This window comes from Sebastes umbrosus, chromosome 9 (genome assembly GCF_015220745.1).
Source record: "Sebastes umbrosus isolate fSebUmb1 chromosome 9, fSebUmb1.pri, whole genome shotgun sequence".
Classification (NCBI taxonomy): Eukaryota; Metazoa; Chordata; class Actinopteri; order Perciformes; family Sebastidae; genus Sebastes; species Sebastes umbrosus.
The window spans coordinates 29,215,476-29,287,564 of record NC_051277.1 but is presented as its reverse complement, the minus strand read 5'-3'; the positions used below and the strand labels follow the sequence as shown (position 1 = coordinate 29,287,564).

Genomic DNA, 72,089 nt, shown 5'->3' with positions numbered 1-72,089 from the left:
ACTTCAGACCCTTGGGTGGTGGCTACGCTTTCCCAAGGGTACAATCTCCAATTCCGACGCCGGCCCCCAGTTTTCAGTGGGATCAGACTGACCACGGTCAGAGATCCCACAAAGTCCCAGGCACTCAGACAAGAAATATCCACCCTCCTGGGGAAGGGTGCCATCGAAGAGCTGGGGCAAGAGACACAGCAAGGTGGGTTTTACTCAGTTTATTTTCTGATTCCAAAGAGAGAGGGTGGGTTTCGCCCTATACTGGACTTACGAGGGCTGAACACATTTCTGAAGGTGTTGCCCTTCCACATGCTGAGTACAGCAGATGTGCTCCAAAACGTGACACGGCACAGTTGGTTCACATCCATCGATTTGAAGGACGCATACTTTCACGTCCCAATAGCACTATCTCACAGGCAGTACCTGCGCTTCGCATTCGAAGGCAAGGCCTTCCAATTCAAGGTGCTCCCATTTGGTCTTTCCCTTGCCCCACGGGTCTTCACAAGGTGCATGAGGGCGGCACTCGCCCCAATGCAGGCCAGGGGTATGCTTATCCTCCCATACCTGGACGATTGGCTAATTTGTGCTCTGACCAGGGAACAGGCAGAGCGGGACACTGCGTCCCTTCTGCATCACGTGACGAGGTTGGGCCTTACCGTCAACCATGCCAAGAGTTGTCTCATACCCAGCCAAAGGGTAGTGTTCATTGGTTTAACTCTGGACTCCCGCCATATGCTGGCCTTCCCAACACCAAGACGAGTAAACGCCATACTCCAGCTCCTCCTCCGGTTCCGGAAGAACAGGAGGTTGAGGTACAGCCTGTTTCTCAGGCTGTTAGGTATGTTGACGTCAGTAACATCAGTAGTGCCACTGGGCCTCCTGTACTTACGGCCATTCCAAATTTGGATCAATTGTCTCCAATTAGATCCAAAGTCCCACAGATCCAAGAGAGTCAGGGTGTCCAGCCGATGCCTCCTTGCATTGCGGCCATGGAGAGCCGGGGCATATCTGGCCAGGGGCATCTCATTGGGTTCGATTCCCTCACGTCGCGAGGTGGTGGTGACCGATGCTTCGCCCTCCGGCTGGGGGGCAGTATGGCAGCACAGAGCGATAAGGGGGCTCTGGACAGCACAGGAAGCGGCGGAGCACATAAATGTGCTCGAGCTCCGTGCTATATATTTGGCACTTCGCAAATTCCTACCACATTTGAGAGGCAGGCATGTTGTTGTACGGTCCGACAACAAGTCAGCTGTCTACCATGTAAACCGGCAAGGGGGCACCAGATCAACCCGGTTGCTACAGGTGGCACGGAGACTTCTGGTATGGGCTTTCCCTTGTTTTTCCAGCCTCAGGGCCATGTATCTGCCAGGGCCACAGAATGTGGTGGCAGACTTTCTCTCCCGCCAGAAACCCCCCGCGGGCGAGTGGAGGCTCCACCCAGAGGTGGTAGAGGAGATATGGCGCAAATATGGCGCAGCAGAGGTGGACCTGTTTGCCTCAGAAGCCTCAACGCACTGCCCTCTTTGGTTCTCCCTGACGGAGACAGCATGCCCGTTGGGACAGGATGCCCTGGCACACCCATGGCCAGATTGCCTCCTCTATGCCTTCCCACCATTCCCACTGATAGCAGTAACGCTACACAGAATACAGCACGGCAACAACAGACTCCTGTTGGTCGCCCCAAACTGGCCGGGGAGACCCTGGTTTCCAGGGATGCACAGGCTTCTGGACGGAGTTCCATGGTGCCTGCCCAAGAGGCAAGACTTGCTCTCACAGCTGGGGGGCCGCATCTGGCATCCGAACCCGGATCGCCTACAGCTTTGGGTATGGCCCCTGAGGAGCCGGACCCACTCCTAAGGGTATGTGACCAGGCGGTAATTCAAACCATTTCTGACTCAAGAGCACCCTCCACCAGGGCACTGTATGCCAACAGGTGGAAAATATTCTCAGAGTGGTGTAAAGTTCATGAGGAGATACCTCAGAGTGCCTCTGTGCCAATAATACTGAGATTTTTGCAGTCTTTGCTGGAGAAGAAACTCTCTCCTTCTACCTTGAAGGTCTATGTAGCTGCTATTTCAGCCGGGCATGTCAGAGTGGATAACCAGACCGTGGGGTCTCACACTCTGGTGACCCGATTTCTTAAAGGAGCCCAGCGGCGGAACCCCCCGCAGGCTGTCAAGGTTCCCTCGTGGGAACTGCCTCTGGTGCTAGAAGCCCTTTGTCTCCCCCCCTTCGAGCCTCTGGATCAGTCGGGGCTGGAGTGGTCTTCAGTAAAGGTTGCTTTCCTTTTGGCGATGGCATCAGCAAAACGTGTGAGTGAACTTCACGCCTTGTCAGTGAGTGAAACGTGTATTCGCTGGAACTCGGATGGCACAGGGGTAGCACTTTGGCCTAACCCATCATTTTTCCCGAAGAGGTTGGCTCCGGCCCACTCTAATCAGGTCATTGAGCTGGCAGCTTATGACCCTTCATGCCTACAGGGTGAAGATGCTAAGTCAGCAGAACTGCTCTGCCCAGTGAGGGCCTTAAGGCATTATATACAGGTGACTGCGAGCTTTCGCCGCTCTGATAGTCTGTTTGTCTGCTATGGGGGCCATAGGAAAGGGCACACCCTGTCCAAGCAGAGGCTTTCCAGGTGGATTGTTCAGGCCATTGAGGAAGCATACAGGTCAAAAGGACTGCCTTTACCTCTTAATATCAGAGGCCACTCCACCAGGAGTGTCTCCACTTCCTGGGCAGCACTACGGGGGATCCCCCTAAGTGATATCTGCGCTGCGGCCAGCTGGGCTACTCCATGCACCTTTGCCCGTTTTTACAGGGTCAATGTTGCTGCTCCCCATGCAGTAGCATCGGTGGTCTTTCAGGAATCCACAGGCCGTTCCCGGTGAGGTGGGTTTTCCTCGTGACTACGTTGGTAGTCGTCATCCAGTGTTAAACACTGCCTCTGGCAGTCAGGAAGAACGAAATAGAACGAGAGTTACGTATGTAACTACGGTTCTATGAGTTCTGGATGACTGCCAGAGTTGGCTGTCACTCGGAATCTTGGCGAGAAGATTCTGGAGGGACATCTCTGATGATGACGTGGGCTTATATAAACTACGTCATCCCAGGTCACATGTGACTTTGTTGATATTAAATACTCGACCTGCGCGTGCGCGAGATGGATAACATCCAGTGTTAAACACTGCCTCTGGCAGTCATCCAGAACTCATAGAACCGTAGTTACATACGTAACTCTCGTTCTAAAATGAAACCAGATTCAGCAGTGGCATAGCCTATTTCTTTATTTTAAAATGTTTCAGAAGTAGATTTTGGTGGATTGTTTGGACGGAATAACTAAGTTTACGAGCAGGCCGCCATGTTGTTTCCTGTTTGAAACGACGAGCAGAAAACCAGGGACCAATCAGGTGCGTTCCACGATAGGGTAGGTCACCGCTTGAACGGCCAGTTGAGTGGAGCAGCCCGTCCCCTAGTGTCCTCGCTGGACCTGGTGGACATGTAGCGCTGGATTTAACATTATAAACATGACCACTGACTATTTGTGTAACAATTTAACCACATATTCACAGACTGACCGTACACGGACCAGCAATATACTTGGTTTTTTACCGAGTCTTGTTTTTATTCAGTCCTAGTCCTGTGTCCTTTTTTTATTTTTTATCAGATTATATTGAACATTTCCATCAATCTAGTCTTGCCAAACCAATAATTTTAGTCAAATTTATTTCACATATGATTTTATCTAATCATTATCTGATGAAAAACACAGGTTGAATGATTAAGAATGCAGCTTTGCTACACCGAGTCCTCCTGACTGTGCTCATTAGTGATGTAGTGGTTCATTCGCACCCACCAGCCCCTAATGAGAGCCAATCCACACCGCCCAACATGCAAAACTATGCATTAATAAACTACCCAAACCCGACCCGACCCACAAACTGCCAACTTTATGCATAGTTGCCGTTCTGTGTGTGTGTGTGTGTGTGTGTGCGTGTGCGTGTGTGTGTGTGTGTGTGTGTGTTTGAGGCAGAGTGAAAGTGACAGACAGAAGGGAAGAGAAGGTAGAAGGTGAGGAAAGTAAAGAGAGATTTTGGTGAAGTAAACTAAAAACTACATTTTAGTCTCGTCTTCTTTCATGAGCGGTATTACTTTTATTGACATTGGTGTCCTCTCGTCATTGTCTCATCTTAGTCATGGAAAAGAAGTTTGTTGATGAACATATTTCAACATAGTTTTTGATAACAAAATGAACACTGGCTGAAATACTGCTGTCCCCATCCACAGCAGTACATTTCTTTGCTCCCATGATGGTACCCCTATCTGTTTCTCCAGTCTCCAGCTTCCATAACTGGGGGGCGTGCCAATCGCCATCTACTGTAGGTGATACACTGACTATGGATAAGCACCTCATACAACCTCACTTCTGAACTATACCTTTAAGCAACAAATTAATTTCACTTGGGCTCAATAATTCTCTTCAGGCAGACCTGCAAATCAATTTCCCTGTTCACCCTATACCTATCCTCTGTGCTATCCTGTCACCCGTTAAGTACAGGGCACTCAACAGGTTACATGTGGCAGCTTTATTATTTGCCCAGATACCTAGAACAACCCCAAAGTTTCTTTGGGTTGGCTTGATTAAACACAAGTTTATGTGCTCACGTGGTGCATGTTCCTAAATGTTACTACAGTTATGTGGACACTACGTGACTTAAAGGGATAATTCAGTAGGCTACCAGCCTTAGTTGATATTGTTCTTTAGTGGTGCAAATTCCCAAAAATTATGCATTTAATCAGATTATCAAAATCACTGGTCACCCGCTGACATGTAGTCAACCTATAGGACTTTTGGGCCCCCCTGAAGGTCTGGGGCCCTGTGTGAGTTGCCTTGCCTTGTGTCTGTAAGTAATAATAAGAATTATTACATGGCTGTGTTGAATACTCGATTCTGATTGGTCATCACGGCGTTCTGCGGTTTGTAATTTCTGCATGACAGTCCGTTGCTATGTATAACAGACCGTTGCTATGTATTACAGACCGTTGCTATGTATTACAGACCGTTGCTATGTATTACAGAACGTTGCTATGTATAACAGACCGTTGCTATGGGCACAGCTCTGATGACGGACTCTGGCGGACCGTGTTTGTGTCAAAATATTGATTTCTTAAGTAAGTAGCCGAGTAATAAGCAGGATAACAGCTAGCGGGTCATTGTTGTGAGAGAATCCCCTTCAGGGCGATGAGAGACAGCAGCATCTGCAGCATCATCCTGTTGGGAAATCTTTCACAACAATGACTGGCTCGCTGTACATTATTCCTTACTTATTATAATTAGTATGTATTTGGCATATGCATAGATAATGAAAAGATAGACCAAGCAACACAAAATACCAATTTGATCTTTAACTGACCCTTTAATGGTTAAAGCTGCAAAGTATAATACCTGGGTACATGCTCCAAACTAATGGGAGGCAGCATTTCACCTCTACTACTGGGTCCATACAATCTACATTTACAGTCATCAGTTATAAAGAAAAGAGGTCAACTATTAACTAACAGCAGGACAAGAATACATACTATCAACCAAACTGCTGAAACTCTGGGAGCCAAAATACCACTGCTATGTTTTTGATAGTTTGTTTCGTGGATTAAATCTAAAGTAGAAACGAGAAAAAAAGACCTGCATCTTCATGGTGGAACACTGGGTCTAACCCGTGCAACGGAAGCAACAGAAAGTTTGCTGATATGGCGAGGAGTCGGAGCGCTGCCCCAGGGATCAGACCCCCAGTGCTGGGGTTTGCGCTGGCTGAATTTGAGTTATCTGCTAACTTCTAATTGGGGGGGGGGAGATCTCCCGGAGCTGCCGCACACTATACTCCCGGCAAAGCAGCCTCCCGGCAAAGCAGCCTCCCAGCTGCGGTGAGGACAAGGTGAGGGTGCGAGCCGTATTCTTTGTTTCTACCACTCTGGATTTAATCCAATAAACAAATTATCTAAATGCACAAAGATCATGGATGTATTATTGACAAGCCCTCGGTGCAGCTCTACTTCTTCGTTCTCTGGACTGAGGGCAGACTGATGCTACAGTGACTCACCTCTCAAGGAACTAGTAGCATTACAAAAAAGTATGGGCCGGACCTTGCTAGTAGATATCTCTGCAGCACAATACAGTGACATATTTGGCATAACGTCAAAACTGTTACTTTTTGAATGTTTAATTGAAAATTCTGGCAAGATCTTACACGTTGCACCTTTAAGGAACCAAAGAAAATGAAAAAAGAGACTGCATAAATCACAGTTTTCGGCACTTTCCCAAACACAACAGCCATCTCCAAGCCGCATGTACCATAAACTGTATACATAATGAAGTGATAAAGAAATTGCTCTTGGCAAAGAGGGACAATAGGAAACAGTTTTTCAGTATTGGCAGCAGATGATGTATATTTAAATCAACACATCATTGGAAATGGGGGGTGTTTTAACACTGCGGTTGGGGGGAGGGAGCAACACTACACTACAGACGGGAAAATTAATTCTCAAAGCCAAAAATCTCAGCAGCTGGCCAAGTAATTGCCGAGTCACTGGCACTCATCAAGAAACCAAATCAACCCCCTACAGATGTATTAAGTTTAAATATTACCAATTTTCCATTTAAAAAAACAAAAAAACAACAACAGCAACATATTTCCCCCTCAGCCCCAGACAGTAAGGGATCAGCAGGAGTAAGATGAGCTGTCTTAAGGGATCCACAGTCAACACATGCAGGGTTTTATTTCCCCCCATCTCTCCGTATCGACAAGTGCCAGTGGGAGACAGTGCCATGTTTCTGTGCCTGAAGACGCATTGCCAGTGTAAGTCTCAGACTGCGTCTCCTGAGCCGAGCGCTGGCTGTGGCTCTCCAGGATGGCATGTTCCTTACATCATTCAAAACCAATATTTGACTAGCTGCAGTCCCCAAACTCTGTGGCACTCCGGCGGTGGTTTTTTGAAAACAGAAAGAGAGGCTGCAATTTGAGAGCGTCAGAGGAGCCAGAGCCGTTCCCACTGCAGCCCTCCTCCTCCTCCTCCCTCCTTCGTTTCCTCTTTTCTTCCTCCATACTGCTCTTTCTTCTTTTATTTTTGAGCAACTTTTCATGTCTGGTGTACGCGGATCCCTTGGGTTTAGAGTGGTTTTCTGCTGAATGTGGCATAAAAAGCATGAACTCTATAAAGCTCTCCTTAACTCTCTCTCTCTCTCTCTCTCCTCTTTCTTTCTCTCTCTCTCTCTCTCTGTCTGTGTGTGTGTGTGTATTAAATGTGAGGTCTGGATCCAAGTCTGTGGCTGGAAAAGGCTCTCTACAGGATAAAAAAGAAAGGAAGTGTGGATGGGAGAGGTAGAGAGGGAGATGGAGAGATCAGAGAGGGAGACAGAAAGAGAATGAAAGAGAGAGAGAGAGAAATCTGAAACTAATCAAAGCATGGCCGCTCTCCCAGAATGATTCTGAACACATGCCCTGTGCCTGTCGGCTCTGTTCTGCATGTTGCCTGTCTGAAGTCAATGAGCACAGTTTGAATGCGTATACAAAGACTGCCTTGCATATGTCTCCTGCATTGTCGGTTATTTTTCTTTTTCTTTTCTTTTTTTTTTTAAATGTAACTAAAGTCAAAATGAAGAACAATGCGATTGTCTGTTGGTTTTCATATAACTTTTGCGGAACCGCAGCCAGTGTGGCCACCAGTGACATTTACAGGAAGAGTAGAGTTTTTAGAAAAAGCAACATCGATCCACAATTAGCTACCATCAGCAACCATAAGTCTCTGGTCATCAGTGGGATCAGTGCATTTACTCAAGTACTGTACATTTGTGGTACAATTCCGAGGTAATTGTTGAATACTTTTCTTGCGCTCAGCGATAAACACACCACGGCCTCGACTCCCCGGCAGATCTCAGGTCTCCTCTCCCTCATCGGCGAAGGCCGAAAAACCCACGGACGCCACAAGCAGAGCCGCGAGAGGCGACACCAACCCTTTCATCATCAGCAGCCTCTCTCACATGCAATCCGAGACAATCAGTTCAATTCAGGTTATTCTTATACAGCGTCAAATCATAACAGAAGTTATCTCAGGACGCTTTTCATATAGAGCAAAATCTAGTCCATTCTACAGTTGTATAAGGAGAGCAAACCAACTTTCTCATACAAACTGCAATGATGTGTGCGGACACCTGAATCAGAGACAAATCGTGACGCAGCATGGTATGCTGAATCAAATAAGGCTGCCTTGCCTTTTGAGATAGCAGCTGGTGGGTGTGTGCGTGTGTGCATGTGTGTGTGTTTTACCATCTTAACACGGTTCAAATATATGATTTATCTTTTGACATATTAAAGTTTGTATTCTTTTATAGGCAGTATCATCGTACCATTAAAGGAACAGCACATGTGCCGATGTGTTTATGTGAATGTGCATGTTTGCCAGAGGACGTCTATGGTTTCTAAAGGCAGGGGGGTCTTTTGTTAGTGTTTAGGCAGTAGGTTGAGGGAGGAGGGTGGAGGGTGGGTGGAGGTATGGACCGGAGGGGGAGCTGGGGGTTCGGCTGATGTCTGGAGAGACAGACTGAGTATAAAGGATCTCATTGTTTTGAATTCCCTCAAAGGGAGAAGAGAGAGAGAGGTGGGGGTGGGACGGAGGAGGTATTATGTTTCAAGTGATGTGGAGTGGTCCATTTTGGTTATGGGACACCAGGAGGATGGAGGTGGTGGGTGGGGGGGAGAAAAAGAGAGGGAGAAAGAGAGAGAATGAAAGAGAGCGAGAGAGAGACTGTGGTTTCCAACCTTCAGTTTCCAAAATAAATATTTCCAATCAGAACCTCCTCTTTCCTCCGTACCTCTCTCTCTCTCTTTCTCTCTCTCTCTCTCTCTCTCTCAAACATACACACACACACAGACACGCATACACACAGCCTAGCAGGCTACACACAGGAATTCTGCTGCTTCATCATGCTTAAATCATCTTCCATCTCCCTTTGTTTCTCTCTGTTCAGCTCGCTTGTCCTGTGAGGAAAGGGGGCTGCTTGCAGACATACAGGCTCGGTATTAACATACAATGAGACGCACACTAAGAACACAAAAGAAAATGCAGTAAAAAAAAAAGTGCAGAACAAAAATCACACTCGAGTTATGATTTATGTAGGCATACTGGACTGGAGAGTGTGCATACATGTGGAACTCATACATTTTATAGTCAGTGGGAATCGGTGGTGCTGATGTCAACGTAGTAAAATAAAGCCAAATGTCCTAATGGCATTTGGCTATTGGCTTCACTTCAACACCTAAACGCTGCTTATAGTTTGTTTCAGAAGCTACGGTATAGTGTGTATGGACAGATCAGTAGCCTATGAGGTGTGAGATTTGGTGTGTTCTTATGGTTTCTTCACCAGCTTTATCCACTTGCATCCCTGAACTCTGCAGCTTTTCCATTGTAGAGAAACCTACTGCTTTCCTTGGCCATTATCACACTATATAAATAGTCCAAAACTGTTTTCCTTCTAGTTTGGCCTATCCTCTCGGGTAATTTGAAACAGAGGTGCTGAGTATGTGGACAAACCGATCTTTAACACTGAGTGTACTGAATCATCACTGACTGAATCGGTAGCTTTTAGCGTTCGAGTTTTCCCTCGGTAGTGAATGAAAGCTCCGCTGTCAGCTCGCACTTGATATACAGTGGACTACTTTCTGGTTTACTGAAAGACCATTAAATCCACATAAAGTGGATGCAAGCCCACATGTGGTTGCACAGTCATTAACCTTATAAACAAGTGCTTGCATAGGCAGTTTTGTCCTGAACTGAACAAAAAAAGTTAAAGCCAGCAACAGACTTAAAGCTAAATTGGGTATCACTGTAAAGCTGAGACTCTTGTGGATCCAACGAACCCAATTGTATTCATGTTAGTCCTCATAGTAACCATTTCATTGTAGTGAAACTTGACCCTCACTGTATAAAATGACCTGTGGTGACCTCTGGGATAATCACAGCCTCATGAAACTTTACAGACACAAACTAGAGACCTAGAGCATTCAGAGGATGGATGGCTTTTCTAGGTATATTGGCAATAAGGGGGTTTCTGAGCAGTTTACACAACACAAGTGCTCGCCATCCAATCGCCGAAAAATGCAATTCTTGCAGAAATCTCCAAATGTCAAAAGTTTTTGATACCAAATCACAGCATGGCTTTTTCTATTGTGTTCCTCCAGGTCTTGGTGTCTTAATGTGGTATTCTGGAGGGATTATTGATCATTTTTATCAATTCTCGAGTGGTAAAAAATTGTTAAATTTAGCACCAAATCTGTGTAACAAATGATGCAACAACGTATGAGACATAATAGAATGGCCATCATATACTTCTATCATGATGTTCTAAACCCTTATACACTTTCACAGTTTATTTTAATTAATTTACTAATTAATTTATATTTCTTAATAACTAGAAAATCTTGACAAACAGTGCTGAGCTGCACCTAAAATTAATCTCCACATTCCCAGCTTTCAGATGATGTACACCACTTGTATGTGATCTACTGTTGACTTTTTTATCTACCACTGAACATCCCCTGTCCCCCACACCTACACCTTCTAAACCTATGACAAGGGCCTAAGCTCCTGGTCCTATCTGTATGTTAATTTTCTTTCATCTAAATGGCCAAAAAAAATATTTTTTTCCCAAAAGTGTCACAAGTGCTTTTCCCAAAATATGTCCTTCCTTATAAGTTGCTTTGAGCCCTGTGATCTATAATAAATATATCAATACATGCCTATTAGCATTTTTAAGCAACAGCCAAAAAGCCCTTGCCTCACAGAACTGTTGCCACAATCCATCCACTTAGTAACCATATGGCACCAAGAATGGTCCCTAAATATTTGCCATTAATAAATAATTGCGTGCGTGTGTGTGTGCAGTTAATGGCTCACTGGCCACATAAAGCACAGACTGCCATGGGAGAATACACTCAGAACATCTCAAATGGGCTGTGACACATGTGGTTTGTATTGTGTGTCTACGTGCACTAATAGAAGAGCCTTGAATCATGTGTCCAGCTGGTAGACACACGCAGTCTTTGTGTCATACTATGCACACACACACACGCACACACACAGATTGGAGTCACACCTGTGGTATTTGTGTGTGAATCACATCAGCAAGGTCAACCTCTCCACGCTCTTCGCACTCACACACACACACACACACACACACACGCAAACACACGCACACACACACACACACACACACACACACACGCACACACACACGCACACACACACGCACACACACACACACACACACACACACACACACACACACACACACACACACACACACACGCACACACACACGCACACAATATACACACTCCCCTCTGCTGCTCCATGACCCCATGCATTCATAGAGCTCATTGTGGCATAGAAGTGCGCTTGCGGCTGCGCTCACGCATGTGTGTGTGGTGGGGGGTGGGGGTGCTGTTAACCTCTGCTCCTTCATCCCGATGTCCTGCCTGACCGTCAACCATATGTTGCTCAGAACACTGGGAGAACTAAAATACAGAAGACTGAATCAAAATATTCAAAATGCTAATCCTTTACAATTAAAAAGTGATTAAAGAATTGCACAGCAAAATCAGTCATGCATGGAAGCACAAGAATCAGCAAAATACATGGACGTGTATGATTTAAAAAAAACATGACATAAATGACCCCAAAATCTTTTTGGGTACAATGATAACATAAACAGTATAGCAAGTAACATTCCATTCACATGAGAATCAGGAAACAATGTCAGAATCAAAAACTTGATATTTGTTTATTTTATTTTTAACAATTTAAGACTACACAACACAACAAAAAAATAAATAAAGAATAGACAGTGCAGGAACAGGCAAAAACCCACTGGGCTTATCTGATGGATTAATATAAAGAAATGATATGACTACATAATAGTGATAACAAACAATTAGAACAAGATATATACAATAACAACAATAACAATAAATATATTAAAAAAACAAATGCGTGTGTGTATGCGTGGAAGTGTATGGTTAGTGTCTGTGAGGGGGATATTGATTTAAATATCTACAAAGACTTCTGGCAATCGTAACCAAACATAACATTGTGAGTGGGAAAAAATAAAAAATAAAAAATAAAAAAGATAAAAACAAATACATGGACAACATAGAGAAAACCAATTACAAAACAGCAATTAAATGACCCTTAAAGCAACTTTTGAAACATTTGATAGATGACCAGTTTATTGTGAAAAGCTTCTCCAACTCACACCAGGATAAATGACACTACAGGTCAGAGGAAAAATATGTTTTTGATTTTAGGGTGAACCGTCCCTTTAATGCATCTTTTACACAAGTCAAATGATTGAATGTAGGACTACTTGTCAACTCATCATATTTTTACACTGTTACATTAAAAGTTTTGCTGCTAAGTTTAGTCAACTAATACTACTTAAGGTTAAGGGAAAGACTGTGGTCATGGTAAATGAAACCAAGTCACACACTTTGTTGGCCCATCCATCCATGACAACCCTGTCCCATAGAGGCTTTGTAATGTGTCAACGCTACTTCCTCCTTTTGCTAATTTTCTCAGTTTTTCTTGTATGTTCCTGATTCAGTGTTTGACATAAACCTGCACTGCGTTTCCCCTAAACCTCCCATTTACTGTAATTCAAATTTATGATTTTCTATTTCAAAAATGTGAACTGTTTGGCTGATATTTAAAATTAAAATTATCATCCCAATCTAAGCAGGAATTCAATTGTTCTACTCTGTTTTTTTTGGGGGGGGGGGTTGGAAACCTCTCTGCAGTTGGAGCTAATTTTCTCTGAGGGAGGAAAGAGAGAAAAGGGAGAAGAAAGCTGGAGAAAGAGTGAGAGAGAGATAGAGAGAGAGACAGAGCTGCAAGGCTCCAGATGAGACTGATTTCCTCCAGAGGAAGAGTGAGGGAGGTGCTGTGTTTTGTGATGTGGTACAATGTTATGCCTGTGATGTGGTACACATTCATACATTCCTGTGTGTGTGTGTGCGCGCGCGTGCGTGGGTGCATTCGAGCGTGCGTGTGTGTGTATGAAAGAGAGAGAGCTTGGTGGCCAATGTGTGCAAACATATGGACATTAAGTTAGCATGTGTCTAATGTGAATGCTTGTATATTGGTGGCCTTGCTTTGCACACACACACACACACACACACACACACACCACAACCGCTCCAAGGTTCTTGCCAAGCCGACAGCCCGTTGGCGGGGGGGGTGACGGGGTCCGCCACTGAAAGAAAGAAATTAAGGAAGTGGGAAGAAAAAAGTGACAAAATGTGAAAAGACAGTTGGGGGTGGGGAGGTCGGCTGAGGAGGGAGGCCAAATGGAGTGGAATGAATGCTGCAGTGAACACACACACACACACACACACACACACACACACAGAGCAGGCTGATTGCCGGGCTGATTAGCTGAGGTGCTGCTCAGACTGAAAAAGAACTAAGAGTGCACCCTCCAGTTAGCAGGATGAGATGGATTCATGGGCTCCATGTTGACCTTTTATTAAAGATCTCTTCCAATCAGTGTCGCCCACCTCTGATATGATTCATGTGATACATTTAAACTGTATATTGACAATTGACGAGCACTACGCTGGTTATATATAGGTACTTAAAGCTTCGGTTTGTAACAAGTTTGTGGCGTCATTGGGTAAAAATTCCATAATAACCTTTCAGCATATTATAATTCAAGTGTTCTGAGAGTCAAGTAGACTTCTGCACCTCCTTGTCACTCTGTTTTCAGCAGCTAGGCTGAAATATTCATAACAATTGTGTATGTTGCGATAAAGGCAACAAATTTGGCACAAATGTAGATTTATATGTTATGAAAAGATATAGATATTGGGGTGCTGCAAATTCGGCCCCTGAGGGCCAAGGCAGCCATTTTTCAAAATGTCCAACAAATAGGCGCTGAATATTCTGAATTGTTGCAGAAAACTTTTATGGCTCTTGATGATTTCCAAGGTGGGTTCGAGCTGATTAAATCAGATGTCAGAAGATCACAGACATGTTTTTATTACCTCTTTATTTTTTTGGCTTTTAAAAGCTGTTAAGAAGAGAGAAAAAACATGAAAAGCAAGTAAGAGGAACATGGTAAATTCAGGGTCAAACTTCACCCACTTACCTTCTTGATAGAATGACACCTTTAGAGTGGCAAGATCTTCAGGTTTCCATCTGTGAATTTATCTTTTTATTAGCTGTACAATTGACATATATATCTTTGGATAAAGTTCAGGATTGCCGGTAACCTCTAGTCACAGGGCGCATGAGAACTTTTTAGTTTGGGTTGGCACTTCAGGTTCAATGTTTTATTTTGCAGTGACCTTCAAATCTGAGCAAGGGAGCTGATATTTGTCTGGTTTCTAACCTGTGACCAAGCTGACTTGGTTGAATCTATAAGGAAACTAAAATCAGTCTCCTGTCGGAATAGCTGTGTAGCTGTGTAATAGTTTGTGCAAACCCGGATACGTTGACAAATGAACCCAAAATACATTTCATAAATATGTTTGGTTAGGTTTAGGCAACAAAACCAATTGTTTATGGTTAGATAAAAGATCATGGTTTGTGTTAACATAATAACATAACAATGTAGCTAGCATAAATAAATAACAGTCAGCTGCTTCAGTCATCTTTCCCTAACCCTACCTAAGTAGTTTTGTTGCCTAAACCTACATTTCCTATGAAGATGGAAGTTTATTTTGAAAGGACACTATGCATGTAACGAGTGTAAATTGACACGCCGTCCCTGACATGTTCAAAACTGATGCTAGAGGGGTACCTGGAGTCATAGCTTGATGCTGAGGGGCACTGACCAGGCGTCAGTATTTGATGAGTTGGGAGTGAGAATGTGTTGACTGTTTTATATAGTTTATATAGTCTTTGAATGCCACTGCAAGGATTAATACGGTGTTGAACAATCCATTTAGAACCTCAGACATTTTTATTTGGCTCTTGTAAAGACATTCAAGGATACTTTACACAAGAATGTTCAGCCCCCAGCTCTGTGACCTATTCTAGTATGTATTTGTACTACGCTGCATACTACACCTTCAGTTCATAAAAACTCTATATACAGATACAGAAGTGATTACTTTAGAGCAGCGCGTGCAGTAAAACAAAAGCTGCAAGCACAGTGACTTTTCTCATTATGATAGCACTGCATTCCCGCAGTCATTTGGAAATCTTCCAGTTCCATTTGTTAAATAATATATTCAGATGAGTGGACTTTATGATTTAACCCGATTAGTAACTTTTTTGAAATAACAGAAAAACTGGCAATACCTGAAACAAGTTTTACTGATCTCACTATTTCACTTCGATGATACTTCCTTTTCCTTTGAGCGAGGAAGAGAAGGTAAAAAGGAGGTCAGTATTGTTTTTTTTTTTTCCTGGTTTGATGTAGAAAAAGTAGGGTGATTTCCAAATAGGCTCCACATCAATATTCATCCTGATAAGTCGCCCACTTTCATCTTTTTACATTTTCGATTCCTGCTCGTTTCCACCAGCGCCAACCCCCTCAGTACTTTGTGAGGCGTTCTGTATAATGTCTTAAAATCCAGGCGATGAGGTGGGCCACAGTGGAATACAAACTACTTGAGCTCCCTGTGTGTGCTCAAACTGTGAGGTAAAGTTACTTTGCCTCTGGAAAATGAAGAAAAATTCCAAGTCATCGTTCGCTTAAGAACTTTAAACTACCCTCTGCTGAAACCCTCCGTTGATAATGCAGGTTATTGACGATGGTAATGTGCGATCTTCCCGAGGAAACTATTTATCTGTGATCTCCCCGAGGAAGCTGTTAAAATGTTAATGGTAATGGAAGGAAATACAATAATACTGAATTGTGTCTGTCTTACAGGCAGCCTCAATCAGACAGTGAGGAATACGGGAAAGTTAGGTGAGAGGTATTCTGCTCCATAAGCTTTAATGGTTCCAGAAAAGCATCTCTCTTTTCTTTCTCTCCCTGATATCTATCTATCCCCTGTGTCGCTTCTCTTTCTTTTACTCTTAATTAAGGGAGGAGGCTCTCTTAATCTCAGCGCACTGCGTGCTAATGACCTGCAGGAGGCTTCACCTCCCACAAAGAGCTCAGAGGAAAGAAAGGCAGAAAGAAGGGAGAGGGTTGAATCAGTGTCAGCGTACAAGTGTCTTTGTCTGAAAGTGTGCCTGTGGGCTGGCGATGCCTCACACGACTTATGAGAAAGTGTGAGTTAGGGTTGAACTATGCGTGTGTGTGTCACCGGTGGAGGAAGGGCGAAGGGGTCAGGGGTCACCTGTGGCCGGACAAAAGGGGCCTGAGCCCCCAACAAAAAAGTCATGCGCCTGGGACTGGGGGGCTGGGACGAGAAGGCTTATTACCATCAGCTCTCGCCGGGCCTCTAACAATGACGGATCAGCATCTGTACATCCCGACACACTGACACTTATCCCTCAGCGGGAGAGAGACCACGACGGAGAGCACCAGAGAGAGAAGGGGGTGGGGGTGTGGACATCTGTAGATATGTAGCAGCATGTCGCGGTGCTGAGCAGTGCCTGCTGTCAAGCATCAGCAGATTGGCTGATTTGGGCTGCCATCCATCTGCATCTCATTGCAGCTATTCATTGAGTCCAATTGGAAAAAATAACCTTGTCTGGTAACGAGTGAAGGGCGAGCGCTACACGTACCAGCAGAGGAACAGGTGCAGAGTGCAGGGATCGGCCTTTGTCAGTCTGGGCCTACGCTTTTGCCTGTTAAACAAGGTGCCTCTTCACAGAATATGGTGTCCTGAAATAAGAAAGTTGAGCGGAAACATGTTTAATTGTTAGATCAAATTGCTTCTAGATGTTAAATAAATTATAGTTGAATTGTTGGAGGATAATTCAATTTTTTTCCTTTGTGAATGAAAGCTTATTTGTGACCATGGAAATAGTAGTTGGGACAAAATAATCTTAACTCAAGGTCTTCTTACTAGCTTTTCACTGAGTTTTCAACCACATTACACGTTCTTTATCAACTTCGAGTTCGCTCTACTCGAGTACTTTGTTTCCGGGTGATTAAATCTCAAATTGTAATTTGGAGGTCTTGACAAAAGATCTTGAAACGTGCTTGAAAGTCACTAAAGTAATGGCTGAGATCTGGGAACACATCTGGGAAGATCAATACTCTTCTTGTGTTTCCTTCTTGTTGACTTATAGTAAGTAGTATAATGTTATGACTGACCCCGACATTATTATATCTGATGGGAATGATGGCAAAACTATTAAAATAAGATCCAAGTTGTAATAAACCAGACTTATGTTTTAGCTGCACACAAGTTGAGAGCAATCCTACAATGTTGACTTGGTGCATTGTGACGTGGCACGGCCATGGATAAATTAGCTTGAGACAGATGTCATTTCCAAAATGCTGAACAATAGATGACTGACAGCTCTCCTTCACTCAGATATCCACACAGACGGATGCAGGGCATTCTGGGCAGTCGTTTGTCTTTGATTCTGATTCCCATACTGGAAAAAAAGCACAGTATCGAATTTAGAAATAGCTCATGAAATTGCAGAATTGTGTGTTAATTTATACCTGCACAGCCAAGTTTTAATAGTTGACAAACCACATGAACCGAATGCTGATTAGTTTGGTGTGCATCTGACCCGGCTGAATTGATTACTCCAAACTTAAATCTCATACCAAATGTTTAGCTGACATGTAGTCTGGCTGTGTAAGGCTGGAGCTGTTAGGTTTTCTGAAATGTTGAGTAAAGTATGTTACCACTCTGCAGAAACATATACATTTTCATTTATTTACACGTTACAAAATGTTTGTGTTTTGTGTTTGGTCTTTGGTCCTTTACAACACTACTGGACAGATGGGAAAACTGGGTTGGATTGGCAGTTCAAGTCCTGTATCTAGAACTGGAGCAATTTTGTCAATTTTGGCTACTATGCATAAGCAGACCAACATGACGTGTGGAGTTCCCCAAGGCTCAATCCTTAAATCTCTCTTGTTTAACATTCCCATACTTCCATTTGACCAAATTGTTCAAAACAATAAAATCAACAATCATGATTATGCAGACGACACACACATTTACCTTGCTCTGTACAATTTAGAAATTAAAGAAAAAGGAATATATGAAATGCCGTTGCACAGATTTGGTCATAGGAGGTAAACCCTTGAAGAAGCAGGTGAGAGAAGGGCTACTATGTTTTCCCTCACTTATGATTTCTATGGCTTTACATTTTAGAAAACACAGCTGAAAATATGTTGCTCCTATGTTCTCTGTTGTCCACAACATCTGCTCTCACCAGCATTGTATCATCAAGTCACATCCTAAAACAAACTTTGCTTGCAAGTCCCAAACTAAGTTCTTCAGCTTCAACTGCCAATTATCAAAATGACTTTTAGTTTGGCATCAAGGACCTGTTACAACGTCCCACTGCACACTGTTTGACACAAGCACTCACATAGGGGACTTCATTCCTACAGCCTCCACGGAGCTGTGTATAATGAATGTGGTGGTCCAAGTGAAGTGCAGCTACTCCCTTAATTGCACCTCTCCCCTTTCCTCACTCTGAAAACACTGTGGCTTGTTATGATAGGATGGAAAGCAAGGGAGTGAGGAAGAGTAGATTAGAAATGAAAGCAGTAGACGAGGGGTGGTGGTGGTGGTGGGGGGGTACACAGCGACAGAGGGGCCGTCCTTTAGGCAAGACTAATGAATAAGGTGTCGTGACTGATGACTGGGGCTTTCTCATGGAAATCAACGCTGGCAAAGTAATTAGGAAGCTCTTTCATTAGCTTAAACACAGCTAGGCAAAGAGATGCTTCTGGTGCATCTCTTTCTCTCTCTCTCTCTCTTTCTTTCTCCAGCCTACCCCACCAGAGAATCCCTCTTGGGAGTATTGGATTTGTTTGAGCCTTAAGTTTTCATTAACAAACCCGCTGGGATGAATGGGGAAGAAGTAGAAAAAGAAGAAGAAGAAGGAGAAGAAGAGCGGCAGGGAGAACTGAGGAGAAAGAGAGTGCACAATGCACCAAATCAGATCATTAGGGTGTTTTCTCAAAGTTATTTTTATCCCGCGCAGGGCTTTGATTCAAATTAATAGTCAATTAGCCCGACTATTAACATGCACGCCAGAACTCGGTCCCGTATATAGAAGAAGCTCATCAGAAAGAAATGCTCATCAGTCGTCCGACATTTCAACTTTCCCTTATGCAAATCATCTCCCCCTCTCCTTCCACACTCCCACTTTTCTGGCTTTTTTTTTCTTTTCTAAATGTATGTGTTGAGTTGCTCATGAATGATTCAGGAGGGAACAACCCGCTAAGTGTTTTGCGGCTCTTAATGCGAATCGGTGGCTGCTTTTAACGTGTCCCTCCTCATCAACACACAGGTACTGGCCCCTGGCGTAGCGCTGGCTCTGGCCCACATTTCAGCCATGTGATTTCACACGAGACCTGCACACAAACACACACACACATACACACTGCAGGCCCCTGTCACTGTGCCCTGCAGCCGCCTCTACACTTCCCTCAGTAGCTGGGAGTGGGTCTGTCTGGAGAACATGAACTCGGTAGATGCCAGGAGACTCTTTAGCTGTCAGAAAATCTTGTTTACTTTTCATTTTTACACCGCGCCATAGCCCCACTCTGGGGCTTTCTCATCCCTGCTACACTTCCAAAAAAACTTGTACCGCCTGCACTTGTGCTTTTCCCCTGTCTATTTCTCTTAGCGACTCAAACCAACTGCCGGATTTGAGAGCTGGCCCGAACAAATATACACTTACAGTTGTTTCTACAAGCCCAACTCAGTCGTGTTTTCGGGGAAGAAATGGCTTGTTTAGCACCACATGAGACTTCTGATTCCTCTCAGATTATCTGAATTAGACCTGGATTTCCTTCAAAAGTCTGCCTCTAACAGAGGTCAGACAAAGCAGAGGATCACGTCATTAGCTATAGTTAAACGCTGGAGCCTTTAAGGGGTCGCTTATAGGAGGCCCTTGCAGTTTCCTCCCCAGGCCCAACCTGGAATGTGTTTAGATAAAGCACATGGGTCTGAGAATCATTAGGACTGGCCATGGTTATAGGCCGCGTAATAAGTACACCCTTTAGTACCCCCTTCCCCTTGGGCCACCATGATAAACACAACTGCTGTTTTCACCGTCTGAACCTTTTAATTAAGGTCGTAAAACACGATCCTGCAGTGATAACTAATAGCACTGGATTGCCTGCAATAGCTAGTTACTGTGAAACCCTATAGAGAAGGTCGGCGTCTGTGTGGGGTACTGTAAGCAGGCAATTATTACAAAAAAGCTCCATGGTGCGCCCAAGTACTCATTGGGAAAGTTGGTTATAGCTCGTAATAAAGAACAAATCTGATGACCAGCCCACCACTTTACAGTTGGTCCTGCGTCTAATTGCAATATAACAGCACTTTAAAAAAAAAACATTAAATGGATAATATGGTTGTTATTGCATCAGCTTATTAGTTCTGTTGTAATGGATTAGATGCTTGCTAATTACATTTGTGCATTAAGTAATCTGTTTACAGTTTAATAACCAGTTGATTGCCTGCAATGCCACGCTGATGTAATATCAATAGTGACGGGGAATTGCACACAAAAGAGCAACTAAGTGAAGAGATTGTAGAGCAAAGATTAAAAAGGAGGCCTCAGGCCCTGCCGCGGACCGCTCGAGTCACAACAGAGGGAGAGCGTCTAGCCTGCTGTGAAAGCTGATCTAGGTACCCAAAAGAGTTTCCATGCAAATGGCCCTGGAATTAAGAACACGTGGTGCTTTGGTGAGAACGATTCTACCCCCACACCAAAAAGGAAAGGAAAAAAGAGAGAGAGAGAAAGGCCACAGCGCCTGCCTCACATCTGCCAAGACAAACAGAAAGGAAGAAGTGGGGGCTGAGGGTAGTAAATCTTCGGCGTAATGAATGAGCACTCCCGAAAATATGTCACCCATTGGCCCCGCACGTGGTAAACATTCAACTGCAGCCACATCGGAGGCCTTTGTTCGCTCCCAACTCCCCCTCCGACACTTTGGTTCAGCACGGGGAAAAAAAACTCCTCACTCGCTGCTGTCGTCCCTCTATTGTCCTGCTTGCATGCGCCACCCACAACTCTCAGACGGTTTGAAAAAAAACACAGCGTTGCGTCGGCGCGCCTGACTCTGCACAAAACCTGGTTAACTTAACGAGTTTTATGATTGGCATCAAAGCGAATGCTGCTGCTTGACGAGGCACTCTGTGCTGCTTTGTTTGTGCCGAGTAGAGGAGCAGAGAGAACAGGTTTGAAATGGAACCAGAATGAGAGAAAAAAAAAAGTGTTTGCTTGGCATCTGGCAGATACTCCTTAGAAGTTCCCTTTTAAAAAATGAAGAGAAAGAGGGGTGGGGTAGGATGAATAAAGGTGGGTTGATACAAAAAGCTAGTGTTTGAAGGTTTAGAGGATATTACACCGTTACATACAACTGGTTGGGCACTAATCTCCCTGTCCTGAGATATGAAAAGAAGGCGTAGACCAGGAGAGGCTATTGTGCAACTTCAATAACAAGTGATCAGGTATCAGGGCAGCATATGCCAGACGTGTGTCCGTCAGGGAGGAGGTCTTTGGCTCTGTCACAACATGAATGCAGGGAAGGGCCCGGTGTAAAAGTGCCTGTGATCTTCGTAAACAACCCCGCGCTGTTCATGCATGAAACGTAAGACTACTGTGAGTCTATTTAGGCGAGCCAGAGAAGTCAATTAGCCTTCGTGGCAGACAAAAAACAGCCAGCAGAGTCCTCGCAGACGGATACCTTTGTGGTGTTTGTCAGCGCTGCTCTAATTTACAGAGCAGGGTCGATGACAACACGCTGCTCGCGGAGAATATCGACGAGACGTTCCTGATTTTTTTGAAGCTCATGAATATTTCATGTCTAAAAAACAACTTCAACAGTTTAAAATCCGTAACTTCTGAGCTGAGGCTACAGATGTGTCTTTCTATAGAAATGAAAAGCATGTTATTTTTTTTACTTTCAGTGCGAATCATCCCTGCACATTCCTGAGACCCTTTTTACACTGTGTGGATTCATTGTGAGCGCTGCTCTTCAAGGTGAAGCAGGACATTTAAAAGCTTCTTTTCAAAAGCGGAGAAAGTCAACAAGGTAAATGGTTGTGGCGCGCAGCACATACCTAACAAGACAAGGGCCTTGTATACAGCTCGGAGACCCCATTACCAAGTCAAGGAGCTCTTTCAGTACCTCCAAATGTGAATGGAGTCCCGGGGGGGGCAGTTAACAAGACTGCACCCCAGGTAGAAGCAGGGGGCTTTATGGATGGGCTGGCAATCCCAGCGAAGACAATCAGAGCTGATCAGAGACAAGAGGAGAGCAAACAAGCTTCTCTACTACGATGAATGGCTGACAGGCTTTATGGCATGAGAACAGCTCAGCATGAACACTGCTACAAGTGATGTAAACAATGCAGTAATCACAAGTTATACTGAAACCTCCTCTCTGTTCTTTCACGTGACACAATCCTAACAATAAACACATATCCATATTATAACATTTAGAAACGCACATGAGAATGATGTTGATGCAGAAGCTGATTGCTATTCAAACTGTGACAAACATCCCGTAAAGTTGTTATTCTCTACAAATAAGATTGCAACAGTATACTGTCTATACTGTTTACAGATATACTGTTGCACAGGGTTGGGAGGGTTACTTTAAAAAAATGTAAGTCAGTAACCTAATCCAAGTATCACAGTAATGTAACTTTCCGTTACTTTTGGATTATCTCAATATCAAATATGTAAATAAAGACGAGAGAAAAGAAAATGCTGAAATTTGGCCATTATTTTGCCTTCTCATACAAATTAAATTAACTTACATGCAAATATGTCCCAGTTTGTCCTGTATGATGTTTGCTGGACCAGAAATTTGAGGCGGTTCGCTCATTTCTTGAACTTGAAATTGATTTCCTACAAACCCTCTTTTCATGCTGGGATAATCATGATGAACTGGAAAGTGCGTAAAATAGGGCTTTCAATCGATTAAATTATTGAATCGCATGATTGTCCATGATTAATCGTGATTAATCGCAAATTAATCGCACATTTTTTCATCTGTTCAAAATGTAACTTAAAGGGAGATTTTTCAAGTATTTAATACTCTTATCAACATGGGAGACAAATATGCTTGCTTTATGCAAATGTATGTATATATCTATTATTTGAAATCAATTAACAACACAAAACAATAACAGATATTTTGCAGAAACCCTCACAGGTACTGCATTTAGCATAAACATATGCTCAAATCATAACATGACAAACTCAAGTCCAACAGCTGTCAGTGTGCTGACTTGACTATGACTTGCCCCAAACTGCACGTGATTATCATAAAGTGGGCATGTCTGTAAAGGGGAGACTTATGGGTACCCATAGAACCCATTTTCACTTCCAACTCATCAAATACTGACGCTTGGTCAGTGGCCTTACTCTTCAAACTTTGATGCTCTAGTGTCAGTTTGGACTGAGGGACGGCGTGTCAGTTTCTACTTGTTACATGCATAGTGTCTTTTCAAAATAAACATCCGTGTTCACATGACAACACATTATCACTCCCAACTCGTCAAATACCGCCGTTTGGTCGGTGCCCCTCGGCATCGGAGACCAAAGCACGGGCTACCCTTCTTGCGTTACTTTTGGACGGACCGGGGACGGCGTGTCAAATACGCTCAGTACATGCATAGTTTCCTTTCAAAATAAGCTTCCGTTTTTCACAGGAAGTTAGGTTGAGGCAACACAACCAGTTTGGTAAGGTCAGGAAACGGTCGTGGTTGACATTAACTTCACTGAATAGCGACTCATGTGACTAATAGCTCACGTAACTCACGGGGCTGATGATACTGACGAGTCATGTGAATAAAGACTGACGTGACAAAATAAGTCATCCACCGCCCCTACCGCCCGCCTTTAGCGGACTCTCACGCTATTAATACTACGTCAGTTGCTCAGACCGTCGTATAGCGCCACGGATGGGTTTACATTGGAGTTAGTTGAAAGCCCGGTTCGTCACATACGTTTGCCAAAGGGTGCCTCCATGCGTTGGTTCCCAATGCCGAGGGGCACTGAAACAAATGGCGATGTTTGACGAGTTGGGAGTGAGAACGGGTTGCACTGGAAGCATACAAACTCATACAAGCATACACATTCTCACATGCATAAAGTGTCTTTTCAAAATAAACTTCCACATTCACAGGAAACGTACTGTTACCACTCGTTACATGCATACAGTGTTTGTTTTTTTTGTCTAATAATGACGCAGAAGGTTTATATTTGAGTTAGTTGAACGCGTAGTGCGTCAGGGTGTTGGTGTGCCGGTATTAGGTGCCGAGGGTCACTGACCAAGCGTTGGTATTTGACGAGTTGGGAGTGAGAACGGACTGGGTCTGTGTGTCAATATGTCTAATAACCAGGTGGATCCAAGCAGACCATTTCTTTATGGAGCTTGCAGTGCTGGCTTTGTAGAAGTCATGCTGAAACAGGGAAAGGTCAAATCCAAACAAAAAGCACACTGGAAGCACACTATAGTAGCATTTAGAAAGAAGAGGCCGAGACTAAAGTAGGAAAAAAAAAACAGACCCAGACGAAAAGTATGTGAACAGAAGTGTCTTTGTGTTGTTGTTGGTTGTTGTTCCTGTGGATACTTGCAAATGTAGACAACCTGATATCGTGCTGAGTTAGCTTCCGCACAACTACAATGGAATTTGATTCTGAGCGTGACGTCTCTCTAATCAAAGTGCAACTATTTGCACCAACGTTCAACAATTATCCACGGAGGAATCCAGAGGAGACAAAGACTCAGATTTGCAGCTTGCATGGTTGCAGATGTGTCACCATACTGTCGTCTTTCTCTTTGTGCCATTTTGCAACACCTTCTTTTCACTGTCACAACTTAACAAAGACCCACTTTTCCTCTGAGGGGGAACAACTTTCAGAAATGTAGGAAATATCACTATCTGCTGTAGAGGTAAGCAATGCAGCTGAGGATGCAGCGAAAAAGGAAAACTTGCAAGATTTCATCACAAAATAACTCCTACGATACAGTGAAGATCACATATTGAAGACACATAACTTTGTGAGGGGGCCAGGGACCGTGGAATTTTCCCTTTAAAGGAATAGTTCAACATTTTTGAGAAATATCCTCATCCAGTTTCTTTCAGAGTGTGAGATAAGACGATCAATCTCATGTCTCAGCGTGAAGTACGAAGCAGAGCTGGGAGGTGATTAGCTTAGCTTTAAGGCCCTGACACACCAAGCTGACGGTCAGCCGTTGGACAGTTTGGGGCCGTCGGTGAGCGTCTTGTCTGTCTAGTTTTTGCGGTGTGTCCTACACCGTCGGCTGTAGTCTACCCGTGAATTTTTTCGACCAATTCAGCACGTTGAATCGGCGGCGGCGCCCGTCGGTGAGAGACTCTGATTGGCGGTTCAGCTTAAACGAATCAGTGCACGAAAAGAGAATCAGACATGAGGAAAGCAAGCCAACGAGTGAAGTCAAAAGGGCATATACAGAAGGTTCTTTTAATTTTTTTCTTCATCTCATCTGATCATTCCAATACACAGATATTTCCACAGCTACATGGCCATCTGGAATGGCATTGACATGTATTTGTGCACACATGGATTTTTTTCCTTTAAATACACTTTTTTTCATGCACAAATGGAAAACTTTATGTCTCTAACATATCACACAGTTGCACTGTAAATTAAGCATCATCTGTTTTCCAATAAAATAAATCTTTACAAAAAAATGTTTGCTTAAAGATTTGGAACAATACCTTTATGAGTAAATATTTTATTTTGGAAAAAAAAGAAAAAAAATATTGTTGTGTTGTGCATACCAGGCATTTAGGCAATTCATATTTCTCTTGTATAATCACGTGACTAACTGATGGACTAAACACGTTATATGGCCAAAAGTATGTGGACACGTCATTCAGGTGAATCTGATCTGTTTTTTCCTGGTTTGGACTCAGCGCCTCCAATGAACGGAACTCTTAAAGCTCCAGCATACAACGCTACGTTAGACAATAGTGTTATTCCAACTTTATGTCAACAGTTTGTGTTTGTCCCTTTCTTGTTTCAACTTAACAATGCCCCTTCTATGTCCAAAGCCAGCTCCATAAAGAAATGGTTTTCCCAGATTGCTGTAAGAAGAACTGACCTCAACCGCACACAACACTTTTGGGATGAACTGGAACACAGACCTGATCACCCAACATCAGCGTTGGACCTCACCAATGCTTTTGCAGCCATACATATGGGTGCAACGTTTGGGTTTTTTGCCCTACAACAGGGAGGCCTGCAAGGTAAACGACGTTTAATACACTACTATCAATGCTTTAATCTAGACTGAGTCACATGTTATATTGTTACAGAACAACCCTTGAACCAGTGATCAGCTGGTTATGTGTCACATTGAAATTTGAGATGCGTCATCTCTGGCTTGGTGGGTGGAGGGGAAAAATCCAGAATCCCCCCTCTCTCTCTCTCTCTGAGCCCAAATCCCTTCCGTCTCGCGCGAGCTAACAGCATGGTAATGAGATGGTGGCAGATGCTCGCGTGCCTTTACAATCCTCCCGACCCCCCGACGCACGCCAAGACTCCCCTTCTGCCTGGGAGACAGACAGACAGAGAGGTGCTGAACATCTACTCACAGAGATCAGAATGAATTTATAACTCATTTATTTTAACTAGACTGTTATTGAATATCATACTGTTAACACTGCTGTCTGGTGTTATTACTTTTTTGTTTCTCTTATTACCCGTGACTGTTGGTAATGTTTGCTCAGTTCATATAGGCTCGCTTCTTGACACAATTTCTGAAGAGGAAATAAGAAAATCAGACAGAGGAATGAAAATGGGGGGATCATATATATTCCCATGTTTTTTTTTTTTTTTAAATGCACACACGACACAAACCCCCCCCCCACCGCTCCCAGCCTCCACCCCCATCACCCCCCACCCGGTGCGCACTGATTCTCTGTGGGGATGGAGGGAGAATGGTTTGGGTGGGGGGGCCCCGCACCGCCCTCTCTCCACCTGCTATGCAGCCTTTGTCATGAGGATCTCTTGCTTCATTTCAATGACAAAGTTGCTGAGCCCGTCACCCTACACCCCCCCACACACACTCCCCTCCGAACTCCTTTCAGCTATTTTATGGTCCCCAAGGAGAGACTATATCTGCATCCACCACATCACCCATCCAGGCACCCTTCCTCCAACTGGCTGCAGCAGCAGCCCTTCTGCCTCATACAAGTTAAAGATGTCTCTTTATGAACGCTACATTTACTGAACCTGGGTATTTAGAATGTGACAGACTTGTCGTCTTATATCTACAGTGTGGTTGTATATGTAGGTTATATTACATACCAATTTGTTACAGCAGTCCACTGCTCCTAAAAGTGCTTAGGATGGGTTAAATGCAAAGGCAAGGCAAGGCAAAGCAGCTTTATTTGTAGATCACATTTCAGCAACAGGGCAATTCAAAGTGCTTTACATAAACATTCAAGAACATTGAGACAAAGTGCAAAAGAACATTAAGACGTAATTAAAACAGTTATAAAAACATAAAAGAATATTAAAGATTAGAACATAAAAAAGCTCAAAATAAAAGCTAGGATAGAAGCTAAAATAGAGTCTAACACACAAGAGTAAAAGCTCTAGTGCAGTATAAGATCATTATCTGGTTTAATAAAAGGCAGCAGCAAACAAAGGACACATTTCATGTATTTACCTATATGTATGTGATGATTGTAATAAAGTTATTATTTAGTTATTATTATTATTATTATTATTAAGTTAAAACTTATTGGCTGGAATCTGGGTAACATGTGGAGCTTTTTTTTTTTTTTTTCTTTTGCAGAGGAAACGTGATTTGCGCGCGTCCCCTCCTCCAGTAATGCCATTAGGGCACCATCAGCTTCTCACCATGGGGGGTGTAGTACTATGTGTGCATGCGCACCGGCCCGTGGCTAACGCTGTTATATGTTACGGGACTCTTAAATCCCTGTTTTATTGTAGACCCGCCGGGGGACCGTGTCTGCTCCCGTGAGAGAGACACCACAGTGGTGTTGCTGCGCGTGGAGAGAGCTTGGCACCGTGCGTAATGGTTCTGTTAACGCGTAATCAGCTGGATTAAAACAACTCTGACTTCACCGCTCTCAAGCGTTTCATGTTACCAAACCCAAATAGCCTAGATTTAGTTCATGAAGGCAACGTCTGATTCTTACAGTTGCAGTGTCCGAATGTTCTTCTTACTGCATGAACAAAAAGATAGCCTTTTTGATCATCATCATCACTTTGTCCCAAAAATAGCCAAACAATTATTAGTAATTTCGCCAGTTTATCTCCTGAAATTAGTAGAGGCACTATATCCTAAACTCCACCTGGATGATTTAAGCAATATTATGGTCATTAGGATATAATATTTCGTAAGATAGCTGTTAGATATGGGGCACATCATGTAAAGTTGTTCATAAAAAACATGAAATGAGCATCTTTAAACTGTGGACTGACTGAATGGACGCTTTGCTCTTGTCGAGTCATGTGTGTCTCTCTCTCTGTGTGTGTGTGTGTGTGTGTATATCAGCTCAGGAGCTGATGTCCATGTGTTTTCTCAGAGACAGATGGCTGCGCAGAGCCCGTTCCCACGGGTCACACATAGGAATTTAAAATGCAGATAAAATCCATCACAGAGGCGCATCCTCTCAAAGATGCCGGGCTCCAGATAATTTGCTCTGTTGAAACCAATCAGTGCTGCGGTTATCAGATATGGCTCTCGCTCCAAATGGAGCTTATTGAGAATATATAAGTCTGCGCAGCGCGACTCATTACTTTCCGAGTGATTTGGGGGAAAGAAAGGGGATCTGGGGAACCTTCTGCTGGCTTACTGGAGTCTGTGACACTCTGATGAGGATGTTCTATAGAAATGTTGGCTGTGATGTGAACTTTTATACATTTTGAAACACTTTTACACATTAACACACTTATCAGCCTTTATGATCTTTATGCCGTTCCTTCCTTTTTCCCCTCCACTGAATCATATCAGCAGCTATGACACATTCAAATAAAGTCAATCCAAAGTGCACCGATTGCCTCTCATTACTTCTGAATATTAAACTCATACAACACTGGTTTAGAAGAGTTTTTTTTTTCACAGCAATGTGAGGAGGAGGATATTAGATTTTATCTGACATGAGCTGGGGCTTATTCTCCCTGGGTGTCATTTGGCCGGAGGGCGGCTGGGTCTGGGTCTGAATAGATGGTAATTGTAGGTTTGGGCTGTCTTTGGCCCGGGCCAGATGGCCATGGTGCTTCTCTCATAAAGCTCCGCTAGCCCAGTTGTTTGCTCTCTGAGAGACACTTTGAGTTTGCAGGATGGTAATTTGGTGGGATCAAGAGATGCAGGCTTCCATACGACATTATCATGCAGCAAGAGGTGGGGGGTGATGGGGGAGCACATGTTGAGGGCGTCAGCTGGGATGGCCAGGCACTCGCCAGACCTTAATTAACCCATATGTGAGTGTGAGAATGTATTTTATAGCGTAGGAAAGCTCGAGAAACATCATCAAAATGTATATCTCTAAGTTCTAAACATGTCATCACTGTGGCAAAATAATCATACTTTTATACTTGTTCGTTTGGTAAACTGAGGCGCCGCAGAGGAAATGCGCAAAAACATAGTTGGTTTCAACTGTTTGACACTGATTTCTGATATAAAGTTAGAGCCAAAGAGAGCCAAGAGACAAATTAACTTGTTGTTTCATCAGTGAAACAAAAAAAATGGCATTTATTGGCAAAAAATAATTTGATGGAGAGGTATTTTTGTGCGTTTTTGCGCGTCCTGCAGTGCGCACAAAGAGAGGAATGACACAGTTTAGATAAATAGACATGTTATAAGACCCCCAAAAGCCAATGATGGCACTGTTGTGGTCACCAGATTATACAGTTTTGTAAACTGGCTTAAGATTTCGCTCTTAGGTATCATAAACAAACAATGTTTTCAGTGCTTGTAATGACAACACAGGAATATTTTACCAGTGACCGCATAATAACCACAGAGCAGATTTGGCTTCAGTCATGTCAGGCCCTGATTTAAAGCTCAGTGAAGGAGAGGCATTTTGTTCCTCATTGCGTGCCCAGTGCGCACAAAGCAGATAAAGGATATAGTTTGATTAAAAAAGCTATATCTCATAAACCCCACAAAGAAAATGATGATACTATTAGGGTAATCCGATGAAACCATTCTCTAAGATAGATAGCCATGAGTTCACTTTTGGCTATCACAAAAAAAATGGCAAAATTATACAACAGGGATATTTGATATATACTTTTTGGTTTTAAAGTGTGCGCCTCGGCCACATAACCACCTCTGACTGATGGGCATGTTTCCTTCCTCTATCCATTATTATTCTAAGAGCGACAAAGTCGCCTTTTACGCACACATGACAAAAGACCAAAGTTGGCACACGTTGTTGAATTGCAACCATAACAATGTAAGTCTGCCGAGGGTCAGTGTGGCTGAGCCCAGAATATTTCCTCCTCCTGCCCATTGTTGTGGCACACTTTTGATACTGGGGGTGTCTTCTGTGTTGGGTGAGGGAGGTGGGAGAAAGAGAGAGAGACGAGGCTGCCATCAATAGTCCCTCCTGTGCTGCTTGAAGGAGGCCATTCTGGTGATTTAGGAGGAGAAGGGGGGCGAGTGAGTAGAAGAAGGAGGAGTGGGTGTGGGTGGGGGGTGTTGTGTGGAAAAGAGACGCAGTTTGGGTGCGGGGCGCGCGGAGAGAGAGAGAGACTGGAGAGGCGACAGAAGAGAGCGCACGGAGCAGGGCGCGCGCACCCAGACACACTCCCCTCCTCCTCTTTCTCTCTCTCTCTCTTTCTCTCTCATTCACTCTCACACACAGACTGAGAGAAAGCTGCGTCTTTTCATCCACTCTCACTCATCCGCTGGAGCGCACACACACACACGAGGCGACGGACATATGTCGATATATGCAACAGATTCTGTCTACAAAGAGGTCGCAACTGTTTTCTTTTTGGGTGCTACTCTTTTCCAAAAGAAGACGGACAATTTACTAATATATTTATCTTATTTATTTATTTGTATTCTCTATTTTGGCTGAGTTTCTTTTGGCGACAGTGAGCAGCAGCAGCAGCAGAGGAGGATTTAACATGCCAGACGTCTGAGAAGATCCCCCCCCCCTCCAATTTTTTCCCCTCTGTGGAAGTAATCGCCACAGAGTGCTTCACAGAAGATGAGGGCAAAAATGGTCCAAACCAAAGGAACTATTTTCTCTTCAGCACTATTCAAACTCCTGCTTTTGGTTGCAGTTACGCGCGGCGCCACCGGTAAGACTTTGAAATACAAAGTTTACGAGGAGCAGAAAGTGGGCACGGTCATCGCTCGGTTAAAGGATGATGTCGCCGGGGTTTTATCCAAACTACCCAGTTCCCTGACCTTTCGGTTCCGAGCTATGCAACGAGGCAGCACTCCGTTCCTGTCCGTCCGAGAGGAGGACGGAGAGATCAGCATCGGCACCAAAATCGACCGCGAGAAGCTTTGTGAGAAAAATTCGAACTGTTCGATTGAATTCGATGTCGTCACGCTGCCGACGGAGTACCTGCAGCTGTTTCACGTGGAGGTGGAAATCCTGGACATCAACGACAACTCCCCGCACTTCTCCCGCGCCATCGTGCCCATCGAGATCTCGGAGAGCGCGTCCGTGGGTACGCGCATCCCTCTGGACGGAGCCATGGATGCGGACGTCGGGGAAAACTCCCTGCACACATATTCCCTAACACCCAATAACTTCTTTAAGATCGATATAAGGACCAGGACGGACGGGGCCAAGTACGCAGAGCTGGTGGTGATGAGGGACTTGGACAGGGAGGTGCAGTCCAGCTACCAGCTGCAGCTCACTGCATCGGATAACGGTGTACCTCCGAAGTCTGGCTCCACTTTACTCAAGATCAGCATCTCGGATTCCAACGACAACAGCCCAGCCTTTGACGAGCAGGCTTATATTATCAATTTGCTGGAAAACTCTCCCCTAGGGACTCTAATCATTGATTTAAACGCCACAGATCCAGACGAGGGCACTAATGGGAAAATAGTCTACTCTTTCAGCAGCCATGTCTCGCCAAAGATCTTGGAAACATTTAAGATAAACCCAGAAAATGGCCACATTACTCTTATTAAGAAAGTGGACTATGAAAGCACTGCTTCCTATGAGCTGGATGTTCAGGCTCAGGACTTGGGCCCAAATTCCATTCCCGGGCTTTGCAAGATAGTGGTGAAAGTGGTGGATGTAAATGACAACAAACCAGAGATCAACATCAACCTGATGACGCCTGGCAAAGAGGAAGTGGCGTACATCTCAGAGGGTGCCCCAGTGGACACCTTCATAGCTCTGGTTCGTGTTGACGACAGCGACGGCGGGCTCAATGGCGAGGTGGTGTGCAGGTTGCACGGCCACGGCCACTTCAGACTCCAGAAGACCTATGAGAAGAACTACATGATCCTCACCAATGTCTCGCTGGACAGGGAGAAGAGGTCAGAGTACAGTCTGACGGTCATAGCTGAGGACAAGGGCTCCCCCAGTCTCTCCACCATCAAACACTTCACCGTCCAGGTGCTGGATGAGAACGACAATCCTCCAAGTTTCGAAAAGAGCCGCTACGAGGTCTTCAAATCGGAGAACAACTCTCCGGGAGCCTACCTGATGACCGTGGTGGCCTCAGATCCCGATCTGGGCACAAATGGCCAGGTCACCTACACCATCATGGACGCTCTTGTTCAGGGGAGCCCCATCTCCACCTACGTCACCATTGACCCTTCCAATGGGGCAATCTACGCCTTACGCAGCTTTGACCACGAAGACGTCAGCCGGATCGCCTTCACCATTCAGGCACGTGACGGAGGAAACCCCGTGCTATCAACCAACACCACTGTCCTACTGACAGTTCTGGATGAAAATGACAACCCGCCAATCATCCACTCCCCCTCCCTCCGGAATCACACCGCCGAGCTGCCGGTGTGGAAGTATGCATCACCTGGGCAGCTGATCACCGCGCTCAAAGTCACAGACCGCGATGCCGGCACCAACGGAGAGGTGAGCTGCGCCATTGTTGGCGGCAACGAGGACGGGCTGTTTGTGATGGACGCTCGGCGATGTGAGCTCAGAACCAATGCCAGCCTGGAGCAGGCTCCAAGGGACGTGATGGAGATCAGGGTGGAAGTGCAGGACAGGGGCACCATTCGGCTGTCCACAGGGGCCCTCTTCAGGCTCTCCCTGCAGGAGAATATGGACATCCTCCCCCCTCTCTACCCCACCGGCTCCAGCCAGGCCCCGCTGGATCTCTCCCTCATCGTCATCATCTCCCTGGGGGCCGTTTGCGCTCTGCTGCTCATCGTCATGGTGATGTTCGCCACTGCCCGATGCAGCCGTGAGAAGAAAGACCCCAGGCACAATTACAACTGCCGAGTGGCGGAGAACAGCTACCAGAACCACCCCAAGAAGCCCGCCAGGCAGATCCACAAGGCGGATATCACCCTGGTACCGACCGTCAACGGGACTTTGCCCATAAGGGCCCACCCACGCTCCCCCTCAGCCTCCCCTACACCTGATAGGGGCACCCTGGGGAGCAGGCAGAGCCATCATAGCCGCCAGTCCCTCAACAGCCTGGTCACCATCTCCTCCAATCATGTGCCGGAGAACTTTGCCCTAGAGCTGGCCCACGCCACACCCCCTGTAGAGGTAAGACAATGGAGCTTCTTTCATGCTTTTAGTGCATTCTCTTTAGATACTATGTCATGACTGTTGTCTGTACTAAAGGCAGCATAAACATACAGCTTTATGTGTATTAAGAATTGATTAGGCATCTGTTAAAACCAAAAGATATTTTTTATCCAAAATCATATACTTTGCACTATGTTTTTGTTATATATTCAGTATTTGTTCTGACTTTGTCAATTGCTCCCATATTCTGTTACCTTCAGCTCTTTGTGTCATGTTTTCGTTGACCATCACATTCAGGAGCAAGTCACAATGTCCTGCATTACCCCACCCTTATCCACAATGCCCCCCCCCCCCACCACCATCAACATTGTCTTGTGGCCTTGCTTGTTTGAGTCCATTCATTTTCCCCTCTTCATTTTTTCCTTTTATTTTTGTCTTTTTTCTTTTTTTTTGTCCGTTTTTTGTTTCTCTTGGGATTGTAGCAAGTCTCACAGCTTCTGTCCATGCTCCATCAGGGCCAGTACCAGCCACGACCAAGCTTCAGAGGCAACAAATACACCAGGAGCTACAGGTAATGCACACACAACATGATGCGTTCGAAGCCTTTATTGTCAGACATTGACAGAAGTAAGGTAAAAATACTATATTGTGCACCTCTATAATATCATGTCCACAGGATTTTGTCTGTTGTCAGTGCTTTCACATAACTCCATATCCAGTAGCTTTTTGGTTTAGTGTCAAACTGTATGCTCAATAACTTCACATTTGCATAATTTTATGTAAAACCTCTTCTGCAGAGCGCTCTCTGCCTCTCCGTGCTCCGTATTATCCATCAGTAGCATGGCTTTCCCTTCACTATTTGATGATATTATTGTCACTGACTAGCCAGTGTTCTCTGAGGAATGTATCAAATCCCTCTGCCTGTCTCTCTCTCTGTGCAGATATGCCCTGAACGAGATGGACAAGTTCAGTCTGAAGGACAGCGGCCGCGGAGACAGTGAGGCAGGGGACAGCGACTACGAGCCTGGCAGGGAGTCACCCATGGATAGGCTCCTTGGTGAGGGCTTTACTGAGATATATGCCCCTGATGGCCAGCACAGAACGCATGCAGGTACACCCCCTGGCCACCCCATCCACCACACCCCACAACCCTCCTTTCATATCCCATCATTACCCTTCCTGTCTTAGCATCTAGATCAGAATCCAAAGTTCAGTCTTTCATCAGTTTTTACAATGCATCAGTTGATTAAATCCTCACGTTGTACTATCGGTTTCCCCAAACAAATATGTATCCACAACATTTAACAGGAAAAATTTGAGCAAAAATTGAAAGGCAATTTGTTTCGTTATTGGTTAATCTGATGAATACATTGTCAAATAATTAATTAATGGATTATGAATGTCAGAAACTAGTGAAAATGCCCTGACGAGTTTACAGATCCCATGGTGACGTCTCTGACAGTTACAAACCCAAACATATCCACTTTAGTTTCATGTAAGATGGAGAAAAGAGAATCCTGCCGATTGATTTTCTGTTGATTGACAAATCGAGTAATCAACTAATCGTCCAGATTTACAATTTATGTGAAATACAGTATATGTTCAGTGAAATCAACTATTCAATCCATTTCACTTACACAGTCAATAAACACAATTTCTTTTTCAAATATGTCTCAAACTTGGAGTAGCAACCCTTCTTAGACTGACATATTGATGTCTTCAATATATTTTTAATAAAGGGATCACATACATAGTTTTGAATCATAAATCTTAAAGGATATGTATAGATCTGCTCCACACTATCTTAATAATACAATGCCCACATGATATAGGCTACAATGAAAGAGTTATTGGTTGCTCCAATCATTCCTCCTATAATCCATACTGGACCTAAACGTAAGTGACAGGCGACAAAATCCACAGTCCCCATTCTGTGAAAAGGCATTCCAGTGTTCAATTCAAGCTTATATGAGACTTTGCACAAATCAAGTGGCTATCTACTAAAGGTACAGCCTTTTGAGACGGTAATAGTAGAGTTTCAGTGTCCCTGGCATAGACTGTGTATAAGAAGTGGACGTCGTCACCATGACATCACACATTGGTTTGTGGACTGCCATTCTGATGCCTCAAGTTTGACATTTTTTTTTTTTGCCATCTTGTTTTTTGCAACCAGACTCGAGAGAGGGTGGCAAAAAGGTTATAATTAACTTTCATGAACTGAAATCACACTTTGGAAGAGTTAAAGTTATAAGACGAAAACACGGACAACACCCAGACTAGACGACGCCGTGGTAGCGACCTGTCAATCACAAGGTAGCCCCACCCTAAAGCATCCCCTGCTTTATGGTCTATTTGACTCTAAATTGGACCGTAATTTACTAAATGAACATCTCACTGTATTGAAGAAGACTTGAAACTAGAGATTGAGACCATAAACTCATGTTTACAATGTTTACTGAGGTAATAAATCAAGTGAGAAGTAGGCTCATTTTCTCACAGACTTCTATACAACCAGAGGAGTTGCCCCCTGCTGGATATTAGAAAGAATGCAGGTTTAAGGCACATCCACATTGGCTTGAATTTTCAGACTTGGAGGTAGCCCACTGGTCCCTGGACATAAAGAGGGGGGTCTTGTACAAAATACAATGGATTTTGTCCCACATCATTTACAGTAGAGTCAAGCTTGGAAGTGATCACATCTGAGCCCCAGTAACCGATTACTCAATGTACCTATGGGCAAATTAGTAATGTATTAAGACAGACTTGAACAAAACTGAACCTATCTATTAATTTATGTAGAATTACTTGAGGAACTCCCTCCGTACTCTTGAAAACAGAAAGCGATAGGATGCAATGTACCAAGAGACAACTCTATTGCTTGGACTATGAGAGTTTTGTGACCCATAAACAGGGCCACAACAGGTCGAGAAACCCCGGATCAACACATAGCAAGTGCCATACCTCATTCTATTCATCCTCTGCCTGGAAGCAAAACACTGTTTTACCTATTGCGGCATGCCTTCTTTGTTCTGCATTACAAGTGCATGTGCATTGGCCTTGGAGGTCCGTGAATGATACTGAACGTACGAGTTTCACCTCACTGTCACTAAGTTGTTGAGATATCTCTCCAGATAGCTCAACTGATCCTCCTTTTACAGCCACCCATCTCGTCTCCCTATACTGTCACACTGCATGGAGTTTCCCTCCTCTCCACAGTTGAGTTAACAAGGAAGAACTTTGAAGACTTGTTGAACATTGATTGACCCTACTGACTTCAAAATATTCTACCTTCCTAGCAAACACTCTCCAAAATCCCTCTCTGCCTCTCCGGCTGTCTTCGCTAACGTCACACAGGTTGCAAGCTGCCGCAGCTTCTTTTATCACGCCATCCCTCTCCTCCCAGAGCTCCCGCTTCTTTTTCCCGCCAGCTTCCCACACAGCCATCACTCGACACTGCATTTGAGCTACATCCCAATTAAAGTCGACCCAGACGGGCAGACAATCTCATCACCAACACCTCCTCCCCCTCCCTTCCTTCATAGCTCTGCTCGTTAGTCACTCTCCCTTTTCCCCACATTCGAGCCTTCACTTTCAGCCGTCCAAAACCGAAGCCCTCGCGCTCCTCTGATGAAAAGGAGGCATTTAATTGCCATGTGACGAATAGTTGCTATGGAGTCGGCGCCGAGTTGCGCTCGTGATTAAGCCCTGAAGAGCGTAATTACATCTCAAAGCTCACCTTTCTCCTTCTGTATGTTCACTACCGCCTCCCGCCCCCGTGTCCACTGCAGCATGGACGATTTCGAGCAGCGTTTAGTCGGTGCCCTGTTATTATGGCTGGATACGGTAGCCCTCCCTGCTCAAGGGAAGAATGAGGTAGAGATTCTTTGTTTGTAGCCCCATCGAGATGCAGAAGATTGTGTACAGTATATTACTAGGGGATGTGCCTCCAGGGTTGAAACTTTGCAAAGCTCATTCTCAAATGCTTAAAGAACCCTTTAGGAAAACATGGCATTCTATAAAACAGGAGGATTAAAAGAAATAATCTTTCTGCTCCTTATTCTGCCTTTGTTTTTATGCACTGCAATAGTGTAAAAAACAACTTAGCAAATACACGTTTGCTTTCTTTCTGAGAGAGAGATGAGAAGATCTATACCACTCTGTGTATTTAGACAGAGAGACCCAAACCAAAAACTGTGCTCACTGACCGTCGACCCATGCTATGACCAGAAATACTGGCCAAATACATAAAAAGTCATTTATTAAGAATGATAATCTCCCCCCTAAATAAACTCAGATTGTTGTTTTTACATTTCTCTCTGATCAAACAAACAAGCTATAACATGCTAATTAGGGAACAACTTTTAGACTAGACTATAGTCATTTTAGACAGAGCCCAGACATCTGAATGCTAAACTAGGCTAACCACTCAAAATCCATACTAACAAACACTGACATGGGATTGATATCAATCTTCTGATTGCTCTTGAAAATAAAGTGAATTAGCTTTATTTCCCCAAAATGTTGCACAATTTCTTTTTCAAACCTGAGCTCTGTATAGCCCAGCAGTATTGGACCCGGGCTGAAAAACCCTTGACAAACCCACTGCACTCGGTATTTAAAGACAAAATAGCATCAAACTTGAAATCGAGGACATTTTTTAAGGCCAACAAATATACAAAGTCTCAGCGGTCTAAGGTCCGTCGTCAGTCTTACAGATAGAAGTGGGCCTCTCATCCGCAGACACAGGAGTCAGAGCGCTGAGAACAGTTTGTCTATGACACGCTGATTAAAAATATCCTCACTGTCGAGATCTGACCCCATTCTTTTTTGCATAATGAATGAGGAGTAAGCAGCGTTGTCACATACAGGCAGGAGTGAAAGAAGGCATGTAGAACATGTACATGTACTTATTATTTCCCTTAAAAAAGGGTTAAATGAGCACTCCACCAATTGTATATGTCAAAGTCGGTTTACGGCTTTTGAGGACTTAAAACCTTTGTCAAAAACTGAGTGCATGGAGTATGAAAGCTGTGAGCAAGGAGTATCTAACAAAAGATGCTATTGAGTTGCATTATGGGAAGTGTAGTATCCGGTGCTTTTGGAACACCAAACTAAAACTCAGGATATCTCAGCCTTTGCTGCTTCGAATTTGACCATTCTTGTTTTAATCTGTCTGCCACAACTGCTCCAACATTACAGAAATACAATCCTAATTTGTTGTAATGTCCCTTTAAATATGTCCCCCACATTGTAGTCGTCAGTTTAGTCTAAATCTTACTGCCAGCACACCTTGGGTTCTCCCCTGCTCAGTGGATAGCATCCCCTTCTTATCAGGGATAAAAGTAGAATTTGTGTTCCGATATTACAAAAAAAGCTAAAAGACATTATTGGCCCTGTGGTCTGTAGTTCTGAATGAAACTAGTCTGATAATTTATTGGCAAGTAAATCAGTCAGTAAGTCAGCTGAATTGACATTACAGTCAGCCAGACAGGCAGGCTTTCACTTAATGTTTGCCTGACGTGTTCTTTTTTTTTTCAGTTTTACACACAAATCAGCTGGGTTAAATCTATCATTTTTACCCTTTCATCAGCAGGGCACCCAATCTGCTGCTGCCCCCGCACTGTTTTTTCCCTTTCAGTGCACCCAAATGCACTTTTCATCTGCTCTAAGATGTATTATAAATGTTCCTTTCATGTTAATGAGGGGATAATGAAGTCCCTCAATGGCACAACTGAAAAGCGCTGCACTCCCTTAATGAAGGCTTCAAGTTGGCATATTTGATTTGTCTAATTTATTCTTCAGAGATTTTCTATTTGAAGATTTAATATTGAAAAGAGCGACTTGAAAGGGAAAAATGCAAGGCTTTTAGAGGAGGAGTTATTTTGAATGGGTAATAGGCATTGATCGGCCTCGCTGAATTGTCTCTCTGTGGTAAATACATTGGAAGGTACTGTAGCAGGCAGTGCTCCTGCAGAGAGCCTTTCAGACTAATTAGGGCAGATTTCTACCGTGTTTCCAGAGACAGTGCAGCAAAAAACACCTGAGGAGAGGCAGGCAAATATTAGCTGGATGGAAAAAAAAGACTCAACTGACAGGAATCATCTTTGCATCGCTTTGATTTTGCAATCGAATTCATGGTTGTTTTGTTCCAACATGGAAAACTAAAGCTATAATGAAAGTATTATCTGCAAGGTACATCTGTATAAACACTTTACTGTGTGTGCTCACTTTATTACATATATTGTACATGATATATGTACTGTATGTTTTGAAATGTCAACTTCATAAGAAAAGCAGCCTTGTTTTCATTGACGATGCGTTTTAAAGATCATTTATGGGGTTTTTAAAGGCTTTTTTAGTGGTTAAAGTGGTTGGAAAATTTCCACTGTTTTTACTGAAAAGCAACACTAGTCCATAGATTCCCACCTTTTTAGGATTTATGACCAATTACTTGCACTTGTTACATTCTTTACTTATAATCTTGTGTACAATCAATTGCATACATGCACCTGCATGGCACAATGCAATGCATATACAATTAATAAACCAACCTCAGTGCAGCCTAATTTCCTAATGAATGAATCTAGTGTAAATACAGCTGAAACAATCAGGCAGTTAATTGTTTTGGTTGTTTAATCAACCAAACATGACAAATATTCTCTGGTTCTCTGTTCTCAAATGTGAGGATTGTGTGCTTTTCACTGTATTCCTGATTACTTATGAGTATTTCTGTCTTTCTTTCCAGCTATGAGGCTCTGCACAGAGGAGTGTCGTGTCCTGGGTCACTCAGATCAGTGCTGGATGCCGCCCCTGGCCTCCCCGGCCTCGTCCTCCGACTACCGCAGCAACCTCTACATCCCTGGGGAAGAAGCCCGCCAAACCACCGACCTCTCCCAGGAAAAGACCCCGCAGCCCTGCACCGACGCCGGCCCCGCCCGGAACCAGAGCTTCTCCACCTTCGGCAAGGACCTGGGCGGTGAGGACGGTGGAGAGGATGAGGAGGGAGGGTGCGGTGGGGGCGAGGCCAGAGATGAAGACTTGTGTGGGACCACGTCGTTGCTGTCAGAGATGAGCAGCGTGTTCCAGCGGTTGCTACCCCAGGGTCTGGACTCGTACGTCCAGGTCAACGAGAACCAGAAGGGGACTAGTCTCAGCGGGGTGGGTGTGCCCATGACTGGATCTTTAGATCGCAGGAGGGGCCATCTGCCCGGCAAGCCCAACCCCTCCGTCCACCAGCAGGGCGTGGCAGCCTGGGCAGCCAACACCCACTTCCAAAACCCTGGCAGCAGCATCGGCCCATCTGGCCACCACCAGGGTGGCAGCTACCACACCCTGAAACCCAGCACCAAGCTCAGCTCGCAGAGCAGCAGCCACAAGGGCTCGCAGGCGCCCAAAAACAGCCCCCAGAACAGCGGCCATGCCCCAAAACCCCACAGCAGCCCCCTTCTCACGGCGCTGGTCAGCCCCACTCTGGTGCAGCAATCCCCGGCCCCGGTGCCAGTGCCGGTGGCGCTCCCCGGGCCCTCCTCCAAGTGGCTGCCAGCCATGGAGGAGATCCCAGAGAACTACGAGGAGGACGATTTTGACTCTGTGCTCAGCCACCTTCAGGGCAAACGCAGCGACAGCCGACACGAGCTGGTGGACGCCAGCGAGCTGGTGGCCGAGATCAACAAACTGTTACAGGATGTCCGGCAGAGCTAGACTTCCTGTTTGTTATCCTCTTTATTTATTCACCACCCACGGACTGCTTCCTTTACTTCATAATTAAAGTGAGGAACTATGGGTGGCAAAAGAAGGACAGAAAAAAAGGCAAAAATCAAGACCTGCAATTGTCGTTAAAGTTGCATTTCTAATGTAATAATTGTGTTTTGTGAATGCTAAATATCCAAAAAAATAATGTTTGTAATTGCTGGTTTGGTACATAATGTACACTATGTGACTGTATTTATCTTTGTATTTTAAAAATACATTTGTATACTTATATTTATAAAAAAGTGTATATAAACTTAAACATAAAAGTCTATTTTTATATTTTGAATGCATGTTGAGTATATTGAATCAAGACTTTGACATGCGATCGACATTCTACATATTTAAATTGTCTTTTGTATTGTGATTCTTTTTTATTTGTCACTATGATATGTATACATGAATATATTAATGAATTAATGGACACGTGTCTTTGTGGATTATTGTGGGGAAGGTACCCAAATAAAAATAATACACAAATATTAATCAGATTTCTGTGGTTTATATTTGAGGTTTGTTATGGTACTAGGAGGTTCAATAGTATTTCATGCATTGTATAACCAAGAATATAACTAACTAAACTATATAACCATTCCGTATGTATCATCTCACATGAACAAAACTTCACTCTGAAAGGAGTTGAAGTGGGTCTTCATGGTTTGCCTTGTGGAAATGGAGGTTAGAATTATGGCTGCCCCCTCTCAGTTGATTAGTCGACTTATCGGTTGTTTTGGTCTTAGTTGACTAAGATTTCTTCAGTCGATTAGTCATTTTTTCATGCTTTAATGATGTTGAATGACTTCTTTCTGAGATACTTATGTGCACATCTCTGGTAAACACATCATTAAAAATGGTGCTTTCACCTACTGCTTACAATCTCATTGAAGTAAGAAGTCAAATAATACACAATATATTAGGTAAAAAATCCATGTAAGCCATTTCAATGCATTACTAATGAATACAACATGTTGGGTATAGGGCTCTAATTCATTAACTTTCTTGGGCAACAGGCAATTAACTGATATTTTAGATAATCAGTTAATTGTTTTGGTGATTTATGAAAACATTTAAAAAATGTGAAACATTGTCTGGTTCTGGCTTCTCAAATATCAGGATTTGCTGCTTTTCTTTGTTTTATACTAGTATAAAGTGAATACCTGTGGGTTTTGGACTATTGGTCAAACAAAAAAAAAGGAAATTTGATGATGTCACATCAGACTCTGGGAACTTGTAAAAGGCTATTTTTAATTTTTTTTTTTTTTTTTTTTTTACATTTGATAGACTAATAAATAGTGAATTCAATTAACTGAACGGATGAGAATAGTCATTATCTGCAGCCCATCTCTTGTTTATTGAAAATCATCTGGTGGAGTGCGAAATTTTGTGATGTCCTCTATAAACTCATGAAGCTTATAAAAATATTGTAAAGTCTATGAAAACACTGTGGATAAACAATCCAGACAGGTTTACCCTTCACTAAAGCCATCACGAGTCTTCATCTTCGCATCAGCTAATTTGGCTTCCTGTCAGTGTTTGCAATTTGTGCGACGGCACTCCTGCTCGTATGAGGAAGCTTTGAGGCATTTCCACAAACACTAAATGACTTGATACAGCCGGGATTGTTGCCTCAGCCCAGAAGAAACACAGACAGGCTCTGCATTCTGTCAGCAATCTCAGAGCCACTTCAATTCACTAAACAAAAGGATCAAACTTGGATGTGTGGTGGCTGATGGGAGAAAATTTGCTGTGGAAGCAGATGGAAATAGCTGCTGTGGAGAGAGAAAAGAGAGTTTCATGGAGGGGGTTGGATTTGATGGAGACGCCTCCCTCCTCTGTTGCCTTAACAACTAGATAATGGGTGACACCTAGAGGTTCAGCATGTGCACTGTAAACCAATGACTCCATCACCCAGCTTTTACCACCACATTATTACTACTGACTACTAGCAGCACCAACCCTGACATGGAACTAGAGAGGAGCAAGAGCAGACAACCAGACAGAGCCCCCTGGAGGACAAACCAGCACCCTGCAGCTGTAAGGGACACAGCTGAATGGCCTGCAAGGAAAAACAAGCACACGCTCACCTGCTGAGGATCAACATTACTGTCCATCACAGCGGATCAAAATCAGAAAATGAAAAACTCATTCTTCATTCTTTTATAATTCTTAATAATAATAATAATAATAATAATCTTTATTGGTTTATAACTTCATACAGCATCTTTAAAACCAGTTAACAGTTATAAAGTGCTATATATATATATATATATATATATATAAATACTGTATTTAAATATGCTATATCAATAAAGTTTATTATTATTATTATTATTATTATTATTCATTGTGATGGACAGTAATGTCCCATGTTTGCTGATCATCAGCAGATGAGCACATGCTTGATTTTCCTTGCAGGCCCCATTCACCTGTTTCCCTCCTTTTTACCATTTGTAATTAATATACTGCACCAACAACATTAAAATATTCCCATGTCTTTATTGTATTATTTTTATAGTCTTTATTGGTGAGACAAAGGCAATTTTCCTGTCCTACTGGGACAATAAAGGGTAGTTTATTTAACTTGTTATCATTATTATCATTATTATTATCATTATTGCTTTAACTTTGACAACCATACTATATATATTGCTCATCACTCATCTTCAACCGCTTATGCGGGGTCGGGTTGTGGGGGCAACAGCTCCAGCAGGGGACCCCAAACTTCCTTTTCCCGGGCCACATTAACCAGCTCTGACTGGGGGATCCTGAGGTGCTCCCAGGCCAGTGTGGATATATAATCTCTCCACCTAGTCCTGGGTCTTCCCCGCGGCCTCCTCCCAGCTGGTCGTGCCTGGAACACCTCCCTAGGGAGGCATCCACGGGGCATCCTTACTAGATGCCCGAACCACCTCAGCTGGCTCCTTTCAACGCAAAGGAGCAGCGTCTCTACTCCGAGTCCCTCACGGAAGACTGAGCTTCTCACCCTATCTCTAAGGGAGACGCCAGCCACCCTCCTGAGGAAACCCATTTCGGCCGCTTGTACAACCATAGGTGAGAACGAAGATTGACCGGTAGATCGAGAGCTTTGCCTTCCGGCTCAGCTTTCTTTTTTCGTCACAACGGTGCGGTAAAGCGAATGCAATACCGCCCCGCTGCCCCGATTCTCCAGCCAATCTCACATTCCATAGTCCCCTCACTCGCGAACAAGACCCCGAGGTACTTGAACTCCTTCACTTGGGGTAAGGACTCATTATTTATCATATATATATATATGTATATATATAAATATATATACATTCTGACTCTAACTCCATGATAATAAATAGTCTCTTTTATCTGTTAACAATTTGAACAGACTGAAGAGATGGTAATGGATCCATGTGATTTAAAAGGACTCCCTTTGTTTTGTCAATACTGATCAGCAGGGTGCTAAATTCACACCATTCTTCCAGCTTAGATACCTGTTCAAAAACGATTGCTATTGTCATTCTTGTGGAACAGACCAACTAAAGCCATATCATCAACATATCTGAACAGCTTCATTGTCCTGCATTGTTATTTCAGTGGTGTAAATAAAAAAACAATAATGGTGATTTAACACACCTCCGGTTATTGTGTGCATCAGTGAATATCAATGAAACTGTGTCATAGTTTCATTCTACATACTAATTCAAAGCAGGTTTGCCGTGGTATGTAAAGGTGTGACCTGCAGTGCTCACACTGGACAAATAACAAAACCAATTTCTTTTTACGTTTACTCAACCACCATTACATCTTGCTTAAATGATGTTGTGTGATAGGCTGGCCATATATCAGTAACTAATGTATGTTTAGACTGCTCTTCAATCTTCATATTTATTAAGTTATTTTACATCCACCTCAAAGCCCCTTGAAATCCTGAAACAGATAAATTTAAAACATCAATTCATTCATTCATAGTCAAAATGTCCCCATATCCATGGTCAGAGGGGAAGCAGAAAGACGATATTGAAGTTTCCTTGACAGAATGTCAGGCATAATCAGACTGTACTTATATAACACTTAAATAATGAAATGTGCTACGGTATGCAACTACAGCGCCTGGCTCTAAAAATTGCAGCCTTGATCTCATGAAATTAGTGTTGCTGATGTCAGCCTGATGTCGCCATGAGTCGGGATCAAAGAGATTCAACTGACATACAATGTGTAGGGATCACCGATGATCGATTGTGCACAGGCCTGCACCTGGCTCATCTCACAAGAAAGTAGAGAAATAAGTACTCACTAGCAAGGACCACACCATAATACTGTATTTTTTAAAGGTTAAATAAAATGAGGAAGTACAGGATATTGAGGATGGATGATTGGATGTGAAGAAGGGTATGAACGTGGGGGAGGAAGTCATCCGTTTTTGGCTGGTCTGGGACAGATGTATTGAAGGCCGGGAAGGAGGACGCTCAGTGTGGGTGATCCGTCTCTGGAGTCAAACGAGCCGATTTCGGGGTTCCAAAACAGACACATTTAATTGAGGCTGACGTGAGCCTGAACTCAGCGGTAATTGTTAAGATTGTTGCAGGAGTAGGAGCGGTGTACCTGAGATGACCAGTGACCTAATGGTTTGATTTTTATGCCCAGTCTAGCTGCTGTGAAAGCAGCGCCGATGTGAAAAGAATGGCTGGAATAGTGTTCAGAAGATATGCCAGAAATGCAGATGACTGTGAAAATGCTTGTGAAACCAGAATCGAGTGGCTATTCTCCCTGTTTCAGTGAGAAAGAGCGGGTCTTGTTGCAGCGTAAAAAAGAGTCTGGAAAGAGTCCAGCTTGATCCTTAAACACTCTATGGAGGTGCAATGCCCTGAGGTTTTTCTCTTCGGAAAGAGGAACACCAAGTCCTGAGGAGTAACAACGAGAAAATCACCAGAAGATGGAGAACGTAAGGAAGTTTGTAGTAGGATCCAACAGGGCTTCAGAAAAGGAGTCCAACATCTTCAATCAAAAGCAAAATGATAGGCTCCTTTCCTTTCCAGTGTACTCCTAACAAAAGCCAGAAGTCTGGGGGATGATGGACATGACTTAGAAAGTCATGAAATCTAAGCTCCATTGTCTGCCAAACTGATGACGGTGATGGTCAACAGTTGAGTAGTAGTGTGACGCTGTTGATGCTTGAAATGTGTGGAGAAAAAAAATAGAAAGAAAACAATTGCTACAATGAATGTGATTCTTCTCACACTTATTTTTCTTCTTTCAGTGACTCTGTCTGTCTCTGCAATCTGAGGATCTCTGCTGAAGCAAAGGACAGAGAGTGAGCATCAGTGAAAGAGAGAGAGGGAGGTATTGAGGTGGAAAGAGAGAATTAGAGGAAGATAGAGAAGAGAGAGAGAAAAAAACTGAGACTGTGTGTGAGAGAGGAGAGAGACATTACAGAGCTGTAATGCAGTTCGGCCCTTGTTCAGAACACACACACACACACACACACACACACACAAACACACTTTTACTTATCTCGTCCATACAGATCCTCTCAGTGACAGCAGGAATGAAGCCACCACTGTTGCTATTGTCATGGATACACTGATACACAGTGTGTGTGTGTATGTTTGAGATGTGTTGACGTGTGTGTCAGCGACAGAGTTTATGTTTATGCAGAATGTGAGATATAATGCAGTGACATTCAGAGTGCGTGTGCATAATGTATCATGGGTGTTAACAGTATGTTGCTATTATCAGTTGTGTATTGATTGTCTCAACAACAGACAGCAGCAGCAGCCATCTGATTGATTAAAGACATTCATCTTGTTGAGATGCTGAAACACTCGTTTTGGAAACTCCTTTATACAAAGCGACTTACAATAAGTGCATTCAATTGCGTAATTTCAACCCCAAAAAGTGCAAGAATCATGCTGCGATTGGCAGCAGCAGAGTGTAGTGGATGGGCTGGAGTGTATGGTTTAACCATGTCCTGGTTGTTAGGATGAGTCGAAGCCATTCACAGCACAATAGGCAAGTACCAGTGTCTTGAATCGGATTCATGCAGCACCGCCTCCTGGGTGAGGATTGGACGTGTCCTCCTGATGTGGAGAATGAATCTGCTAGGTGAGACGTAGCGAGACAACAGGAGGAGATTCATCTTGGCAACCTACTACTGCTCGCTCATTGGCTACTATCAACACGACAAACAGCACTGCAAAGACCAAAACCACACAAACTGTTGTTGTCACACTCCTGGACCTGTTCATTGACAAAGTGGATCATGGACCTGGAAAACTCTATCGATCACTACTACCTACAGTGCAACATGACGGATACATCCAGAGACACCCTCAGACGACAAAACAAACACGGACAAAAGGAAAAAAAGCAGACTGCCACAGACATGGACGATCTGCTCACAGCTGAAACTGAGGTCAGTGTTTTTCAGTCCATTAACCTAAAAGCTGATCTGCTCGTTACACTTAACTCCAGAATAAAAGACATGCAATCTATCTTAGATTCTGCCCAAAACCTTAAGCTTAACTACCGTGGTTCTGACACCAAAAATAAAGTGAGGCCAAGGAAAGTGACAAAGCCGCAGTATGTGATGAGTTGGGATGAGAACTGTTGTAGAGCAGGGGTTCTGAAGCCGATCCCAGCTGACATTGGGCGAAGGCGGGGTACACCCTGGACAGGTCGCCTGACTATCACAGGGCTGACACATAGAGACAGACAACCATTCACGCTCACTTTCACACCTATGGGACATTTAGAGTCAACAATTAACCTAACCTGTCTTTGGAAAACCCACGCTCACACGGGAAGAACATGCAAACGCCACACAGAATGGCCCCAAGCTGGATTCAAAACTGCAACCCTCTTGCTGTGAGGCAACAGTGCTGACCACTGCCTGTGCAGCCTCCTTCCTAAATTTGATTTGATTATTATATTATGATTATAATTAAGTATATTCTCAATGTTTTTCAGTTTGTCAGACCGTTAACGGGAAGTTTGTTCTTTCTTAAAGCTCCTATATGTATCTTTTTAAGTGGTTATTGCACTTTTCCAAATTATGCTGATGCATAAACACTGCTGCTATAAAAGTCTTATTAAAACCAGATAAGGAACCAACACTTTTCTCTAGTTACTGCAGCGCCTTGTTGCCTCATATCATTAGTCAACACAGACATTAAAATCATCTCCAAGGCACCCGCATCCCGGTTAAAAACAATACTTCCCTCCATAATCCATAATGACCAAACCGTCTTCATCAGGGGGAAGACATTTCTGTTATACCTAACGACATCAGAGGACTCTTAAATTTAATCATCATTTCACAACACAACAAGGTAAAGAGGATTGTAGTTGCAATAGATTCAGAGAAAGCATTTGATACAGTTAAGTGGATTTTCCTTTTCACAGTTCTACAAAAGCTCGGTTTTGGAGAGTTGTTTATTCACTTGATAAAAACACTTTACAACACACCCACAGCCATTGTTTCCACTAATGGGATCACATCACAAAGTTTCACACTGCACAGGGGCACCAGACAGGGATGCCCACTCTCTCCTCTGCTTTTGCCATTTTCATTGGACCCCTTGCTTGTGCCATCCGACAAAACCATAAAATAAAATGAATTCATGCCGCAAACATGGAACGCAAAATTAATTTATCTGCCCCTCAATGACTCAATGATTCCGTTAAAATGGTTTCAGTCACTGAATTCCGTCATATCACGCTTCAACTGGAAAAATAAAAAAATATATATGTTATAAAATCAGTCTCTCCACTACTACCCGGCAAACCAGCTACAGTATATCTCATTAAATCCACTCTAGCCCGCCTCATATATCTTGCATTAAATTAAAACAAGCAGAATGCAACAACATAAAAATATCTGATTTACCCTTCATTGCTTCAAAAACCCACTCATTTCCTCAACTCTGAAAATGCTCAAAATTAGCAAAAGAAAGAGTCCCTACACACTTAAAACCACTGGTTCAAAATGTACCCAATCTGGGGCTAATATAGCACCAAACACAGCAATGGATTAAAGGTGCTCAATACGAAATTCAGAGCATATATACTGCCTCCACACGTCTCTCAACATGGTGACAGCTGAGCCGGCGACAGCAGCTAACGGGGCTAACGGTGCTAACAGTGCAAACAATGTCAACATTGCTGGCAGATAACAGTGTTTACCTGAGGGGGAACCGGAGGGTGGGCACTATGCTTCTGTGACAACGCCATTGTTCAGGATGGCGTTATCAGCTGTAACCGCCATATAATGTGCAGTGCAGAGCGATGGCCATGAGCTGGCCAGTGGGGCACGCTCATGTACTAACATGCACGCTCAGCCGGCTCGGCTATGTCATTAAAAGCATGGAGAAGCTTGGATTACGACACACACAGAGGGAGGGTGACTTCATTCTCTGCTCAGGTAGACATTACTCCACTATATTTTTACATAGCAAATAGTTGTTTTTTATATGTCGTCAGGGTCAAGAAGGAACCTCCACACTCAAAAATTGTCAGGATAATCCACAGATCTCAGTGTAAGTACTTTTCTTCAGCACAATGTCTTCAGTATAGAGCACTGTAGGCCTATGTGGTGCCTTGTTTGGACACATGTATCCACTATACTACTGTTGCAGAGAAGTGACAGATCTGACACACCTCTTGACTGCTAAGTTACTGTAACAACTTTGTTTCTAGTTGGCACATCATAATGTGAGTAAAAAGCTGGTAACCATACACTGTTGAGACACCTACAGGAGACATTTTACCATTTCATCACTTTGTTTTTGGTTTCCACCTCTCACAAAGCAATACGGCTTTGTTGTCAAGACAATACGCTCTTGTTTTCATCCAAGCAATACCAGAAGATGTTTTTCACTTGGTTTATGGCCGCAAGCTGTTTTTGTGTATAAGTGCATTTATGTGTGTGTGTGTGTGTGGAGTAAATGTAGCAGCACTGTAGTGTGACAGAAAGCTTATAGCCACAGTGGGAGGTGTGCTGTCCACAAATAGACACACACACACACACACACACACACACACACACACTGATGACAAGGACTGGCAGTGGTTAGATAATGGACCATCAGCTGAACAATAGCTGCCGTGTGTGTGTGTGTTTGTATTTGTGTGTGAATGTCTCTATCTTTTTGTGCTCTCCAGTTTGAGTGTTAGCATTTTTGATTTCTCGATTGTTTTGTGTAACACATTTTCTGTAATGTTGTGTGTGTGTGTGTGTGTGTGTGTGTGAGTGCGTAGACACATATGAGTATGTGTTCTGTATCTGCTTTGATGCACCAGAGTGTCTGTGAGACTGTGTGTGTGTGTGTGTGTGTGTGTGTGTGCGTGTGTTTGTGTGTGTGTTAGGGCTCACTAAACCAGTGTTATCTCCCTGTATATGGCAGTAAACACCTTGCTGGGTTGCTGGCTACTATCTGTGGACACACTGGGGCTGCACCACAGCAGATTAGCCTGATATCACTGTTTCTGTGTGTGTGTATGTGTGTTTGAGAGAGAGTGCATGTCGGACATACAAAGCTGATGGAAGTGTGCAGGGGGTTGCAAGATGTATGGCGTGTGTGTGTGAGAGAGGTTTTTTAAAAAAACAAGCCTTGAAGGACACGTCAGTCTTGTGGGTGGTTTTCTGCAATAGCCAGTCAAACATCAACAGTAATTATAATAATTTAGAAAATAAAAAAAAAAAAAAAATTCTACCTTCCTAAAAATATCACATGAAAAAAAGGGATTCACCTGTGAATATCTTTGTCCAGGTGTTGGCGAGTACTGCATATGTAAAAAAGGTTGTATGAAGTATTTAGTGTCTAGAGAAGACTACAAGTTTGATAAAGACAAACCGTCTGGGGGTGTGGTGTTGGACCTCTGTAGCCCGCTGCTCATTTTGCTTGAACCCAGCAGCTCGAGGCTACATTACGCACCAGCTTAACACACCTGAATCTCCGCTGAATCTCGGCGGCCGAGGTGCATTGTGGGTTATGCAGTAGTCAGGTTTTGACAAGGAAGAATAATCTGTGGAATCAAAAAGACACTCTGGTTCTGCTGTATCAATTTTGATTGTTTTTTTTTTTTTTTTTTACACTGTTAAACATCCTGAATCTGACAGTTATACTGCAATTCAAAATCAGTGGAGCACTCTTTTAAAGCTACCTTAATTGATTTCTGTTTGTGTCCACCTGATTAATGCAAGTCCAATATTCAGTATTCATTCTATGAGCTCTGTTTTGGTCTCCACCATCCATTATCTGTAACTGCTTATCCTGTTCAGGGTTGCGGGGGGTGGGGTACACCCTGGACAGGTCGCCAGACTATCACTGGGCTGACACATAGAGACAGACAAACATTCACACTCACATTCACACCTACGGGCAATTTAGAGTCAACAATTAACCTAACCTGCATGTCTTTGGACTGTGGGAGGAAGCCGGAGAACCCGGAGAAAACCCATGCTAACACGGGGAGAACATGCAAATTCCACACAGAAGGGCCGCAGTTTGAACCTCCGACCCTCTTGCTGAGAGGCGACAGTGCTAACCCCTGTACCACTGTGCCGCCCTGGTCTCCACCAATTCCTGAGAGTATATGTCTCTTTAGCTGCTGAATGCTCCACTGTGTTCACCAGCTAGTGTCTAACTGTGTCTGTCTGCTGTTTGCTGCTGAGCAGCAAACCAGGTTGATGAGAGGGCTGAGAGTGAACCAAAATGGTTTAGTTTTTGCAGTGTGTCCCGCACCCTCGGCTCTAGACTGCCCGTTTCTGAGACTTTTCGGCCATTTGAGCATGTTCAATCGGCGGCGCAGCCGTTGGTGAAAGAAATCACTCTGATTGGCCTTTCAGCTTAAGCGAATCAGTGCACGAGAAGAGAAACGGAAGAGAGAAAAGCAAGCCAACGAGGAAAAACACAGAAGGAACTTCTCATTTTTCGTCTTCATCTCATCTGATCATTCCAATACACAGATATTTCCACAGCAACATGGCCATCTGGAATGAAGCTAAGTGGTGAGTGAGAGTGCTGTGAAAATGGTCGGCAAACGCTGCTTTGCTTCATGTACGTATCATAACAACGATCTGTATATCCGCCGTCCTCGGTCCTCCGGTTTCCCTTTTTAAATGACGAATACAGACTACCGCCACCTGCTGGTGTGGAGAGTTATTTCTCCTCACGCAGGCGCAGAACGTACGTGCTAACTGTCCGTCAGCTGGAGTCTTTCCAGTGTGTTCAAATGCAACTTGTAGTCAAAAACGAAGGCGAAGTAAGGCGACGCAACAGTCAGCCTTCATCGCCGCCAGTTCTTTGATGTTGGCTTGGTGTGTCTGAGCCTTTAGGGGTTTAGATGTTTAGATCTCAACTGGAAAAAAAATAAAAAACTTTTCCATTTTTAAAAAAGCATGGTTGTGCTGAAATGTATTCATGTCTCCATCACTTTCGCCTCTTTATCTAGCAACACTGGTGAAGGAGGTGTGGGTGGAGGCCAACAGTTCAAAATCTCTCTACAGCTCTGTTTGTCAGTGCCTTTCAAAATCATAACAAATCACTTTATTAAAAGCATAACTGTTTATTTGATTATGTACCTCTGGTTAAGGTTTGATTTGGCACAAAAAGTATTTGGTCAGGGAAAGATCTTTGTTAATGTTGGAAGAACCTTCTTGGTTACAAAAATAAGGTTGGGCCATGGTTAAAATAAACTAATGTTGACTGTTTGTAGGAAACAGGAAATGATCAGTGGTCTCCTGTGCAAAGTCCACTAGTTGACCCATCCCTCCTCCCTGACCCCTGTCTCTGTGCAATTTGTGGCTCTACAACAACAACCCGACGGACAAGACTCACAATTCCCATGGCCCTTGAAGGGGGCTGTCAGTTGAACTTTGGCTAAATGTATGTGTCAGGACCATGGATGTATAAAGAGAACTGGATAAAGTGTTGGAGGCGAGCTCCCGTTCATTCCTATGAGAGTTGCTCAGTGGCGCATGAAGCCAAAATGGCTTGACTGCTGAGAGATAAAGTACCCGGATCATCCGGCGATCTTCCTCATCCACTGGGCCCATAGAGCAGACGCAGTAGCATTTCCTTTAACTTCGCCTCCCATCCCTCGCTCCAGCCTCGGTCTGGGGCTCATTCACATGAACGGAGGAAGGAAAATAACTCTGGATTCAACTATTAGTGCATTTTACAACTTTTAGGATCTAATGATTTAAAAAAGGGCTATTCAAGTGTTCATACTGGGTAGTTCATTTACCTAAAAAAAAATATCCGATGAGTTACAGACGTCTCTTTCGCAATGTAAGTCTATGGGGAAAAAAGTATTTTTGGACCCAATGGCATCACGTGACGGACATGGACGTTGTAGTACCGCCGTTTAGCCGGCACGAAAATTGGCATCAACGACTGGCGCTCTTCCTGGAGGCTTGGTTACTTGATACAGTCCTGCTCAGTTACTCTGAAAACTCACAGACCTCTTGAGAACCAGTACAACTGAAAGAGATACTACTGATGAAAACTGTTTGCATTAGAGTGGGGGCAGATATCTCAAACCTGTTCCTCAAATCTAAAAAAAAAAATGTGCATGGCTAGATAGTAGGGCTGCACGATATATTGCAGAAAAAAATATATTATAATGTCTACTGCATACCATTTTTTTTGCAATTTGGGTGAACTGACCCTTAAAGTGCAGAACATACACATACATGCCCTTTTCCACATACACCCTGTTCAGTATTCTCCCAGTCTCACATAATCAGAGCTGCTGTTGGCCACAGTGCAGCTTCAACACCAGCAGGAGCTGAGGAGCAGCGTGACTGATCTGCTTCACATTGTGTGTGCATGTATGTGTGTGTGTGTGTGTGTATACACTAACATATCTCACACCTGAGTCACAGCGTCACACTTGCCAAGAAGACCCCTTATAAGAAGATACAGTAACATCCGACTTGGCAAACTATCTCCGCACCATAACCTGCCACGCGGCATACGTTTCTTCACGCAGCATTGCATCAACAGCACCTGACACCAAACAAACACGTCTGCCTGCCAGAGAGACGCAAACCACCGCTGATAAATTAATCAGCTAACAAAGCTGCCTCCCATATTAATACAGATATGTTTGTCATCAGGCCAAGCACAGCATCATTGCTGTGTGACGAGGGTGATATGAAAGTGTGTGTGTGTGTGTGCTGGAATGTGTTTGTGTAGAAAGAAAGCAGGTGTTGACCCCGGTGATATGATGAACAAGTGGTTGCTATTTAAAAGCACAGAGAGAGGGGAAAAGAGGGCGTTGGAGAAAATGTGGCGTGTCTCTGTGCATGTGTTGAGAGCAAAGGTTTGCACTTTCACAGATTTCTTTATTTCTGCATTAAAAGGAGTCTTTGTATTTCATGTTTTGTTTGTGCCACAGCCATTATATGGCAAGAGTGTGTGGTCACCCTCTTCCTCTGTCTCTCTCTCACTGTTTTTGCATTAATTACATATTTTCCCACCACTAGGTGGAGCTCTTCCTTTTCCTCAGGAGCCCTCCCTCAGTCTCCGCTCACTTCCTTCCCTGTGGATGTGGCTGCCAGCTCTCTGACTAAAGCAGCGGATGGATCAGCGGCGGATAACAAAAGGATGGATATGATCCCTTCGATATCCCCCCTTCCTCCAACTCTGGCCTCCTCTCCAACTGGCACCAGCATGTGTCTCATATCTGGCGTGTGTCTCGGCTCTGATTTAGCTGGATTACATTTACACCTGGTGTTAAAATGCATCTCCGGTATACACGCTTAAATTGGATTTCTCTTCCCGTTTCCAAAGCCTCAGCAGATTGCTGCGCACATCTGTTGTAGTTTTCCCCTTTTTACACCAACAGCAATGCATAAATGAGTTCAACTGTGGGATACCGGTTACGCACCTTCTCTGCTCCGGATCAACCTCACTCACAGGTTGAACTTCTGGCACAGCACTTAATAAAAAAGTGTAAAAGTTACCACAGGAATAAAGAGTATGTGTTAGTTAGTCTAATCCAAATATGAAAGACTTTTACAAAGACTTTATTATCATATTTAGGGCTTTTAAAATTAGGTAGTAATTTTACCAGGTAACCAAGTCATTTGCTTGTTTTTCAGCCACTAGTATACTCAGAGTCGGATGAGCCAGCTATGCAGCCCCCCCAAGTATGTATTGGTTAGTAATAATTCATTATTTTTGGTAATTTAAGCACAAATTAATTTTGGAATATGCACCATGTATGATTAATATAAACTGAAATACACCATTGACACCATTATGGTACAGCATGGTGAGTCAAGATGGTCATGGTCAAGTAGAAAGTTGCACCTCCTGTAGCGGTGGGTGCTGTCTGTTCTAGAGGGGGGATCTGACCTGCAACAGACCAACAAGCTCCTACGGGTCTGGGGCCAGCCTAAAGCAGGAGTGAGCAAAGAAAGCAAGGACAAAGCAGGAAGAAGAAAAAAAAGGGACAAAACAAACAAATAAAACCAAGCAGATAAAAGCATGGATAAAAGAAAGCGAGGCTGTGATTATCCTAGAGGTCACCACAGGTCATTTTATACAGTGAGGTCAAGTTTAAAAAAAATGGTCTCACTACAATGAAATGGGGACTAACATCATCACACATGGATACAGTTGGGCTCATTGGATCCACAAGAGTCTCAGCTTTACAGTGATACCCAATTTATGTAATTCAAGACTGTTTAGGGACCCCAGTATGCAGAAATATTCAAATACACCATTTTAGAATAGGGGTCAGAGGTTGAAAATGGCAATGCCAGTTTTTCCTCGCCAAAATTTAGCCCAACTTTGGATCATTATTTAGCCTCCTTCCTGACAAGCTAGAATGGTTGATACCCATGGATTCCTTATGCTTTCTAGTTTAATGTGATATCTGTAGCTTCTCTCTGGCTCTAAAACTGAAACTGCTACACTCTCTGAAAGACCGTAAAGTCGGTCGGGTTCGCGGGTCTCAGAGGAGGGTGACCTGGGTATTTTTCAACCTGGAACCTATTTACCCATCCTTATGTGTCTAACTGACTAATAGTGATGACGATTTTTGAAATTGGTCCAGTATTGAGGGAGAGCGTTGTAGACGGCAGCTGCTCATGGGCTGTATGTGATCTGTCGGGGTAAGCTGGCACCGTCATTTACTTCCACTAAAAGTGCTTGTTTTTGCCATGACAGGCTCTGATTGTTATTATAAGTGTCTGACATTATGAGAGAGTCTCGCTCAAAGAGAAGTCACATTCTGAAATCTTGTGATGTGTTGCCGGAAGACAACAGTGGATTAGTGGAATACATCCAACATTTTGCTTAGCGTTATCTAAAAGATTTTCAATGTCATGGCTGAACAATATTTAGCTGATTTAGACAATGTGGATGACGTCTTTGAATTTGATGGCCGCCCGTATTTATTTGAGCCAGAGTATACCGACATTCACATTTCACAAAGAGACTTGGACACAAAAAAAACGGCTTGAGCTAAACTAAAGAACAACATTTTTTTTTCCTCCACAAAAACATGTGAAAATAGGGTCCAGGTTGAAAAAGAAAGAAGTTACCGTTCAAGTGAAAAGTGATCATAGTTCAGTGCTGCAATTCTAATCCACTGCAGAATGCCTTTCCTTAAGGTTGTCTCAACTTATTGATCAAACTGGACAGCAACAGAGTAAAAGACCAGCGTCTGGTTCACAAGTAGTTTAGCCGACTCAGCTAGCATTCAGCACCGTGACTGAAAGCATCAGAGAGGCGAGCAGAAACAAGTGTGAAGAAACAGGGCGATGCAGAGCCCACGCTGCTCCACGCCATGCTGCTTCGCACCATGCTGCTCCTCGCCATGCTGCCCTCCTTTTCCATCACCCTTCTCTATTTCCACTACAGTTAAGTAATAGGAATAATTGCAGTTAGGTCAACGTGAGACACGATTAGGTAAAACTGCACTAAATAGTTAAAATCATTGGTTTGTTACACTGAACACCAGTCAGACAGCTCTCTCAACATGCTGAACTGGCAGAAGAGCTCCTAGTAAGATCCACTTAAATCCATCAGTGCAGACAAACTGAACAAACTACAAAGGATGTTCTGTTATAGGTTGTCCAACAATGCCTAAATAATACAGACTTTCACTTCTTGATGATCTTGATGATTGGATACAATAAACTGTTATCTGTGATAAAATCCTACATTCACTGTTCACTTTCTAGCTTGTCTCAGGGCCTTCCGTCCACTTTGGCCTAACAGTTGAGCATTGAGGTTCATTCTTGACTTTGGGAACACATATCTGTGATAAAATACTCTAAACTGGAAAACGTGTTCACTTTCCAATTGTTTTAAGCAGCCTTTGTCTGTATCCCATAGCCTTCTTACTGGAATACTCAAAGAAGGCTGTGCACTATACATGAACCAGAATACTCAAGAGTACACAGACAGGATGTCTTTGACGGACATGAAGGACGCTCTGGAGTCAAAAGCTCTGGAAAAAGTTACTAGGTGAAGTCACTGTATGTGGCATTAATACACTGCTATAAGGATGTATATATATACTGTGTATTTAGCAGCGTCATCATGCAGAAACCTATGTCAGGTCATGATGGAACACGTTTTTAGAAATTCTTGGGAAAATAGTATTTTACATACATGCTCCGACCAAAATTTTAATGTTCGGATTTTAATACATGAGGAACACCACTGGGAAGCTACAGAATGATATAAAAACCTAAATACTAATAATAATAATGGACCCGCCATTTAATGGCTTATAATCTATAAAGATTTAGTAAATTATTTATTAACAATTTGCAGTTCATAAACCCTCTATAAGTGACTTATTAAAGAGTTGTAGAGGTAATTTTTAAAGATCATCATTTATTCAATTGGTTGTACCTTTTTTCTAAAGTACAGTACGTCGGCTGTCCTGAAGAGGCCCATGTTGTTATACCTTGGTTTCTTATTTGGATGTGTGTGTGTGTGTGTGTGTGTGTGTGTACACATTACATCATGACATGAAGGAAGCATGAAGGTTTCATGTTAACGTGTGGTCAGCACTAGGGATGCACCGGTACCGATACCAGTATCGGGTATCGGGTCCGATACTGTGCTCATGTACTCATACTCGCAAAACGGCTCCGATACAACGCCACCAATACCACTTTACGGCAGCGTGACGTTAACCTCTCGTCACCATCTTTCGGGTCCTATCGCACGCGCTCACGCTCCACCTCCCAGACGGTGCGGTTGAGACCGGCCAGCGGTGCGCCCGACCCAGCTGGGCCGGGATCCCACCTCAGTCGGCGCGCGCCGGACCTCACTTTCATTGCACCACGGGGTTTTGCTTGCAACCTCTGACTCGCGCGTGCGTTAGACTCCTTGATTCGTGTTTCAAGACGGGTCGTGTGGGTTGCAGACATCGCCGCAGAAACCTGGCGCCTTTTACGTGGGCCGAGCCCCGCCCTGGGGGAACGACGCGGTTGTGGCGCACTAAGGACAGTATGCCCCGGTGACACTTTGGCCACATCCCTGGGAAGCACCTTCGCCCCAAGCCTTTCCAAGCCGACCTAGAGCCGGTCGCGGCGCACCGTCTCGTATGCAGAACTCCCCAGCCTGCCGTGTGTCGCTCACACCCTCCAGCTGGCTGTTAATGAGGCTCTATTGGCACAGAGAAGTACTCGTATCGGTACTCGGTATCGGTGAGTACCCAAATGTAAGTACTCGGTCTGAAAAAAGTGGTATCGGTGCATCCCTAGTCAGCACCCTGACTAACTGGCTACTAAGAATAAGTAAAGTAAGTTGACCAATAGAAGAGGTTTTCTCTGTCTGGGTAAAAGTATATAAATTGTGAAATATCTTTCTTCTCCTTTAACTTCTAGTCTCCTGTGTTAAGGTATCATTGTCTCCTAATTGCAATTATATCTGTTGACTTCTACATTAGTGTTTTGTGTGGTTATTCCGAGTGCTTTAAAACAGAGTGATACTCTCAACCACACGACATGTAGACAGTCTGCACACAGCCATGCTGGGACTTTGGGACCACTGATAGGATGAATGTGACTGTGTTGTGTTGTAAAAGGAACACTACAGTCTTCTCTTTCCCAGATAAAACACAGCTGTGTACAAAGTGACACAATTTTTTCATTATGGTCACTGAGTGTTGATTGACAGACTGGGCTTTGGCAGGGTTTAGCATTAGCAGGCTGGTGTAGCGGAGTAAAGACTCTGTGCCCAGGGGCCTCCTCACTCCTTAATCCATCCTTGATGACAACGTCTTGACAAACATACTTGTATAAGCCTTAATCACAGTTCGAGCCTCACAGGGCTTTACCCTGCCTCATTACGAAGAAATACATCAAATGACACACACCAATAACCTTCATTAAGAGTCTCTGGAAAAACCTCAGTTTCTGTACATAGTGAGTTCATTTGAAGGTGGGTTTAGATGTGATTATTGCTCTGATTAAAGGGCCAGTTCACCCAAATAACAAAGAAATATACTTTCTTATTTTTCTTTACAGTAGTAGATTTTGAGATATCCATTTGTGAGATTTCTGCCTCCACTCCAATATAATAATATATTGCTGACACGCAAAAAGCAAAAAATGCCTAGCGATAACATGCAAATGACTTAAGAAATTGGCATTTTATGCCATACACCATTTGGTGATACGAGGCTATGCTCACAGCACTGACAAATACCATTTTTTTTTTTTTTTTTTAAGTTATTTTTTGGGGTGATTTTTAAGCATTTTATTGATAGGACAGTGGATAGAGTGTTGGAAAGGGGGAGAGAGAGAAGTGACATGCGGAAAGGACCACAGGCCGGATTCGAACCTGGGTCCACCGCTGCTAGGACTGAGCCTTGGCATTTACATGGGCGCTCGCTCTACCGACTGAGCTAACCAGCCGCCCGACAAATAACATTTTAAAAAATCAGCAGCAACATCTCTTCCTGCAACCAGTGTCCATGTTAGTTAGTCTGGATAGTCTACAGGTTTTATTAGAGCTGCTCTCTATGAAAGAAAGAGAAATAAACATCCGAGAGGCAAATACACCAGTGATATTCACCTTGGGTAAAGAACAGCATTTGACAAAAAGCAGTAAAAGGTTAACAGTCAAGTCAATAATAATAAGTGAACCCTGAGTCAAGATTATTTTGTCAAACTAATTGAATTTAGTTGACAAAGCAATCTCACCTCAAGGTCCATCAGCTGTTCTGGAGCTTTTGATATTTATCATATCAGCAGATGGAATTGCCCACTTTACATCAAATTGTTAATTTTCTATTTTTCCGAGCACTTTGAGTTCTCATCCATGTACAAAGTTCATTCTTGGTCTTGGAAACAGTAGTTGAGAAAGATCGACCTCAACTTAATGGAATTAAATGTTATTACACTCATACAAAAAACATAAAAACAGATGACTTCATACAGATGTGACAGGAGTGGTGAAGAAACCACAGGCTTATGCAGAGGAGGTCCCCAAAATTAAGAATAAAAAAAACTACATATGAAGCAAGTCTACTCTAGACAATGATCTGAGTAGAATTTGCTCAACCCCAGCAAACAGGGGTCACGTTGTCTCCATTTCTTCCTCTATTTCTCTTTGGCTTGCTTGTCCCCCCACCCCACCTACTTCTCTTCCTCCTCTCATCCCCTCCTTCCTGTTGTAAATCCACTGTCTTCTCAGCCGTGTGTGATTGACTCTAGCAAAGCTGATTGGTTCTAATTACTCCAACACATTGCTGATTAAACTGCTGACACGCAACATGTGTGGATTGGAACACACCCATACACCTTGAACACATCTGCAAACACAAAAAGAGTTGTTATGCCTGCCAAATCCTAAACCGTGACTGTCAATCTAATACATCCTAACTGTAATCCCTTAAAATTTGAAAGAATAGTTCAACATTTTGGGGAAATATTTGCTCTCTTTCTGAGTGAGATGAGAGAGAAGACAGACATCAATCTTATGTCTGTGTGTGCAGCAGGCAGAATATTTTGCATTTTTATGAATCAATATTCTGTTACTGTAATGCTTATTTCTCTCCTCAAATGCTTTCAGAATCATCTTGTAGTGTACTGTTTAGCTGTAAAATGAGAAAGTTTGTGACCCGGCAGCCATGTTGACAACAGTTGAGGAAATACCAAGCACCGCCCATGAGCGGGAGCACAGCCAATAGGGACGCTCTCTCTCTCTCTGAAATGACCTGTGATTGGTCAAAGTCTCCCGTCAGAGGCTAGATTATTTTTAGTCTGAAAACAGAGCCATGAGGTGGTGTGAAGTCTAGTTTTCTCTCAGAACACTTGAATTACAATATGCTGAAAGGTTATTATGGAATATTTGCCCAATAATGACAAAAAATATACTGCCTACTACCACTTTAAGGGGCCGTACACATGCCACATTTAAAAAATTGTGGAAAACAATGTGTGCTTAAGAGGTTGATCTCCTGTCGCACCTGTCGTTACTGAGCAACCAAAACCTGCGTGCTGAGATGACGATAAAGTAGCGGTAATTTAGCAGGAAGCCTCACTGACTAAACTAAACACAATAAAAACAAAGAAAATGCATTTCTAGCACCGTAAATCCCTCACAGTAGCTTTACATTTGATTTCTCTGTCAATTTGGCTCAACTTTCAACCGGATGTTGTGACGTCCTCGGACAAAAAGGGTGAGGCCAGTAAAATAGTCCATGGGACAGATGTAAAGCTCTAGGTAGTCTTGCACTAAAATGATTAACTTCTGTTCCATATATTTACTGTTGACGAATATTTACGTAATTAAGAAAATATATCAGCCGGCTGTGATTGGTTGTTCCTCGTCACATGACATGCAGTACGCGCTGCAGCGTTCCAAAGGTTGAACTGTTTTTATCTCGGGGCGCAGCCGTCGCATCTCGAAAAATAGCCACAAGCATTCCCAATCGCCTACAGTATTTATCTGAGCGCGCCTGCCGCGTGTCTACATTGACAGCAATGGATTTGAGCATGCAAAAGATGCGGGATGTGTACGGCTCCTAAAAATGTCTTATTCAGCGTTCAGTTGTACTTAGCTCCACCCTCTCATCTCACTTCTGGTTGCAAATAACCAAGATGGTGACGTTCAAAAACCAAGATGGCAACGGCCAAGAACTCCAGGCCTCAAAACGGCAGTCCACAAACCAATGTGTGAGGTCACGGTGACTACGTCCACTCTTACAATGAAGTAAGGCAATCTACGTTGAATTCAGACAATCTACATTCAATACGCAGACACACACATATTTCCCAAAATGTTGAATTATGCCTTTAATATTAAACCCAAAGCTAAAAATGTAACAAGTGCAAATCAAAATATGAAACTGGTTGTCATAAGGCAGAAAGTACAACAACACACCCGACCACACACACACGTACACGTTCCGCAGGATGGCAGGGATTACTCATTCGGGCTCCACAGCGCAGCGAGCCAGACGGCAAAATCAATTAAGTTCAGCTTATAGCTTCACAAGTTAAAGCATCTGCAAATATTTGATAAATGTCAGCTCTCTCATCGCTCAATCTCTTTCCACACCAGCCAAAATCCTCTGTAATCACAGGAAACTCCTCTCACAGAAACAAACTGGAGATGTGACAGTTTTTTTAATGTAAAAGTGCACCTACTGATTATTAATAGACTCATGTTACCCCAGTGTGGGGAAGTGCTATATCGAAAGGAGTCCAGTGTCACTTAGCATTTGTGGTGGCGGCACGTAGATAATTATCAGCTATCTGATAACATGCAGTCTAATTTGTAATTGTGTTTGAATGTGTGTGATCTCAGCCCTCTGCCTCTGATTAGCTGCCTTTATCTGTCTGGAGAACACTGGGATGTAAGATTGCTGGATTAAAAAAAGTAAAAGTCAGCAACTCAACTGCCAGCATATTTCATAGCCCTATGGAATGTATATTAATAGAAGCACTGGTGATGCAATGTGCTTCCTTATAAGGCCCCAGAGTATGGAATTTTAAATTGAAATTGTATGTATGACACAAAATTGTGCATGCATGAACCTCAGACAAATTGCTTCATAGAAAACTCAATAACAAGACTAAAGATGTGTTCAGACAGAAGTAAAGTGAATTTTAGATGCATGGTTGCATACAGAGTTTATGGATTGCGAGTAAACGCTAATACTTGCAAATTGTTTACTCTAAACAGTTTAGTGGGAGTCGCATGGTGAGCACAGGTTTTAGTTTTGATCTCTGTACAGGTGCCAACCTCACTGTGAAGACAAATTTGACAGTCACAACATTTCCAGCACGTAACAGAAATCATGTTCATTAAACATTAGTGAGCTTTAGAGGTATTAGAAGACATATTTCTTTTAAACTTTTGACATAGCCAAAGACGGAAAACGAAAAATTGCACTTTTAATGAAGCAGTATGAATCAACTTCATAGATGCAGCCTACAGAGATGAGAGTAAAAAGGAAATTACGACAAATAATAGACGAACTAAAGTAATGCTTACATTCAGTGTTACTCATCAAAACGCATTGTGTTTCATTGAGGTCTAATAAACGTATCAAGTGCATTTCCTTCCTCAAAACATTTGTAAAGCAGATTTTAATAGTATTTATTAGTATTTTAAATATAGAATTGTTTACATGTTTACTGGCTTGCAGTCTTCTTCCTTACCTTTGTTGGTGAATTGCAGCATATTGTGGCACGTTACCGACACCTGTTGATCAACGGAATACCAATGTGACACCAGTGGTAGGACCGTGTAACACATACGTGTGCGTGTGCATGCACAAGACTAACAAAACGGGCACACATTGAAAAACAGCTCAATCGTGGTCTAAAGCTCCACAGGTAACCTTACGCTCGGTCCACACAGAGAACGTAAGCAGCACGTGGCATCTTCGGAACCCATTGTTTTTTATTTCGGCGTCCGTGTTAACAGGTTAGAGCAGCCACACTGCCCGCGTGAGCAGCGCGGCTCGACTTCATGCCAGCCGTGCCTTCTACAGATTTGAGCCCTCAAGTATTTTTTTTATGGACAGTATTCCTTCATTTGGTAACACAAGTCTTTTATTCTGAAATATTTGCAGCACTGTTGTAGAAAATGCAGTGATTTGCGTGAATGAATAAAGTACGGAGTTTTAATTGTGGATTATTTCTATTATTTACAAATGAGCACACGCTTCGTAAACTTTTTCTGTCTAAAATAAATATAAATGACATTTATAATGAAAGGAAATGGCTATTACGAAAGGCAAACTCTATGTAGAAAGAAAAGGCTGGCAGCAGCAGTATCAGCAGCAGCAGCAGAAACGCTGCTGGTGTGGTCACCCCACGTGTGGGATACGCATTAGTTCAGTGAGGCAGCCGTCATGCACTGCTCACGCGGGCGGTCAGGTGTCCAAGCGTTAGGTTGTATATGGTCGGGAGGGGCAGTGAGGATCTCACCTCTGACAGACAGAAAGTGGATACTCAGCTTTGATGTTCAGCAACAAATATGAGGACGCTAAACTGAATTCACATTTAAGTGCACAATCATTCTTAATCTCATCTGGCCACCGACAGTTGGGTGGCGGCACGGTCGTGGATGGATGATCAGTTCTTATCAGATAACATCTTAGCAGCCCGGTAGCCAACACTGTGTGGAACGGTACTGGGAATAACTGGCTTAGAGCAATCAGATAACATGATTGATAAACATTTATAGCGTGATCTATACATGTGGCAGGGTGTTTTTATCTATAATGGCTGTGGGCTTCATGGTATAAGTGATTGTCAATGACTGGGCTATAACTTGAATGAAAAAAATATCTTGTTATCACGTGAAAAGGATCTTGTAAAAATGAAAGCGGCAGTAGGCAGAATGTTTTTGGCATCATTGGGCAAACATTTCATAATAACCTTTCAGCATATTGCAATTCAAGTGTTCTGAGAGAAAACTTTTGCACCTCCTCATGGCTCTGTTTTCAGGTTTTAGAAAATCTAGTCTGTGACGGGAGACTTTGGCCAATCACTTGCCATTTCAGAGAGAGAGCGTTCCTATTGGCTGTTCATTCAGCAGTGGCAGCTGTCAATCACTCACAAACCCCAATAAAGATCTGCTCCGGCTGGTGGGTGGTGCTTGGTATTTCCTCAACAGATCTCAACATGGCTGCCGGGTCACAAACGTTCTCATTTTACAGCTAAACAGTACACTTCAAGATGATTCTGAAAACATTTTATGCGCGAAATAGACATCAGAGTAATAGAATATTGATTCATATTTGATCAGCGCTGCCTAGTTTGACTGTTTGATCAGAGTTCGCGAGTGATTGACAGCTGCTCGGAGACGGCTTGGTTGTTTTCCTCCGGTCTGTGAAATCATGCAGATGCCGTTAGGAGCACCTGGGGACACAGAGGCACATGTTTTTTTTCAGATTACCTGTCTCATGCACTACTGTCAGGGTATAGTGACCATTTTATAAAAATAACTTTTTTTAATCATATTTGCTCCATTTCTACCCACTGCAGCTTTAATCTCATCAAGACGAGAAACCGCTATTTCGTTGCCATGGTGACAACAATATACTACTGTACAGTAGTATGTTAATATGTGTAGGTGTGTTATTGTGTTCATGCTATGAAACGGTTACATACATGTCCCTGTTTACCACAATATATAGCTCTATAATCTCACGTGGTGTTGTCGTGACTTCTTTGGGACTCATTTATAGGCAAAGGATTATGGGAGGTTTAACTTCCAGCTACAGTATGGTGTGAAGATTCAGGGCATGTCAATCAGAGGTGCCTGGTACCAGGAGACACTGGATCTGGCTGGACATGTAGTTATTATCAAAGAAAAGAGTCCCAGGCTCTTTTCCAGCATCACGGTGCAACAATCATATAGTCATATCATACTATAGTCACTTGAAGTTGCCCTACACAACCATAGTCCTCTACAGGGATTGAGCGTTGCTATAATGCCTGCCCTGCTAAGCATGATATGCAGTTGTCCAGGTATTATACAATACCCTGTTTAAACAATAGTTGTATAAAGAAAAGTAGGGAGGAGATCAGGTGGATGGTTGGGTCAACAAACACAGGCTTTCACCCAGGAGACCGCTGTTCATGTCCCGTGTGAAACCAAGTCAACATTGACTCATTTAACCTTAGTTTTGTTATGTCACTTACGCAATTAACTAACGCCATGTAAGTAGGTAACAAGTACACTTATTTGACGTGAAACAACAATCTTTTCTAAGATCTAACCAAATAGTTTTGTTGTGTAAGTAAACCTAAAAACTAAGTAAAGTTATGTTGGAAGTTTATTTTGAAAAGACACTATTAATACATAACTGAAACGTCATAAACCAACACTAGAGGAGTACCTACAGCGTCATAGTTTGACTATGTACTAGTATATAGCTAGCAGTTAGTATAAAAAAAATCAACATACGTTACCATTTTATACAAACAAGAAATTATATAATATGTACAGAATTGGACATCAAGCAAACTTTGTAATGTCACAGCCACATAAACTTCACAAATAGATATCAAACTGTGTCAAGATTTAATACTTTGTAGGGCTGTCAAAGCAGTAATAACGGGATCAGTTTTAAAGCTAGAGTGAAGATACTAGCATCACATGAAACATACATACATACTAGCTTGTCTTGAAGGAGGCTAAATAGCGCTCCAAAATTGCGCTAAATTTTGGCGAGGAAAAACTGCCATGGCCATTTTCATGATGCTCTCCTATGTTGCAGTTTGCCATGTTATAATTTGAGCATTTTTGTATGCTAAATGCAGTACCTGTGAGGGTTTTCTGGACAATATCCTTCATTGTTTTGTGTTGTTAATTGATTTCCAATAATGTGCAGTATATATATACATACATTTCTAAAAAGCAGCATATTTGTTCACTGAAATTAATTTGCGATTAATCACGATTAAATATTTTAATTGATTGACAGCCCTAATATTTTGTTTTCCAACATCTTTCTGGATCTGTCTCGCCACCATTCGCAATGTTTGTTTTTTTCAGCTGTCAGCAGCTCCTCCATTTTCTCTGTGCTTCGCAATTGAGTGTTGCCTCATGTACCAGTGAGATACAAAATACAATCCAGGAATACCAGTTGGAGTAACACATTATTGTGTTTAAAGCTCAACAGATGCACAGTTCATAAAACTCACAGACAATATTTAACAACTCTCACGGCAACAATTATTCTCCATTTTGAATAGAAATGCCAATTTTGTTTCCGTTTTCGTAAAGATCTCTTATTGTCCACCTGTTATATAATGGCGGTTCTTCCCTGACCACATCTGGCCACTATCTTTTTTATTTATTCTTATTTTTCTATCATATGAGTTACTAGACAAATCATTCCAGTGTGGTGTGGGAGGATTTTACCCAACCATCTGAAAAACCACCTGCCTCACGCTGTGGTAAAGAGCTGCTCAGTGTCCTGTGATGCTGCTTCAGAGGCTTTCTCACGTCACGGTGCCAGGAAGACAGTTTTGGCATGAGAATTCTCTCTGCACAGTATATCCGCTATCCACAGCAACTGGCACTGCCTCCATCTGAACCGTCCTACTCAACACCATGTATTTTACATCAAGTAAAGGCTCATGATCACATTCACATCCCACTCAACTCCACCAGGTAAATATCAACCAAAAAGCATTTGGATCCTTGCAAACACTTGACAGATTCTTTGGTTTATATCATCCCGTGACAAGTCCTCATTTGAAGCAGTTTGGCACTGAGCAAAGGGTAAACAACACTTCATATCCTTCAAACATTATTGTACTATTTCAGTTCATTTTCCCCATGTGGGGTGTACATCTGCTGTATCTCCTGATATTTCTATGATTCAAATATGTCAGAAATTTCAAGATCTGAGGTCTTTTATTCAACATATTCATTCACTCCGGTACTGGGTTCGGCTGAGCTTTGTGTTGAAACACTACCTTTAAAAACTTCATAAAATGCTGTGCTCGTCTTTTTTCAGAATGTTTTCTAAAAGACGAGGCCTTAACGCTACTAAAACAACACTCCAAGTGTATTTCGTTCAAACAATGTTTATTTGGCAATGATCTCAATATTTTAGTTACAAAATCAACACACAAAATTGTATTTTTACTTTAAAATATTTTTGACCGTTTTTATATTGAATGTGCATACTTGACTTGGGATTCTTATTATCTAAGTTTTACTTGGTCACATTTCATTCCTATTATAATAAAACTACTCCATTTGGAGTCAAAATTATACAATTTAGTTGTATTTTATTGATTCTATTCTGTGCACAGTGGTAGAATGTGATGATGCACAGGGTAAATGTCATGGCCAGAGGCTCCACTGTATGCACATAGCCTCCTGTAGTGGATATTAGTAGTATTTTATAGCCAGATAGCCTTTCAAGAAGTAAAAAAACGATTTGGCACACTTTGGGTATCCAAGTGGCCAAATGGAGAGTCCGCCTGGTCCTATCCTTACTAAAAACCTTTGTAGAATCTATATGCTTTGTGTTATTTATATCTGCTTTGGCACAGTTGTAGTCAAGGAGTCGCTGAATGAATTCAGTGGCATCTCTGTATATGGCATCATTGTTATAATGGCGTTTATCCACATTCTAATCGAGAAAACATTTCAGGCAAGGATAAAAATGTAATTTTTTCCTTTGGTTCATTACAATTTACTCAGACTTACTTAACAGTCACAATGTTACTGACACTTGGGATGAATTCTCTGAGGTCTTACCTATCCATAGAGACCAAGATCATTCATATAGACCTGGTAGTTGTGGAGCTATTCTTGATTTATTTTGGGTATGTCTGTCTAGGCGAATCACACCTTCCAGCACCCCTAGGGCTTAAGAGGTTAACTGGAAAAGGGTATGGGGAATGTAATCTGTCACATGTATCTCTCTAAGAGCCTTTGCACACCAAGTCCGTATTTTTCATAAATAATACAATTTTTTTTTTAAATTATTGCCCGTCACATTGTGTCAAACACAGACACCGAAAGGTTCACCCACCACAGAAGTTTTCGGAACATGTTTGATTTTCTGAGTTTCTGAGTTGTTTGACCACTCAGAGCCACCGTAAATGCCAACGTCAGCATCCAAAATGGCATCTGATAAACTGATTCACTTCATACATTTATCTCCCAGCACAAAGCACTTCATGACAAAGTAAAGAATACAGAAATGCGTAATTTAAAGATCGATTGTGGCAGGTGATTGCAGAACAACTTGGAATCTCGGATGGTAGGTACTGATTAGTAAAACAAAAGATGTAGCCAACGAAATATTAGACAGTAGTGATTGTGCTATAGGCAGCTAAACGTTAGCTTCTTGCTAATGTCATTCATTCATTAGCCCCGTTTGGGACCAGCAATATACATTGCATCCAAGCAATTAATTCCCCACTGCTTGATGACTCCATTTTGTTTCGTATTAAGAATTGTCGCGAGAAATAGAATAATAAAATGCATCGGAAGCAACAGTATGCAAGGTTTCTTTGCGTAACAGTTTTTATCAGATGACGGATACAAATAAATACAGACTTGGTGTGCAAAGGCCTTCGCGTAGTCACAGCATGAAACGATTTATTTTTCAACTGTGATTTGTAACCATTTTGAAGGCACAGACAAATGATGATGACATCCTGCTGATAGGGGCGTCAGATCAGACAACATTTCTCACTTTTATGTCGTTCTACGACATGGAAAAATTACGTGTCATTTAATTTGGAGAACTTGTTAAAAAAAAGCAAATCCAGCAGCAGTGCACTGAGTCAGAATCAGCAGTCTTCACCAGTTTCACTGAAATAAGTCAGCAATCATGTTCCATCAAATCAGTGTGTATCCCATGTATCTGAGAGATACATGTCTGTTGGCCTCTGTTCTGTAGAGCCCCGATGACTTTATTACACTCCCCGCTGAGCCTCTTGCTGCTGCTTGGATTCAGTGGGGAGCCCCCTCAGGAGCAGAGCCTGTTCTGCCATAACATTAATATATAACTATCTGTGCGATAAATGATCCTACATCCTGTAGCATATCTCTAACAGAAGACTATTTGTTATTTGAATTTGCTACATTTACTCCTCCCTTCTTTCTTAAGTGAAACGTCAATTTCCTCTTCTCTGAATGATTAGGAAATAAGACGTGTTGATATTTACGTCCATATGCAAACCTATGCGCCGTAAAAAACTGTATTAGTGTTAAAATTGCTGCCGAAATATTTTCAGCTTGTGGTTTCCGGCCCTTCGTATTAAAGGGCTTCTCCATCTCAAAGTTCAATTTCAGTCCCAGTGCTCCCCAGGGTGTTGGTAAGTGTAGTTTTGAACTCTGGACAGAGCCAGGCTGGCTGTTTTCCACTGTTTTCAGTGCTTTCATGCTAAAATAAGCTAAGTTAATAACATTCTGACACCAGTTTTGTTACACACAGACATGTTAGCTTCACATCACTCTTGGCAAGAAAATGAAGGAGCGTTTGTCAAATGTCAAACTATTCCTTTACTATGGGGTACTTGCGGCAGGTGAAAGTGATATACAGTGAAGTAAAATATTTACAATATAATTGCACAACTAGAAAAATAAAAAAAGCTATAGAACCGTTAGAAATAATATGCAAATGTTTAAAGTATTAAAGCAGCAGTGGGTAAAATTGGAGCAAATATGATTGAAAAAAGTTATTTCTATGAACGGGTCACAATATCGTGACAGTAATGCATAAGACAGGTAATCTGAAAAATAAAAAAAAAATTCTGCCGTCTCTGAGCAGCTGTCAATCACTCGCAAACTCCGATCAAACAGTCAAACTAGACAGCACTGATCAAATATGAATAAGTTGAGTACTCTTTAGCTGTAAAATAAGAAAGTTTGTGACTGCAGCCATGTTGAGACCAGTTGAGGAAATACCAAGCACCGCCCACCGGCCAGAGCAAACTTTCTCATTCTCATTGTCATTGGACTTACATTCATCTAGTGATGGGAATTCCCAAACGGCTCTTCATTTTACCACTTCTGCCTTTTATAATTCAGCCAAATTTAGCGCTGTTTTGACCTACGATTAGTATGTGTGCACATATATCACTTAAATTATTCAATATAATTATACTAAACCTTATAATTTCCAGAATACCATAACTTTAGATGCTGCTTCGTTTCCGACTGTCACTCATCTTTTCTGCTATTCATGCACCGCCACTGACCAAGCGTCGGTATTTGACAAAGTGGGAGAGACAATGTGCACTGGGAGGAAAACACAATGAGAGTATTGCTGCAGTACTTAGCCACCGAGCAGTGTGATTCATTTGTCTAACCAGGTAGCAGGAGACTTGATGTTGTCGTGCCGACGAGCCAATGAATGACAACGATGCCTCCTTCCTGTGCTCCCATCAGCCTGACAAATGAAACCAGAAAAGCAAAAAAAAACACTTTGTCAGTCAGATGAGCTACAATGGCTTTTTAATATTGGCACGCTGATTGGATTTGAATGTTTGTATGAGTGTGTGTGTGTGCAAGTATTTTACTGCCAATATGGGTAAGCTCCACACCATCAAATCTTTTGACC

At 43.0% G+C, this 72,089-nt stretch overlaps 2 protein-coding genes and 1 long non-coding RNA gene across 5 annotated transcripts in view; 2 read left to right on the top strand and 1 right to left on the bottom strand.

Annotated features, from left to right (window-relative positions):
* Positions 1 to 2,783, top strand: part of LOC119494932 — a 4,311-nt gene extending 1,528 nt beyond the window's left edge. Inside the window, exon 2 of the mRNA XM_037781171.1 lies at positions 1 to 2,783. This exon is cut by the window's left edge and continues 229 nt beyond it. Coding sequence (XP_037637099.1) covers positions 1 to 1,848 — 1,848 coding nt within the window. The 3' untranslated portion in view covers positions 1,849 to 2,783.
* Positions 2,784 to 30,977: 28,194 nt separating this feature from the next.
* Positions 30,978 to 42,065, top strand: pcdh18b (protocadherin 18b). Of its 3 annotated transcripts, none has more exons than XM_037780935.1 (4): positions 30,978 to 33,848; positions 34,346 to 34,401; positions 34,772 to 34,941; positions 40,576 to 42,065. In XM_037780935.1, the coding sequence occupies exons 1-4, from the start codon at positions 31,347 to 31,349 to the stop codon at positions 41,529 to 41,531; spliced, it is 3,684 nt and encodes a 1,227-aa protein (XP_037636863.1). In that variant the 5' UTR covers positions 30,978 to 31,346; the 3' UTR covers positions 41,532 to 42,065. The 3 variants fall into 3 exon arrangements, with proteins under 3 accessions (XP_037636863.1, XP_037636865.1, XP_037636862.1); XM_037780937.1 differs by having other exon boundaries at positions 34,313 to 34,401; positions 34,772 to 34,887; XM_037780934.1 differs by having other exon boundaries at positions 34,313 to 34,401.
* LOC119494799 lies at positions 35,945 to 58,275 on the bottom strand. The gene is made up of 3 exons (XR_005208300.1): positions 58,177 to 58,275; positions 54,045 to 54,046; positions 35,945 to 35,955 (listed from the first exon to the last, which is right to left on the bottom strand). It is a non-coding gene; the product is annotated as an uncharacterized LOC119494799 (long non-coding RNA).
* Between the last annotated feature and the right edge of the window lie 13,814 nt (positions 58,276 to 72,089).

Excerpts from the sequence above, each read along its gene's own strand:
- pcdh18b (XM_037780934.1), top strand. The coding sequence starts at position 31,347 with ATGAGGGCAAAAATGGTCCAAACCAAAGGAACTATTTTCTCTTCAGCA. Across the intron at positions 33,849-34,312 it reads ACGCCACACCCCCTGTAGAG|CAAGTCTCACAGCTTCTGTC; the intron begins GTAAGACAATGG and ends TTGGGATTGTAG. Across the intron at positions 34,942-40,575 it reads CCAGCACAGAACGCATGCAG|CTATGAGGCTCTGCACAGAG; the intron begins GTACACCCCCTG and ends CTTTCTTTCCAG.